The sequence below is a fragment of the Phoxinus phoxinus genome, assembly GCF_949152265.1.
Source record: "Phoxinus phoxinus genome assembly, chromosome: 9".
NCBI lineage: Eukaryota > Metazoa > Chordata > Actinopteri > Cypriniformes > Leuciscidae > Phoxinus > Phoxinus phoxinus.
The window spans coordinates 31,792,960-31,865,048 of record NC_136884.1 but is presented as its reverse complement, the minus strand read 5'-3'; the positions used below and the strand labels follow the sequence as shown (position 1 = coordinate 31,865,048).

At 40.8% G+C, this 72,089-nt stretch overlaps 2 protein-coding genes and 2 long non-coding RNA genes across 7 annotated transcripts; 2 read left to right on the top strand and 2 right to left on the bottom strand.

Moving 5' to 3' along the window:
- Positions 1–19,854: 19,854 nt before the first annotated feature.
- LOC307004691 lies at positions 19,855–20,984 on the bottom strand. The gene is made up of 3 exons (XR_013799108.1): positions 20,400–20,984; positions 20,137–20,284; positions 19,855–19,983 (listed from the first exon to the last, which is right to left on the bottom strand). It is a non-coding gene; the product is annotated as an uncharacterized lncRNA (long non-coding RNA).
- An 8,184-nt stretch (positions 20,985–29,168) lies between these two features.
- LOC307004690 lies at positions 29,169–30,864 on the top strand. Its single transcript, XR_013799107.1, has 3 exons — positions 29,169–29,659; positions 30,071–30,246; positions 30,416–30,864. It is a non-coding gene; the product is annotated as an uncharacterized lncRNA (long non-coding RNA).
- Positions 30,865–42,182: 11,318 nt separating this feature from the next.
- On the bottom strand, positions 42,183–54,161 carry LOC307004681 (zinc finger protein 862-like). 4 transcript variants are annotated; one of them, XR_013799101.1, is made up of 9 exons: positions 53,488–54,161; positions 53,203–53,303; positions 52,981–53,108; positions 52,657–52,887; positions 52,201–52,489; positions 51,872–52,104; positions 51,632–51,759; positions 50,747–51,503; positions 42,183–42,427 (listed from the first exon to the last, which is right to left on the bottom strand). XR_013799101.1 is itself a non-coding variant. In XM_079624076.1 (8 exons), exons 1-8 carry the CDS (start codon positions 53,708–53,710, stop codon positions 51,106–51,108), a joined length of 1,731 nt encoding a protein of 576 aa, XP_079480202.1. In that variant the 5' UTR covers positions 53,711–54,161; the 3' UTR covers positions 50,656–51,105. The 4 variants fall into 4 exon arrangements, 3 of the variants coding, with proteins under 3 accessions (XP_079480202.1, XP_079480203.1, XP_079480204.1); XM_079624076.1 differs by lacking the exon at positions 42,183–42,427 and having other exon boundaries at positions 50,656–51,503; XM_079624077.1 differs by lacking the exon at positions 42,183–42,427 and having other exon boundaries at positions 50,656–51,503; positions 52,981–53,088; positions 53,488–53,524.
- Positions 42,416–47,647, top strand: LOC307004682 (piggyBac transposable element-derived protein 4-like). Its single transcript, XM_079624079.1, has 2 exons — positions 42,416–44,827; positions 45,011–47,647. The coding sequence occupies exons 1-2, from the start codon at positions 44,811–44,813 to the stop codon at positions 46,605–46,607; spliced, it is 1,614 nt and encodes a 537-aa protein (XP_079480205.1). The 5' UTR covers positions 42,416–44,810; the 3' UTR covers positions 46,608–47,647.
- Positions 54,162–72,089: the final 17,928 nt, after the last annotated feature.

Sequence of the window (72,089 nt, the reverse complement as noted above, 5' to 3'; positions counted from 1 at the left end):
GTGGTGACGTCAAAAAGGTGCCAGTGCCAAAATACACAAGAACAAAGGGAGTTTAAATTGAAATAAATAATATATTTATTCATAACAGGTACTCAAAAGAGAGAGAGACCAAATTAAACATAAATTCCGTACACAGGGAGTAGGAACCTGAGCGGGGCTAAATCAAAGAAAGAAACAAAACAAAACCCGCATTCTAACTACATCCCCATTCCCCACTAAGCTACTAATTAGAAAATAAACAAAATGAAATCTTCGGCATGCAACCCGCCCTACCTAATCTATACTACCTACCAAACTCAAAACATACAACGACAGCACCCGCTCCTTACCTAGTGTATTAACATGCGCTTCCCTAGATGTTGCACAATGGAAGTCACGTGACATACTTCCCTGGCACTACTCCCTGGTCGGCTGAAAACAATATGTATGAAGAAAAAGAAACATATCAACTCAAGGTTGTAACTTGCTACAAAAATAACAAACTATCGGGAGAAAACAAAGCGTTAACTCTGAACATTAAACAAAGTAACAAATCAAAAGAAATCAACCAAACAAAAGACACGCCAACGACCCGGCGTGGCAAAACAAAACAGAAGACTCCCTCCTTCTCTCTTCTCCCGCTTTCCGGTCTGCGTCACACTTTTATAGCGGGGAAAGCCCGCTCAGATGACGCGCGATGATGATGATGATTGACAGCCAAACCAACAGCACCGCCCTGAGAGGTGATAGCGTAGAGGAGAAAGTGAAAGTAACACTAACAAAACAACATATCCTCTGAGCACGTAACAGGAAGCGTTCAGCGCTCCTCGTGTGAAGACCGACTCGGGTAAAGACCATCGACTCTACCTGCGCGACTCCACCGAGCAAGGACACCTGCAAGGCACTTAAGTATCCTATTCTCCCTCTTCCTTTCACACTGGTATAGTATTTCCCTACGAAATATGTGCTTTCTATACATTCCTGTTGTCTTTCGACGACGCTCTCTCATCACGCACAGAAGGCAGCGCAATACTGCTAATCTGCGTCCCATTCTCTCATCCTCACACACACATTTCTGTGGGTCTATGAAATTGTCAGTCAGCAGTCAACAAAGCTGATTTCATTCCAGCCTTTGCATCTCATTCTACTCTTAATATTTTAGGCTTGACTGAGACCTGGATTCGTCCAGAAGACTCAGCAACCCCTGCTGCTCTCTCTAAAAACTTCTCTTTCTCTCACACTCCTCGCCAGTCTGGTAGGGGTGGGGGCACAGGTCTTCTCATTTCTAACAATTGGAAATACTCAACCCTCTCCTCTCTCTGCAATAACTACTCGTTTGAATATCATGCTATTACACTTACAACTCCCATTAAGATCCATATTGTAGTCATATATCGCCCCCCAGGTCAACTGGGAAGCTTTGTAGAGGAGCTGGATGTGCTGCTGTCTTCCTTCCCTGAGGATGGCACTCCACTTGTAGTCTTTGGTAATTTCAACATTCATCTAGAGAAGCCGAATGCAACAGACTTCATCTCTCTCCTAGCCTCATTCGATCTCAAACGGCTCATCACCTCAGGTACTCACAAATCAGGCAACCAACTGGACCTGGTTTACACACGCAACTGCATCACGGACAACATTTTGGTGAAACCTCTCCACGTTTCTGATCATTTCCTCATTACTTTCAATCTACAACTCTCAACACATGCTCCAGCAACCCCCCTACCAGTTACTTTCAGACGAAACCTGCGCTCACTCTCTCCCTCCCATCTTTCCTCTGCTGTGTCATCTTCTCTTCCCTCACACTCACACTTCTCATCTCTGGATGTTAATACCGCAACAGATACTTTATGCTCCACTTTAACTTCTTCTTTAGACAATATCTGTCCTATCTCCTCCAGGCCAGCACGTACTACTCCCTCTAACCCCTGGTTATCTGAGGTTCTTCGTGAACACCGGACTAAACTCAGGGCAACAGAGAGGAAATGGTGCAAATCAAAAGACACAACTGACCTTAGTATGTATCAATCTCTGCTCTCTTCCTTTTCTGCTGATGTTCATGCTGCAAAATCCTCTTATTTCCACAACAAGATCAACAGCACCGCAAACACACGAACTCTTTTCAAGACATTCAACTCTCTCCTCTGTCCACCACCCACCACCTCTTTAACTGCTGATGATTTTGCTAACTTCTTCACCAACAAAACAACAACTATCAGCAGTCAGTTCTCAGCTCCACACACACAGGAACCCACTCCACTAACCGAGGAAGAAATATCTAAACTTCTCCTCTCCAGTCACCCTACCACCTGCCCTCTAGATCCCATCCCCTCACACCTTCTACAAGCCATCTCTCCCACACTTCTACCAGCACTCACACACATCGTCAACTCATCGCTCCACACTGGCACTTTTCCTACAGCATTCAAGCAGGCTCGGGTAACTCCACTGCTTAAGAAACCGACATTAAACACATCACTCTTAGAGAATTACAGACCTGTCTCTCTCCTACCATTTATTGCGAAAACACTTGAACGAGTTGCCTTCAACCAAGTATCATCTTTCCTCTCTCTGACCAACCAACTAGACGTAAACCAATCTGGCTTCAAGAAAGGGCATTCAACCGAGACTGCATTGCTGTCGGTCACAGAAGCCCTACGGATAGCTAAAGCCGCTTCCAAATCATCAGTTCTCATTCTCCTGGATCTGTCTGCTGCCTTCGACACTGTGAATCATCAGATCCTCCTGTCCACCCTCTCATCACTGGGCATCACAGGAACTCCTCTCCACTGATTTAAGTCCTATCTCACAGGTAGGTCCTTCAGGGTCGCATGGAGTGGCGAGGTATCCAAAGCACATCAACTGACTACAGGGGTCTTCAGGGTTCAGTTCTTGGACCGCTCCTCTTCTCCATTTACACCACATCACTGGGACCCATCATACAGGCACATGGCTTCACTTACCACTGCTATGCTGATGACACCCAGCTCTACCTCTCATTTCAACCTGATGATCCCACAGTAGCTGCACGTATCTCAAGCTGCCTGGCGGACATCTCGGCATGGATGAAGGAACATCACCTGCAGCTCAACCTGGCAAAGATTGAGCTTCTCGTCCTCCCTGCCAATCCGTCTCTACAGCACGACTTCACTATCCAGCTAGATTCAACTTTAGTCACCCCATCAAGGTCGGTCAGAAACCTTGGAGTAACATTTGATGAGGATCTGACCTTCACAGACCACATCACAAAGACAGGTCGATCATGCAGGTTTGCACTGCACAACATCAGGAAGATCAGGCCTTTCCTAACTGAGCATGCAACACAACTTCTCGCCCAGGCCTTGGTTATCTCTAGGCTTGATTACTGCAATGCTCTTCTGGCTGGTCTTCCATCATGTGCAACTAAACCTCTACAAATGATCCAGAATGCTGCAGCCCGTCTTGTCTTCAACGAGCCCAAAAGGGCCCACGTCACTCCTCTGTTCACCTCTTTGCACTGGCTACCACTCGCTGCTCGCATCAAGTTCAAGGCATTGACGCTTGCTTACAGATCGACCACATGCTCAGCTCCCTCCTACTTTCACACTCTCCTACGAGTCTACATCCCTACCAGAAGCCTGCGATCGGTCAATGAGCGACGGCTCGTGGTACCATCACGGAGAGCCACAAAATCACTCTCCAGAACATTCTCATTCACGGTTCCTTGCTGGTGGAATGATCTCGCTACCCTCATCCGGAATGCAGAATCCCTGACCACATTCAAAAGACAACTGAACACTCATCTTTTCCGTGAGCACTTGACATAAAAAAAAAAAAAAATACAAAAAAAACCCACTTCTCTTTAATCCTCCCTTGTTTGGCTTATGCTACTCCGAGCAATGCCAGAACTTTGTATTTTGAGCACTTCTTGCGTTATTTTTGCCTCTTCACGATGACTCGCTTGCTGTAGTCCTCAGTTGTAAGTCGCTCTGGATAAAAGCGTCTGCTAAATGACTAAATGTAAATGTAAATGTAGTAAATAAAAAAAAGGTTGTCCAAACCATTTTTGTGATGGTTTTATTTTTTGTGCACTTTATGGAACATCAATGCCTGATGAAGTAAGTGATGAACTCCATTACTTGTGTTTGTTTTCAGGGATGATAACCGAAGTTTTATACTTGTGCTACAACTGTTTGACCTGTGCTAAAAAACGTTCAACCTCTGTAGCACCAGTGCTATGTGCAAAAAAAGTTAACATACAGCCCTGGTTTATTCATATATGAATGAATTAATGAATGAAGCATTTATATAGCGCTTTCATATGTACTACTGTACACCCAAAGTGCTTTACAGTCATGTCGGGATCTCTCCTTAACCACCACCAGTGTGCAGCATCCACTTGGATGATGTGACGGCAGCCACAGTACAATGGCGCCAGTGCACTCACCACACACCAGCTTTGGGTGGAGAAAGGAGAGAGAGAGTGATAGAGCCAATTCAGTGGATGCACGGTTGCAACAACATTTAGGCCTAGGTCAAAATGTTATGTGCCATTGTTTAAATGCTTTTTTGGCATAAATTGCAGTTCAGTTATTATGCTTTTAAAATTTTTTTATGATTATTTATTTATTAATTTTTTGCAAGGTTAAACATGGTCCACATGAGCCACCATTAACTATATACAGGACCAGGGTTTGCTTTGAAAAAAAAAAATAATAATAAGAAGAAGAAAAATCAAATAAATAAATAAATAAATGAATAACATTAAACATAGATGAATAAGTTAGGGGAATGATTAACGTTAGCACAGCTCTAGGATTTCCACTGCTCCTTAATAACACTCCGAAACATTCAGTACCTACGAGCTAACGAGTTATTATATGAGATATTTTTGTAACCAATTCAGTCCAGGCCTTAAGTGTCTTTGGTTTAGCTTTGTTGATTCTCGCTGTAGAGAGCTCTAGTAGTGCAATATATTTAGTTTCTAAAAGCCATAGTTTGGCTGCTGGGACCGTAGGCTCATGCCAGATCTTAAAAATTATCTTTTTGGCTGCAGTTAGAGCAGTGTGTAGAATCCTGCGCTGACTAACCGTCAGATCAAGATCCTCATCAATATTCAGCAAACATAGACTGGGGTGCTTGAGGATAACCTTATCACATAGTTCTGATACACTTAAAAACACTTGATCCCAGAAGTTACTGATAAGCTGGCACTCATAAAACATATGCATATAGGTACCCACAGAATTGGAATTACAAAGTGTACAGAAGGGGGTAGGTAATCGCTTCATTTTGTGCAAAACATATGGAGTAGCATATGCCTTATGAAGCAATTTAAAGTGTATCAGTTGGTGAGCAAGATTTTTAGACATTGTTGGAATAGTGTCCCATATCAAGTCCCAATTTAGTTTGCGGGGAGCGAATTCCTTTTCCCATATCGTAATGATAGAGAGCCTACCACAGCCATGATTGAGCAGTCTGTTGTAAATGAATGACACGACTCCTTGTGCCTGTGAATAATTCACACAGTCCATCAGAGGATGAGATTCCAATTTACAGTTCCACGGCACTCCATAAGCACGCATAGCACTTCTCAACCTTAAATATAAAAAATAGGAATGTCCAGGAAGATTGTAACACTCTTTCAGATCTTAAAAGGACCTCAAGCCCTGATTATTGAATATATCACACAGGGTATGTACACCTTGATCCGACCATGGCTTAAAAACAAAAGGTCTGTTATCTGATTGTAAATTATTATTATGCCAGATCGGCGATTCAGATGTGAACTTAAATGAACAACCCATGAATTTGCATACCTCATACCAGATTTTCAGAGAATTACACACAATTGTGTTCCCAACCTTCACCTCTTTCTTTAATATACCCGTGAATAAAATATCCTGGAGCCGATGCGGGAGCACAGCGGATGCTTCCACATCCCTCCAGGCGATCTGGGAATCGTCCTTTAACCAAACCTTAAGAGATCGCAGCTGACATGCCCAAAAGTACAAATGGAAGTTTGGAAGTGACAAACCTCCTTTATTGGATCTTCTCTGCAGTGTTGAAAGTTAAATTCTTGGTCGCTTCTTATTCCATATAAATTTGGTAATCAAGGAATCTAATTCTTTGAAGAAAGTTCTATGGGGAGATAAAGGGATCATGGAGAACAGAAATAAAAGTCGAGGGAGGATATTCATTTTGATGATAGAAATTCTGCCTTGCAGTGAGGTTAAAATAACATCCCACCTCTGTAAATCTTGCCTGATAGAAGAAAATAACGAACTGTAATTTTCTTTAGAGATAGTCTGCAGAGAAGGAAAAATCTGAATTCCGAGATATTTAAATGTCTTGCTGATTGGGATCGAGCTAATTGGGATCAAGGAAGATGCTAATGCAGTACTAGTCGACGCTGACAAGGGCATTAATACAGATTTCCCCCAGTTAATTTTGTAACCACTTATAATGCTAAAATTATTAAATATTTTAAGACATTGAGGAAGAGAAGAGGAAACATTAGACATATAGAGCAGGATATCGTCTGCAAAAAGAGAGATAAAATGCTTAGAGTCACCTACAGTAATCGGGGAAATAATATGGTCTTGTCGAATCGCCTGTGCTAAGGGTTCTAAAGAAATTGTGAATAATAACGGGGATAACGGACATCCCTGTCTAGTTCCCCGGTTCAATGGGATTGCCTCCGAACAGCACAAACCCGTTGAGACTCGTGCAGACGAGTTAACATAAAGGGTCTGAATCATATGTATAAAACGCGGGCCAAAGCCAAAACGGGTTAAGACAGACCATAAATATGTCCACTCGACCCGGTCAAAGGCTTTCTCAGCATCTAGCGAGAGGATAGCACGTTGTTCGTTAACCGGGTCGGGTGAGTCAATAATGTTCAAAAGACGTCGCAAGTTGTCCGCAGCAAAACGTTCCTTAAGGAAACCTGTCTGATCGTGGGCAATTAGAAAACTGGCAATCGTTCCCAAACGGTGGGCTAGAACTTTGGCATATAACTTGACATCCGTACCAATTAGTGAAATCGGCCTATAACTAGAGCAGCATAGGGGTTCTTTTCCCTTTTTCAGCAGCAGGGAGATAAGAGCAGTATTCTGGTCTCTATGAAAACAACCAGTCTCTAAAGCAAAATTTATGGAGTCGAGGAGGAGTGGTCCAATCGTATCCCATATTGCCAGATACAGCTCCGGAGGTAACCCGTCCAAACCCGGGGTCTTACCTTTATTCAAAACCTCTAAAGCCTCCTTCAACTCTTTTAAATCTATTGGAGAATCGAGAAAAGCACATTGCTCCTCACTTAATTGAGGGAGATCTAAGTTTGTCAAAAATTCACTAACAGCTTGTTCATTCGCTCCCACCTCAGATCTGTATAACAACTCATAGAAGTCCTTAAATATTCTGTTTACATCCCCTGGAGCCGTATGAAGAACATCCATATTATCCTTAAATGGCTGTTATTGAGGCCAGGGCCTCATTACGTTTCAACCTTAAAGCCATAAGTTTTCCTGGCCGCTCACCATTAAGATAGTAATTTTGTTTGGTACGGTGTATGAAAAATTCTGCCCTTTTTAATAGAATAGCCTTGTGGTCAGTTTTTAAATTGCCCAAGAGTCTGCTTTTATTTTCCGTAAAGGTTTTTTTAAGATCCTTCTCTACATGTTTAATCTGGGCCTCCAGATGGGTTAATTTTTTCCCTCTGGATTTATTTACATGGGAGGCAAAAGAAATGCAGTATCCTCTCAAAAAACATTTAGTCGTCTCCCATAAAATTTGAGGATTAATAGATGAATTTAAGTTTTCTTGAAGGAAGAGAGATAATTTAGAACGTAATTGGGACAAAAAATCTTCATTTTGCAAGAAAGTTGTATTCATACGCCACCTTTTGGCGCTTAAGGGAATTATCGGAGGAGATAGATTACAAATCACAGCGGAATGATCTGAAATCAGAATAGGTAGAATATCAATGTGGTTTACTCCTTGGATAAGAGATTTAGAAATTAAGATGTAATCTAATCTCGAAAATGATTTGTGGCGTGCCGAGTAAAAAGTATAATCTCTAGAGTTCCCATTTTTCACTCTCCAAATATCACATAAGTTGTTATCAACAATGAGATCGTTTAATGACTGTGAAGCCGGATCACCATGGACAGTGACAAGGGATCTATCAATTAAGGGGTTACAAACTGCATAAGCATCCATACCTACGACCAGTTTGTAGTCGACAAAATTAAGAAATAGTTTAGTAAGAGATGGGAAAAAATCTACATCGTAGTTATTTGGAGAATAAACTGAGAAGAGAACTATTTTTAAATTATTCCATGAGCCAGAAGCATATGTAACCCGCCCGTTTTCGTCCCCTCCTATTTTCTCTATTAGAAACGGGAATTTCCTGTTCTGGAGTATAATAACTCCTCTTGAGGCACTATTATGCGAAGAGAAAGCTATCATTTTAAAATGTCTATTCTGAAAGCGAGTAACATCAGAAGCCTTGAGATGAGATTCCTGTATTAATGCAATGTCAGCTCGTTTACGATGCAAATAATCTAGGCATTTAGATCTTTTTATGGGAGAATTTAGCCCATTTACATTCCACGATATCACATTACAATCCCTCATTCTATCATAAAATGATTAACCATAAGACAACGGAACATTAGACATATAACAGAACGCATCATTAATAATTTTACCCCCATGAAACAAAGTAAAATAACAAAAACAGCAAACCCTGGTAGTTCTAACATAATATTACTTAACAACAATAACCCAAAAAACAATTTACTATTGGCAGCTTGCAGAGGGGAAAACCGCACCCTCTTATCTGCCTGGAAAATAAAACTCCTCGAGGCCATGCACTCGGACTATGAGGGTAACAGTTACTCAAACATCAGCATCTCTCACCTGAGTGACCATCACAGCGAAATCAAAACTATATCCCTACTTAAGATGATATAAACAAAAGCAAAAAGGCCGAATTTAATCCTCAGGCAGCGGCATATCTAATAGCGCGGAGGTATCCATCCCCGTGGTGGCGACGCTCAGAGACGAGATGTACCGCTCCAGGTCCGCAGGGGTCTTGAAAAACAATTGCTCCTGGCCGTGACGAACTTTAACCGACGCGGGGTAGAGCAGGAATGACTCGATCCCTAGTAGTTGAAGACGTTTCCGACCTTCAGCCATAGCTTTCCTTTTTTGGGACGTTCCTTTGCTGAAGTCAGGAAAGAACCGTAAGATACCCCCCTCGAAACTCAGAGGTGAAGCGCTCCTGGCTCCCTGTAGAATCGCCTGTCGATCATTGTAACAAAGAAGCTTGAAAATTAAAGTGCGCGCTCTATTCCTAGAGGAATCCTCATTCGCGTACAGGCGGTGCGCGCGTTCGATCTCTATTGTCTTCCCTTTAAGAGCCGGAATCCACTTGGGAATATGGGTCTGCAGAAACTGAATTGCATTTCCCGCCTTCAGCTCCTTCTCTTAGGCCCACCAACCTTAGGTTATTTTGTCTGGATTTATCCTCATAAAGAAGTAATTTCTCCTGGAGCTCCTCCAGACCGGACTTGTTAGCAATCGAGTCCCTCTTAACATCCCGGACCGTTGCCTGCATCTTGTCACATCTACTGCCGAACGATTTGACATCTTTTTCCAGCGAATCCAGTCGTGCTGAAATCGTCGATATTTCCTCGCGAACAATCATCGTCATAGATTGCTTTATGGCGCTCAGTTGATTATCGAGCATTTCGGCAATGGCGTCATGAAGGCGATCGTCATCTTTCTGCTTTTTCTTCGCCGGGGACTGGATTAAATCTCTTTTAGATGCCATCTAGAATAGCACTAGATCCAGATATTATCATAAAATGCGGCCAAAAACTTAGTAGGGATTGAAAAAGGGCGAAAAATAGGCACTGAGGTGGAGCGTCGATATTAAGCAGCCATCACCGTCCGCTGCGCATGCGCATCCTTATGCTTTTAAATTTGATGCCATCTATGTATCTTTCTGACAAAAAAACGTTTAAGTTTGTCATTTTGAATAGAGGTTGAAGATATTTACAGTAATATCCCTTGGTGTAGCTATTTATTGAAAATGGGTAAAATTTAGCAGTTTGAACATGGAGTCACATTTGTATCTATGGGATTGAACCATATAGGGCCTTTTAAAATATTACAAAAGAAAAGTTTATTAAGAATTAAAATATAGAAAGATATTGAGATATCTTTGCAACAGCATTGTCTCAAATAAAGAGAGATGAGGATCTAAATGCGAACAGTTTATTCCACACTTGCACAATTACAATAATCCACAAACAGGCAAGACAAGAATCCAGGCAAGGCAAAAACATGAACTCCAAGGAAACCTGACAAGGGGAGCACATGGCAGAATCACACAAGGGCCAGGGAATCACATGAAAAGACAGGAAACATGACTGTGACAGACTGCAAATTAAGACATGAAACAAAACCAAAACAAGACATGACAATCTTTAATACTTTTACAGGCACACAAACTTTGGGAAAATACTATTTATGGTACTAAGGAAAGTAAAAATAAAAAAAAGAAGAAGAAAAAAACCTGAGATATTTTTAACATTATAAAAATAGCTTAAGTCAACAGATTTAACTAATAGACAATTACTTCCCTACTATCACACTAGTTTTCCCTTATTCACTCTTCACCCCCAAATTGAGCTGCATTCCGTTTCTTTCCATCGCTCAAGACATAAGTGCTCGGTCCCAGTTTCTTATCCACTGACAAGGGAACAGTGAATTTCCTCCCTGCCTTTGGTACATGCATTGGTATTCGTGTACACGATCTCCACACTTGAAGGGTGGTGGTTTAGCTCCAGGTTTCTGATCTGTGTACCGTTTAATCTTTTGTTGAACCACTGCACGCTGTACTTATTATGCGTGTTGTGTTGTGATGTTGTGTATGTGTTTGTGTCTTTGAGTTTCAGATTTTCATTGGATCCACAGCCTGTCAGTCTTCATTAAGGAAGATGATGTCCCGGTTCACACTGCCAATCACACTATGCCACCCTCTTCAAATACCCGTATCTCCTCCACGTCCCCAGCTACTTGCTCACTTTGCTGGTGCTCGTTCGCTCTTGCTGGTTTGTTGTTGTACATTGCTGTTGCTAAAGTCCTTATATACTATGTGTTTATTCTTTGATTGAAACGTTCTTTGTCGCATTGTGGTTGTAAAGTGTATTGTCTCATACTGTTCTATCTTCTTCAATCATCACGTTCTGTATGAGGTTGGGAAGGAGTGAGCAGGTAAATAAGTTGCGCGACTTACATTGTGCACCACATAGGACATTCTGTTTGTATTAAATGCACTTGGTTTAGGAGAGAGTAACACCCTGTAGTTTTTGTTATCTGGTTAGTCAGTGTAGTGTAGTTTGGGCGTAATTTTTCTTTTGGTAGTTAGTTTAGCTGATTAACCCCTTCATTTCTTAATTTAAATTAGTTTTTTCATTGTATAATCGTATTTGTCAGAAACTAATCAGAGACAACATTAATGCGACAGTTCGTGTCAGATTGTGTTGCTGATTTGAAATATGTTATTTAATTGTGAGTTCGCTAATCAGTTTTTGAGATTTCAGGATTCCCCCATTCAAATAGATAGGACGGTGTTGGATGCCTGAAATAACTGTCCGGAGGTGTTGCAAATATGGCCGCCAAGTGAACAGACTTTCCTTGAAAGGGACTTTGAAGTAATTGTTAGCCTTATTTTATATTTTTTAAGATCTCCACTGTCTAACTCTGTGTATATACATGATGTTCCATTATGTTTGTCCATCTGGTCTGAGTTTGAGCCGATTGATCTGGACACATGTAATGAAATTGTTGGTCATTTAAAACCCACTATTTGTCCACAGGATATCATTCCACCTTTTTTCCTTAGACAAATTATGGACACAGTTGGTCCTGGCCTGCTACTTTTAATAAACAAATGCCTGTCTACTGGTTCCTTCCCTAACAGTCTGAAAGTTGCTGTGGTGACGCCATATCTTAAAAAAAACTAATCTCGATCCCTCCACTCTCTCTAACTTTCAGTCCTATTTCTAATCTACCTTTTATTTCAAAAGTCCTTGAGAGAGTTGTACTGATTAAACTACAATTATACTTGTCTGTAAATTCTCTCCACAAAACATTTCAATCTGGTTTTAAAGCTTTACACAGTACCGAATCTACTCTTTTAAGAGTTTCAAGTGATATTTTCACTGAAACTGACTCTGGGAAATCACTGGCCCTAGTTCTATAGGCCCTATGCACAGCTTCACTACTTCCTGAACTTAAGCAGGGTCCTTTGTTTCCTGTCTGCCAGGATTGGCCAAACTGATTAATCCAGGTGTGTCTGACCAACAACAATAATCAGACACACCTGGATTAATCAGTTTGGCCAATCCTGGCAGACAGGAAACAAAGGACCCTGCTTAAGTTCAGGAAGTAGTGAAGCTGTGCATAGGGCCTATTAGACTTGAGTGCTGCATTTGACTTAGTTGACCATGAGGTCTTGTTGCGACGCCTGGAGATATCCGTGGGCTTTCAAGGTCTTGCAGTGGTTCCGCTCTTATTTGACCAACAGATGTTTTAGTGTCCGTATTGGCCATCAATCCTCCTCTAGTGTACCCCCGAACTGTGGAGTCCCACAGGGATCAATCCTCGGCCCCACATTGTTTATTCTGTATTTGTTACCTCTGGCTTCCATCTTTAACCCTCTGGGGACCAAAAACGCGCCGGCGCGTTTTCCTAGTTTTTTTTCACATAGCAGCAAAATAGACTTAAAATACTCCCGTCATTTTTTGTTATACAGGCTTAAGAAATATGAAAAAATAAACTGTTAAATGTCTTCTTATTTATGGGTTCACTTAAAATCGAAATAATACATTGTGCTTTTGTAAAATAAAGAAAATATACAGGGTGTGCTTTCTGCCTCTCCGTCTCCGTGAACTTTTTTTCTTGTGCACGTCTCTAAACTTAAACAAAACTCAGCGAATACTATTCATTTAGACATGAGCTATATATCTCTATAATCATATAAGTGTGTAGTTTTAAATTATCTAATTCAAAACTAAAACAAATATTCTCTGTTTATGCAATCTATATAAAAAGAGCGAGAGATCAGCTGTTCTCATTATCGTTCTGGCTCCTCATTACTCTGCTAATGTGACACGCCCATCGAGACCGCGCGCTATTCAAACGCAGATGATCTATACGCAACACATGCAAACCAGTCAACGCCCACAACAGCTGGATAACACACTCGCTGTGAGGAATAATAATATCGTGATAATCCTGGAAATTTTACCTCAAACGTGCTGGAGTAGCCTAACAACGGATCCAGCTGCAGATCATCAGTAAGTGCTTTGTTCTAATCGCGATATGAAATGGTGTCTGTAAACCGCAAAAGACTGTTTAAATTTGAATCGCGTTTCTGTGTTTGAATGAATGAACGGTGCATATGTTGTTGTTTACTACAGCTCCCGCGTGTCTGTGTGTGAATGAAACTATCTATATTGCCTACTGAGATGAGTAAAAATCGACTGAATACGTTGAAATAAAATGTCTTTGTATAAGCAACATATTAAACTGCAAATTAACATTTATGCCCTAATATAAAAATACGATATGTTACAGACGAAATATGAATGACAACATTTTGTTTTGGATAGATTATAAAGTTTTTACTGCCACATCAAAACCTAATTTACAAGGTGCAAACTAATTCTTAAAAGGTCAATATAAGCGTTCTCTTTAAATTATTTTTGTGTTTTATTAGTGACAAATTTGGGGAGAGGATAGCCTACATCCAAAACTTTCTGAAAATACGAATGAGAATTAACTGCACAATTACTAGAAATGTTTACCTTGGATATTACACAATTTGCAAGCATACACATTTTGTGGAAAAATACACTTTTTTTCAAGATGTTTCTGTCACGATCACACACAGGAACAGGAAGATCCAAAGACACAAGACATGAACAACAAACGGGCAGCAACAGGAACGGAAGTGTGGGGACATTAAACAAGGACTCTGTGACAAACACTGAAACAGACAGGGTATATATACACAAGTGCAAACAAGGTGACGAGAGACAGCTGAAGGAATTGAACAATCAGTGACAGACAGGATTATGGGAAGTATAGTGAAAATGCCTAGACACCGTGAAAACTGAGACCTCTAATGTTAACCCAGGGAACCACCAGACACTGTGACATAACCTCCCCTCTACGGAGCGGCTACCAGACGCTCCAAGACCACAAGAAACAAACAAAACAAGAGTCCAGGCGGGAGGAGGAAAGGTGGAGGATCAGGGGGTGGGATGACAACTTAATCGGCGGCCGTGGCGAAGCAGACAGTCCATCGGGCGGCCAGGGCGGAGACGACAGTCCATCTGGCGGCCAGGACGGAGAGGACCCCTCGGGCGGCCACGGCGGTGAAGACCCCTCGGGCAGCCACGGCGGTGAAGACCCCTCGGGCGGCCACGGCGGTGAAGACCCCTCGGGCGGCCACGGCGGTGAAGACCCCTCGGGTGGCCACGGCGGAGACGACCCCTCGGGTGGCCACGGCGGAGACGACCAGGGTGAAGACCCCTCGGGTGGCCACGGCGGAGACGACCAGGGTGAAGACGACCACTCGGGCGGCCATGGCGGAGACGACCAGGGTGAAGCCGACCACTCGGGCGGCCATGGCGGTGAAGACCAAGGCGGAACAGAGACAGACCCTGGCTCAGGAACTGCAACAGACACCACCGGCTCAGGAACTGCAACAGACACCACCGGCTCAGGAACTGCAACAGACACCACCGGCTCAGGAACTGCAACAGACACCACCGGCTCAGGAACTGCAACAGACACCACCGGCTCAGGAACTGCAACAGACACCACCGGCTCAGGAACTGCAACAGACACCACCGGCTCAGGAACTGCAACAGACACCACCGGCTCAGGAACTGCAACAGACACCACCGGCTCAGGAACTGCAACAGACGCCACCGGCTCAGGAACTGCAACAGACGCCACCGGCTCAGGAACTGCAACAGACACCACCGGCTCAGGAACTGCAACAGACGCCACCGGCTCAGGAACTGCAACAGACACCACCGGCTCCGGAACTGCAACCGACGCCACCGGCTCAGGAACTGCAACAGACACCACCGGCTCAGGAACTGCAACCGACGCCACCGGCTCAGGAACTGCAACAGACGCCACCGGCTCAGGAACAGCAACAGACACCACTGGCTCAGGAACTGCAACAGACGCCACCGGCTCAGGAACTGCAACAGACGTTCCCGGCTCGGGAACTGGCTTGACGTAAAGCTCAGGCTCGGCAGACGTGACGTGAAATCCAGGCTCGGCAGACGTGTGTCCCCTCCATGCATGCAGTACTGCCAATGTATAGAAAAGGAAAACAGCCCTCTTGGCCATGGCAGGACTTACGGGAACAGCGTCTGGCACAGGAACCGTCTCTGCATCGGCAGACGTGACGTGGACAGTCTCTGGAACGGCCGACGTGACGTGGACAGTCTCTGGAACGGCCGACGTGACGTGGACAGTCTCTGGAACGGCCGACGTGACGTGGACAGTCTCTGGAACGGCCGACGTGACGTGGACAGTCTCTGGAACGGCAGACGTGCTGTGCCTCCTCCACGCATGCAGTACCGCCACCGCATAGAAGAGGAAGACCGCTCTCTTGGCCGTGGCAGGGCTGATGGTGGGCGGCTCCGAGACAATCTCAGGGACGACAGCGGGCTGCTCGGAGGGGACGGCCTCCGGGACGACAGCGGGCTGCTCGGAGGGGACGGCCTCCGGGACGACAGCGGGCTGCTCGGAGGGGACGGCCTCCGGGACGACAGCGGGCTGCTCGGAGGGGACGGCCTCCGGGACGACAGCGGGCTGCTCGGAGGGGACGGCCTCCGGGACGACAGCGGGCTGCTCGGAGGGGACGGCCTCCGGGACGACAGCGGGCTGCTCGGAGGGGACGGCCTCCGGGTCCTTGGGGAGGCTGAAGGTCTTCCTCCTCCGCCGTTTCTGACGAAAATGTGCCGGTTCCGGACTGGACGGGCACCACGGCGAACAGAGCTCTGGGCTGGGCGAAATCAGCGGAGGGTGGAACTCTGGGCTGGATCTCACCAACCCAGGGCCGAAGGGGGGCCAAGGTGGAGGGTGGTGTTGGCCTTGTTCTCGACCACCTCCTCCTCCTCTGTGACCTCCCCGGGTCCCACGAAAAATAACCAGACGGGTCCCCTTAAAACAATCCCTCCTCTCCCGCTCGATGGCTGGGGAAGAGAAGCTGGAACTCATACTGCTGGATCTAGGCTTGACGGAGTCCTTCTGTCACGATCACACACAGGAACAGGAAGATCCAAAGACACAAGACATGAACAACAAACGGGCAGCAACAGGAACGGAAGTGTGGGGACATTAAACAAGGACTCCGTGACAAACACTGAAACAGACAGGGTATATATACACAAGTGCAAACAAGGTGATGAGAGACAGCTGAAGGAATTGAACAATCAGTGACAGACAGGATTATGGGAAGTGTAGTGAAAATGCCTAGACACCGTGAAAACTGAGACCTCTAATGTTAACCCAGGGAACCACCAGACACTGTGACAGTTTCCAACTCTGAACCAATTCTGTAGTAATATATATACATGTAGGCCTATGTATGTATATGTGTGTGTGTGTGTGTGTGTGTGTGTTGTCTTTGCATTCTTTCTTGTGGCTCAGTGACACCTGAATGAAATGCTCATTAGTATGCAGCATTAGCAGGTCTTTGTCTTCTTCTCAGGTGTGAATTAGGACATTACTCATGACCTTGTTGGATCATTCACGCCCACCTGCATATTGCCTTTCCAAACAAAAAGTGTCTTACAAAATTAAAATCAATCTATTGTTTAATGTGAACGATTAGCCCGGTTGATTTTCAGATCATTTCGAAGTAAATACTCTAGCCGACAACCTCCATTAGTCAAAAGTACTGTGGGAATATGTGAAGTTGGTCGTTTGTGGTGTTATATCAGAAAATTTAAGTTTGAGTTTTTTGAATAACCACGCATAAATAATATTCTCTCAAAAATGCAAACATGTACATACATGTTGCTCACATATTATGATAGCCATGTTCGTGCTAAATATAGTGTAATTACACCTTTGCCATTAATATGTTTATAAGCAACTGAAAAAAATACAAATATCAGGTCATGTCAAAACATCTCAAGGACCCCAAAAACACCTTGGTCCCCAGAGGGTTAATAAACACGGTGTATCCTTGCATCTGTATGCCGACGATACTCAGATTTATCTTCCCTTAAAACCTAAACGAAAATAAAACTGAAATAATTATCTTCGGGCCCAAGGAAAACTGTTCGCTTGATGTTGACCGTGGTCCTCTTGCACCGTATGAAACCCACTGTGCAAGAAATCTGGCCTTTTTGTTTGACCACAACTTAAAATTTGAGAAACAGATTAGTGCTGTTGTAAAGTCATGCTTTTTTCACCTCCGCCAACTCTCTAAAGTGAAACCTTTTTTAACTCAGAGTAATCTCCAAATAGTGATTCATGCATTCGTAACATCTCGATTATACTACTGTAATTCACTTTACTTTGGTCTATCTCAGTCTTCTTTCTCTCGCCTACAGCTAGTACAAAACGCAGCAGCTAGACTCCTCACTGGGACACGCAAGTATGAGTCGATCACCCCTATCTTATTCAAGCTCCATTGGCTACCTGTCAAATTTAGAATTGATTAAAAAAATGTACTCTTTGTGTATAAAGCTCTTAACAATTTGGCTCCTCAGTAGCTGACCGATTTCCTCTGTCTGTACACTCCTTCTCGTACTTTGAGATCCAGTGATCACTGTCTTCTCAAAGTGCCTAGATCCAGACTTAAGAACCGAGGTGACCGTGCTTTTGCGACTGCAGGCCCAAAACTTTGGAACAGTCTGCCTCTTTATATCAGACTGGCTCCTTCAGTTTCCATCTTCAAATCTTCCTTAAAGACCTTTTTGTTTTCTCTTGCTTTTGATGCTTCTTGATTCTGATTTGATCATTGCTCTTTATTATCAGTTTGTTCATTTTTTATTGCCCTGTACTGCTCTGCATTTTATTTTCTGCTATGTACAGCACTTTGGTCAGCCTTGGCTGTTTTTAAACATGCTTTATAAATAAATATTGTATTGTATTATTGTTTAATTGACCCAAAATTCCATCACATCATCAACAGACATTTAAAACATTATAAGTGTCAGGTGTGTACATAAAACCATTAGCATTAAGCATTTACACTTTTATCATCTACCCTTATGGGTAACATTTTACTTGAAGGGGTGTGCATGACATGACATGTCATGAATATGAAGAAGGTTTTATGCATGTTTATGACAACTGTCATTAAGTGTCATGAGCTCAATTATGCAAATATGACACTGTTTGAGATGTCTTGACATAACTTGACATAAACCAATACATCATAACCTGTCAGTGTCTTGGTAATGAAAAATTGACATTACCAAGACAACATAAATAGTCATAAATATGTCATAAACATGACATGGCAGATTAATGATCACACTTAAGAAACCACTTAGCTTCATGGGTTAACATTACATTAAACTGTCAGGTGGTTGGTTTTGACATTGGCTGTCATGAGTAGAGATGGGAATTGATAAGAATTTAACGATTCCGATTCCATTATCGATATTGCTTATCGATCCGATTCCTTATCGATTCTCTTATCGATTCTCATTGGGTGAGGGAATAAGTACAAATTAGTTTGTTTAACTCGCTTTAATATCTGATCAGAAGACACAGCACAGAGCACATATACAAATTATGTGTAGCAACCTCAGAACAAATCTAAAAGTATAGGTGAGCTACTTCTCAAATTGAGTGTGTGTGTGAGTGAGCATGTGTGCGTTTGTGTGTGAGTGAGCGCGAGAGAGTGCGTGTGTGCGCTAGTGAGTGAGCGAGAGTGTGTGCGTGAGCGCTAGGGCTGGGTATTGTTAGGAATCTCACAATTCGATTCGATTTCGATTCTTGAGGCTTCGATTCGATTCGATTTCGATTCGATATTGATTTATTAGCTTCGATATCGATTCAATAATAAGTAAATACACAAGTAATTAAGTACCTGAATATATTTTTAAATAATGTGTGCAGTGTTACCAATGTTTAAGAACAAATTGACCCCAGCATGTTTCCTGTAATGGTTTATTTAGCAGAACAAACTACAATATTGTACATGTTGAATACAAAACACAACTGTAACAAACAGGTGCTTTAACACTTTTAAAGTGCATGTAACTAAGTAGCAGAAAGTATATTTCTTTCTTCACATTCAAGTTAAGAAATGTAAACAGAAGCACAAAATGTGCATACTCATAAAAAAAAGTGCAACCATAGATATTATAAGTATAACATTACAAAGTGCTATTTTGTCAACACAATAAATAACACTGAACAGCTGATCAGAGAACCTTTGGCTTATTTACTGTGCCTATATGTAGAATACATTACAGACATTTCATTTTCCATCATATAACTCATAACATTTTAGTACAATAACATGTTAACTCTGAAGCATTTGTTATCAAACTAGTGCACATGCAAGTTTTTGTTCAAAAAAAGCAGCTGGTCTACATGCTCAGGCGTCAGTGCACTTCTCTGGGCTGTGACAATGTCACCAGCTGTTGAGAAGACTCTCTCAGCTGGTACACTACTACCAGGAATACAGAGGTATCGCTTAGCTTGGCATGACAAAAGAGGGAATTCCACCTCATGTTCCTTCCACCAGCTGAGTGGATTAGTGCTGAGTGGTACTGGTTTTACCTCTTTATACTTCATCACCTCATCATCTCTTGTTTTTATGGAGTCAGCTTCTGGAGTATATGTCTGCCCAAGGAGATCTGCCAATGCACAAGAGTCTCTTTTCTTCTTGGATGGGGGTCCAGAGTCCTCAGCTGGTTCTGCTTCATTGGCCTCTGCATTTATTGGTCCACTCTGTTGAGAAAGCAAAGGAATTGTATTGTAAATAGTTATCATCCTTTTCAAAATAGTGCATATAACAATATAGTTGGGTTTAAATTCATAATTGCAGTGTATCATTAATAATAAAAATACATAATGTTTTTATTCACACTATACAGTACTTACTGAGATTTTTTCAGTTGCCAGTGTCTTAGTGTTATCAGTGAGTTGGATGAAGACTTCCTCACGCTCATCATCAGTCAAAAAAGGCAAGGCCTTAAAGCGTGGGTCCAGGACAGAAGCTAAGTAGAGTTGTTCCTTTAAGCCTGTGTACCTTAAAATAAATATAAGACTTGTTTTATTACAAAAAATATAAAAATTATCATTATGAAATTAGTATAATACAAAACAACTGTCTTAGAATAAAGTGTCATAATGATAATAAATACCTTTTCTGGAGATTTCATTCTTCAGATTTCATCTCCTTCACCATCACAGGATCACTCGGGACCGGATGCATCTCTTCCAGAAGTCTTGCTCTCAGAGGGGCGATGACAGAGAGAGTTGGGGTTCCTTCTTGAGATATGACTAAGGTGGCTTTCTTCAGTGGCTTCAGAGCCAGTGCAACAGCCTCTGCTGCTGTTATGTCTGCCTCTGTAAGGGAGCTCAGATCTTTCTCTTGTTTTCTTATCTCAGGGGCAAGTAGTGCAGCAGAGATGGCAGCTTGCTGTTCTAAAAATCTTTCCACCATTTCAAGTGCACTATTCCAACGCGTTGGTACATCAGTCACTGCACTAGCTGCAGGTCCAGCAGTTTCTGTTTTTTTTTTAGTTCGTGGCTGGCTATGGTGCTCCGGTGGAAAAATGCGGAGATCCGTCTCAGTCTGCCTAGAAGCCTTGATACTGCAGGCATCTTGAGAGCAGCCTGTGATGCCAAGTTTAGGACATGTGCAAAACAGCCAATGTGCAATGTCTCTGTCAGTCTAACTGCTCGTAGCATGTTAGCTGCGTTATCTGTTACAATTGCTGCCACTTTGTCATTCAAGCCCCATTCATTCATTGCCTCGGTGAGCAATTTAGCAATATTGTTCCCTGTGTGGCTTTCAAAAAGCGCTCTGGTCTGCAGGATGTTTGACACAAGGACCCAATCAGTTGAAATAAAATGAGACGTGATGGTTACGTACGGGTCGGTCGCTCTGGAAGTCCAGCCATCACAGGTTAGCGCCACTTTTTCCGCCGACATTAAGGACTCCAAAAGCTCCACCTTAACCTCCATGTAAAGCTTTGGCATGGCCACTTCTGTGATGTGTTTACGCGTAGGTATGGCGTACCGTGGCTCAAGTGTGTTGACCATGTATTTAAAGCCCACGTTTTCAACAACACTATATGGGCGTAAGTCTTTACAGATGTAGACGGCCACGGATCCTGTTATCTTCTGTGCACGAACGGAGCCTGAAGGAAATTTGCAGTGAAACGCTTTATCGAGTTGTGTCTGTTTAGAATCATCCGGCTTAGCCACGCTGGATTGTTTTTGTTGCATTAGATCTGCATGGTGTCGAGCTAGGTGGTTGCGCAAGTTAGTTGTGTTGTTACAATATTTAAGAACGGTGTGGCAATGCTTACAGACCACTTTGGTTTTATCCACCTCTTCATTTGTTCCCGGCTTACAGTGGAATCCAAAATGAGCCCAAACGTCGGCTTTTAACGTTGGTGGTGCAGGCTTGAACTGAGTGCAGCTGCTATTCGCCATGTTGCTGTTTTGGTAAAGCGCGTCTTGTTCTACGCTGAACGCTCTCACTAGAGTGTTGCCCACAGCGCCGCCACTGGCCGGTGGACTGAATCGATTCATAGGATTTGATGAATCGATATTGAATTAAGCAACAAATAATTGCAATGCATTGATGAATCGATATTTTTACCCAGCCCTAGTGAGCGCTAGATAGTGTGTGTATGTGCGTGCGCGTGTGTGAGTGAGCATGTGTGCGTTTGTGTGAGTGAGTGAGCGCAAGAGTGTGTGTGTGCGCGCGCACATGAGAGTGAGTGAGTGGTATGTATGTGTACGAGTGAATGTGTGTGAGACAGCACGCGATGGCTGGTCGGAAAGCAACGTGGCGTCGCGTTAAAGGCCTCATTATACTTCTGCCTCTGCCATGTTTTCTGCGTTCTGAATCAAAACAACGCAGCGCTTGTGTGACGTCATGACACATTTGCAACGAGCGGAACCGATATGCAGAATTGTTAAGCAGGCATGCTAACGGTTCCAAGGAATTGATTCACTAGGCACTGGTTCTGAAGAAGAACCGGTTCTCGGTTCCCATCCCTAGTCATGAGGCCATTATAACTGTGTCACGAATATTTTTCTTGACCTCAACTACAGTGGTACAAATTGAATTTGTCATTAAAAATGTTATAATGGCCTCATGACAGCCAATGTCAAAACCAACCACCTGACAGTTTAATGTAATTTTAACCATAAAGCTAAATGGTTTCTTAAGTTTGATCATTAATCTGCTATGTCATGTTTAAGACAGGTTGTGTTGTCTTAGTAATGTCAAGTTGTTGTGACAAAGACACCAACAGGTTATGATGTATTAGTTTATGTCAAGGTGTCATAACAAAGACATCTCAAACAATGTCATATTTGCACTAAAAATGTCATAATTGAGCGAATGACTCTTAATGACAGTTGTCATAAACATACATAAAACCTTCTTCATATTCATGGCATGTGTCATATCATCTGGGTTCGAATTACGTGGGAGTCAGTGGGAGCTGAGCGCCCATAGAGAGAGGATGAGCTCCCATGAAAGCAGTAAAATCATACACCTGTGGGGGTCTCTAAGGGTGCTTTCACATCTGTAGTTCGGTTCATTTGGTCCGGACCAAGGGAGAAAAATTATACTTTGTAGCATTTTTCAGGCGTTTTGGTTCCTTTTCACACCACACTGATTGCTCTGGTCCGAATCAGTTTATGAAACGAACCAAAATGCAGTCACGTGACAACATCCACATCACTCGTTGGCCAGATGGGTCTTGAACGTATTTCCATAACTGCACTTTGATTGTCAGAATTAACGTGCGGGAAAATTCCAACAGAACTGACTGAAGTAAACAAAGAGGAGGAAAATCCGGCAGACAACACGCCGCTTTTTACTATGGAGAAATGACTTTTGTGGGGTGATTGTATCCCTGGTCATAGTTTATTATATTAGTTTGTCTACACCACTTTAGGCAAACAATAACATTTGAGAATGAAGTGAGAATGCGGCTTGAAAATAATGTTTTATGCAATGCACGCAGCGAGTCACTTCAGGAGGAGGCGACGCGTGCATTAATGTTGTTAAACATTGACATAATGCACAGCGCGGCTGATTACGGCAGCTGGTTTAGTCTAAAAATGCGCAGTTATTTGGCAGTTGGGTCTGTTCGAGGTCGGATCACGTTCTCACCACAAACGAACCGCTCCAGAGTTTGTTTGAAAGCGTACCGAGACCACCTCTCCTAGGAGGTCTCGGTACGCTTGTTTGGTCCGCTTTTGGTGCGCACCCGAGTGCGATTGCTGCATTCTCACCTGCCCAAACGAACCGCACCAATTCGGAAAACGAACTCTAGTGCGATTCAACCGAACTAAACAAGGCAGGTGTGAAAGCACCCTAAAAATCATCAGGACACACATCCCCTGGTTTTTCATTAAAACTAAAATAATAGAAACATAATTTATTAGGTAATAATAGGTGGTAAATAATTAGGTAGGTGTGTGGAGTACGTGCGTATTATACGCCATAAAGTGCGTAGCCTGTCATATGCACGCAAAAAAACTATTTTTGGCGAATAAATGGTACGAGAAATAATTTCGTGCTATAGATAAGCACTTTCACGAGAGTCTGGCAGAGTGAATCCTCATCTTCACCTCACGATGACGGGAAGATAATATTTCTTTCTTTTATGATTGTTTGGTAATTTACTGATCTGAATAGAATTTCGACATTACGCTTGTCCGGGACACGTGCGTGTGTTTTTTAAGGGACAATTGAAAGAGAATTGTACTTGCCCAACCGGACAAAAATGTATCATATTATCATGCTTAACACTGAGAATTTGAATAATTGTAATGTGATGATGCAGATGCATCTAAATCAGAGAATATCATATAGGTTCGGGAGGTTGGCGGGTTGATTATTTATTTTTAACAGTAGATTCGGGGGACTCAAAGTTCACCAGATTAGTGAATTTATCTTTAAAATGTACACAATTTTCTTCCAGGGGGGGCATGCCCCCGGACCCCCCTAGAGGTACCGAGCTCAACACACAAAAATACTACAAATAGCAGACACTATAATCATGACATGGAGGCGCCGGTGCGCCACGGTCGCTTGCCTTGCTCGTGAACTGGAGCGCATCTCATCATAAATTATCCGAAACTCAGTGTATTATTATAAATATACGTACTGTAGGCTAATAATAATTGTGCCCTACCATGCATTTCATATGCCCCCCTTCTGGCGACGGCACTGCACCCACCGCCTGCTCATAGGCTAATTTTATTTTTTATTTTAAAGAGACCCCCACAAAGATGAAATCATAATTCGAACCCTGCATATCATGATTATGAAGGTGTCATGTCAGTCTTATGCACACCCCTTCAAGTAAAGTGTTGCCAAATTGGGTTGAAAACAATTGACGGTTTATCCTGTGTCCTGACTGTCACGGTAGACGTTTTCTCTGTTCCTTCTAGTCTCGTGTTTATGTTGTTGTGTGAGCGCGTGGTTATGTGGGCGTGAATGTTGATGTTACCTGATCCGCTCCAGCTGTCCATCATCATCACTTCACCAGCTGCGGGCAATCTCACCACTCCATATATACTCACTGCTTGTATCCTCTCATTGTCAGATCGTTGTTAGATGTTGTCGTCCGGTCTCCTGTTTCTGCCTTGTTCCTGTCTTCACGTTTCGTGTCGGAGTTCCTGTCGTCACCGTCATCTCACCTTCGCACATCACGGATCCTGACCATCTAGTCCCTGCGTCACTGTACCATTCTGTTTGTACTGCCGTCCTGTCATTCATTAAACCACCTGCTACTGTTTCCAGTTTCAGTCTCCAGTGATTATGACACTGACATTACACCAGATTCATTGGCAAATAATACAACATGACCGTTGTCACTAAAATTGACAGAAAGCGTGACTGCATCATTCTCTCCTGCTCCTGTACTGAGGTATTGTTAAGTATGCAATGTGCAATTATGTTACTGTATTATTTTAAAGCTGCATATATATATATTTCACATTCATGGACTAGAAAATGACACACAACAAGGCCAGAAAGAAGATCATCCAAACTTAACATTAATTTAAGGTGTTCTGCAACACATTTCAAAGTAGAATGGATCAGTGATTTGTGCTAAAACGTAAAATTAGTACATATATTTACAAGTTATTTTTGATTACAGGTTGAATCCAATCTATGCAGAAATAAAGTGTGTCGTGGTTAATATTATACTTTGATGGGGTGCAGAACCTCAAGGTGGATTTCCGACTGAGCAGGGACTGGATGCCTTGATAGGGATGCTGCCACATGATGAAACACATGGCTGGGGACACCACATAACTGTGTACTGGCTAACACTTCTGTCATACAGTGTGGTGTCCCGGGCCTTTCAGGTGCCAATATCCTCTGTGTGCAGGTTGGTTCACACAAGAACCATAAAGATTGCAGCCCTGTGCCAGCAGACCATAAAGTTACCGATTGACCATGGTTTTGAACATTTTAAATTTGACAACAGCCCCATCTTTTCAGAGTGTGGGCGCCATAGATGGATGTTATATCCACATCAAGACCCCCACTGGGCCCGCTGGGCAGGACTACGTAAATAGGAAGCTTTCCCCATCCATTCAAATGCTGGCAGTAAGGTGCTTACTCTGAGGTGGACCACACCTTTGCCCCAAAAGTACCGTGGCTTGTGTGGTTCTCCATAATATCTGCCGGACAACAGGAGACATAATTGAAGCCACTGAAGTTGTTGGGGACATTGGTTTGCCTCCATCCTGTCCAGTGAGAGGGGACCAAAGTGCATGGCATGATAAACTGGCAGTAAAACTCTCAGCTCCACAGGTTTATCCGGGGAGTTACAGGACTAGATTATTTGTAGTTACAACCAGATATATTTTCTGTAACGACAAACTGAGAGGAAACAAGTGCACAATATGTTTATTGATTAACCAATACTCTAGGTTGATGACAGGCTTCCTCTTGATGAGATCGCCAGGAACACAGCAAGAGGAGAGCGTGACACAGGGGCTGAGACAGGCAATCCGTGGTGAGCGTGCAGGTGAAGAATCCGTGGTGAGATCGGCGGTGAAATCCAGTCCAGTGCAGTACAGGCGAACACGAGGGGGTAACAGGAAGGAGGACAGCGGAGCTCCTAAAAGAAAATAATAGAAGTGACCAATAAGCCTGCATTGAACAGGCAGGATGAAAATGGATACAACATTAAAAATGAACATGTCACCGATGTTAGGGCCGAGGGTCATTTACCACACTCCGGAGGAGCAGACACCAGAGGACACCAAGAGGCAGACAACAGAGTGAATTTAAAAAGGTAAGTTTTTTTTATTAAGTTTAAAAAAAGGATAAAAGCAGGGGTGGGGATGTTCGTGGCTGTAGCTTTGGTGAGGTGAGGGGAGTGGAGTGCTGGTGGGTACTTTCTTCAGGTAAGTATACTCCTTTCTAGGTGGGCTCGGGGGACATACAGGGACTTCCCTCGTCGTCAGAACCGTTGCATAGGCTCGTGGGACAGACAGTGACTTTTCTCGTCGTCAGAACCGTTGCATAGGTTCGTGGGACAGACAGTGACTTTTCTCGTCGTCAGACTCGTTGCATAGGCTCGTGGGACAGACAGTGACTTTTCTGGTTCAGATGTGTTGACGTGCTCGCAGAGCCACCTCTCAGCAGTAACTGCTTTGATTCATGCAAGGAACAGACAATTTGACAGTGAGACGGACAGTAGTAAGTGAGACAGAAAACGGGGTACTTTGCTCTCGTTCTGTGTGTGATAGAACTGCATCGTTGAGGAGAATAGTGAGACTGGACTTTCTTTGGTGTGGAATACAGCGCTCGTGAACTGTGGCAATAGAGGTGAGTTGAGCTTTTCTCCTCCGCACCATGCACACAATCTTAGGAACCTGGAAACAGCTGAGGGGACAGATCAGTTTGAAAGGATCTTCAAAATTATGGGTCATTTTGCATCCATCAGAGACTCAGAGAAAACACAGTTGTTTGATCTCACCACACTTGCATAAATCACTCTTGTAAATCTTCACACGTGTTTGTTTCACTCTTTCAGACACTGCAAACTCACTCTATCTTCACAGCGATTAATCAACTCGTTTCTCTTCTCTTCATAGGGTGGATGATCCAAGGAATAGTGGTTTCAGAAGATGAACATGGATTTAGCGATCTTCCCAGCCGTTACAGTTACTGTTCTTCGCTCTGTCAACAGGATAACAAACACAGGTTAGTCGTACACTGGTGATGGCAAATCTTCACATGTGGCTTTCTCAGAAAGGTGAATCATAAAAGGGTGCACTTAACTCTTCCTCGGTGAATCACATGAATCCTACAGCAGGTTTCCACTCTCTTTTCTGCAAGTCACTCTCCTTCTTTCTCTGTGCAATTTTTCTCACTTCGTTGCGTTGCTGTTCGTGGTTTCTTCAAAGACTCACTTAATGAGCATGCCTCGGGGGACCCAACGTGGAACACTGATCAGGCATTAAAACCTCAACTTCCCAACACTTGCCGCCGCTCACTGTCACTGCTGCAATCCACTCGAGTACTCGTGCAAAGCTTCACTGCTGCCAGAACCTTCACTCACTTCGTTGCATTGCTGTTCATGGTTTCTTCAGAGACTCACTTAATGAGCATGCCTTGGGGGACCCAACGTGGAACACCGATCAGGCATTAAAACCTCAGCTTCCCGGCATTGCCGCCGCTCACTGTCACTGCTGCGACCCACTCGGGCACTGCTGCCAGAGCCCTCACGCCTTACTGTGCTTCAAGCCCCTCTCTTTATACTCCTTTCTCCCGGGCATGTGCTTCAATGAAGCGCTAATCATTGGCTTCATCTGGCGCTCATTATGGTCGGCGGCCATGATGTGTAAACCCAGAGCCGGCCCGGTGTTACACCGCCATTTCTTCCCCCTGGCAACGAGTCGAATTTTTTTTTTGTTCCTGGTTTGTTCACCCGGTGACAAACACATAATAAATACATTTTTACCAAACTTATATTTCATTTTCAGGTTATCTCATTTTTTTTGGCAATTTGACTTTGATTTTGACGTTTTTCTCAGACCCATCTTCTCAAGAACATGTTACGTATATATACATACACAAAGACAAACCAAGATAGAGTATTGATATAATAATAGTTATTAGTTAATACCTCATTGCATGTGTAGCAGTAATGTTTCTGTAGGGTTATTTAATATGAAGGGGGAGTCCCCTTTAATTGCGTTCCGTCCGTATATAGGGGTCGCTATGGGTGTGCGTTCTCTCTGCGTCATTGGAGCGAGACACCGTGTTTCTGGCGGGACGCGTGAATGTTTGTACGGTAAGAGTTGTTGGCAGTGACTGTAGCATGGTTTGCTCGTGGGTTTGTCTCACAGGGATTACATGGGTTTTCTTGTTAACCCTCTCGGGTCGGCAATCACGCCGGCGTGATCTGCTCGCTTTTTTTCTTATCAGTGCAAAAGAGATTCAAAATACTCAGTTGGTTTTGATCTTACATTTAAGTGTTTTACATCATTCGATCCAGTTAAGTTTCTATTTTTTTTGTGTATACTCACAATAAAAACAAAGTGTTGTGTCTTTCGCCAAATAAAGAAAAATAAACATGATGCGAGTTCTGCCTTCTCTCTGTCAGGGAAGTCCATTCTGAAACGCGTCCGAAAATGATCTGTAACTGAGCGAATACTTGTCACTCAGGAACGAGAGATTTGTCTTTATGAAGCTAGAATTCTCTTCTTTTAAATGAAGTAATTTATATAAAAAAACACATATTCTTAGTTTATGTAATCCGTTTGAAACCAAGGAGAGGCGCAGTTTTTCGTTCTCCCTTCATTATTTTTAATGAGCTGAGGCCGACACGCCCCCCGGCGCTATTCACATGGTAATAGTTTATGCCTCGCACACGCCCTGCGATCAATGAAAAGCTTTGTTCTTCGTCAGATTCACGGATAGTTCATCGCGTTAAGGCGGGCGTACACGGTGCGATTTTTTGCTGTTTTACGAGCTCGCAGATGATTTTTTTCACTCTGGAGAAATCGGGTAGAAATCGGTTATGCTCGCATGTCGCGGCTCGTATCGTGTGCGAGGAAATATGAGCCGACCCGAGCACCTCTCGACCTCCCGATAATTTTTAGACATGTCGAAAAAGTTCGGGAGCTGTCGGCTTGAATTCGTGAGGTGTGTGCGGTTGAATAAGCCGATTTGTCGATCTATCTGAATTTGACCAATCAGGAGCTGAGGAAAACCACAGAAGAAGAAAGACGAAAATGGCAACGCCACAGCGAATTTGGACTATTGAAAAGGAAGATAAACTCGCTGAACTCTGGCAGGAACAGCAAGCACTGTATGATGTGTCATGCAGTGTGTACCATGACAGGGTCGTCCGAGATGATAGTTTACAGGGGATCGCACAAGAGCTACAGTTAACAGGTGAGATGTAATACGTAAAGGTAGCTAGCTATTGTTAGCTATAGCTAGCTATAGTGTGTAACTAAGTTTTTTTTTAACTCATTCACTCACACACACACACACACACACAAGGGTGTCACCTGTTTACCGGTGCTGAAAACGAGTCTGCATGTGTAGCAAAGTAGTCACGGCTTGTTCAATCTTTTATATGCATTCAAAAAACTATACATTTTTATATTATTATTTTTTTTTTAATCCTTAGAAGGGCACTGTTTAATAAACTGTGTATAGTATACTATACACAGTTTATTGAACATTAAACACTGCCCTTCTAAGGATTAAAAAAAATATTCTGGTCACCCTAAACAAATAGAGAGCCTAAAGACAGAATAATTTAACGTTGCTGTTTGTTTTCTGGTATTGTTTATATAGTACACGACGTCCAAACAAGAATGGCCACTCTCAGGACACAGTTTGGAAAGCTAATCAAGGAAAAAGCAAGTGGTAGTGGCTTTAAACAGCCAACAGCAAGGCAGAAATGGATATTACAACACTTGCAGTTCCTGAAGCCCTTTCTTTTGCAAAGACCAAGTCAAAGTAGTTTGGAAGTAAGTAGATTTACTAGGAAGACAGAAAAACATGGGAGGTAAAAAGAAGTAGCAAGGGATATATATGTAGATGAGGGTAACAGGAGGTCAAAGTGGGAGAAATTAAGATAGTGGGAAGGCAGTTGTCATTTTCCCAGTTTACATTATAATTTTTTGGTATCTTTTACAGCTTGAAGACAACACTGCTGCTCTAGGTGGAGAAGACAGTGATATAGAAAATGAAACTGATCTGTCACCTGGTTTAGAGCGGAGTTCTTGTGACACACCTTGTGAAAATGACCCACCTGCCTCTGGACCACCTGCTTCTGGACCACCTGCGTGTCGGGCCAAGTACAGGAGTAAAAAAAAATGAAAACCTTGAGCTCCAAAAAATTGCAATACTCAACAAGGTTGCAGACCGAATTTCTAATAGAGAGGATAAAGGGGAGTATTCCTTTGGGAAACAGGTTGGGGAGGAACTTGGGCGAATTAAAAATCCTGCCCTAGTATTGAGATTAAAAAGAGCTATAATGTCGCAGATTTATGATGCACAAGAAAGTGAAATTTCAGTGCATCCAATGCAAACTCATCCAGGCTTCCCTATGTCTACAAGTTACTATTCTTCCCATCCAACATACATTCCACCACCAACACGGCCCTTACTGTCCCAGCCGAATTACACTTTAATGCATCAGCTAGATGACACAGGGTGCAATCAGCTTCAAGAGCTTTAATTTTTTATTTTTTTTAAACTATTTTTCCTGGTTGTTCAAAAGAGCTGTGAGCACTTTTTATACAGAAAAAGTATTAATACCAAAACAACAAAGTTTTTCTTTAAAGAAACACAGAATGCTTAATTTATGTACTTTATTTAATTTGACACAAAGTTTTGGGTTTGAGTTATTTGAATGTGAAGTTTCATACAGTATTTTTTTGTTTCACAAATCAAAACGTTTGACGTTGTAATGTTTTGTAGAACATGGTGCTAACAAAAAATAAAATAAAATAAAAACAAATATTGACAGTGAAGTGTTTTCAGTTTATCCATTAGACATACTGGTCTTGCCATGGTACACAGCCAGCCGGGGATACAAAGTAACCTTTAAGACAGTCACGTTGCTCTTTGGCAGCTAATGTTGGGTTTTTTCCTCCTCCTAATCTCACAGACTGCAGGGTTCTCTCTTGTCTCCATGCCCCATCGTGCAGCTGATGGTTCTCGTCCACCCAGTCAGTCAGGCCAGGTGGAAGGTAGGCATCTGATTGCTTGTTGCGCAAGAAATTGTGAAGGCACAGTGCTGCCTAAGTGATTGTTACTGCTTTGTCAGGATCAAGGCAGATGGTTGTGCGGAACACCCGGAGTCGGTTTGCAAGAATTCCGAAAGCATTTTCCACAACACGTCTTGCACGTGATAGTCTATAATTGAAAATGCATTGTTCGGGCTGTAGTCGTCTGTGTGGGTACGGCTTCAGCAGGTCATTCCTCAGAGGGTAAGCTTCATCTCCCACAAAAGCATATGGCATGATGATGTTGGTGTTGGGTAGAGCCTCAGCAGGAGGAAGGTTTAATTTTCTTTCATCTAAGGCAGCTCTCAAATCAGACTGCACAAACAAACCTGCATCTGAAACTCTGCCTTGAACTCCCACATTTGTGTAAATAAATGTGTAGTTTGCATCCACTACAGCCATCAACAGGATGGAAAACCTGGACTTGTAGTTGTAGAATGTGCTGCCGCTGTTGGCTGGGGGCTGAATAAAGATGTGTTTTCCATCTATTGCGCCAAGGCAATGAGGGAATTGCCACTTCAGGTCAAACCCTTCAGCAATTTTCCTCCACTCGTCTTCAGAAGTTGGTGTCTGTAAACATGACATTATCAGATTATCAACACACAGCTAGTTTGAGATGCTAGTTTAAAAATGCATAATCAGTATGATCCCTAGAAGCACATCCCGCTATATGTAACATCAATGTAAATGACGATGCTTAATCTAATGTTTTGTTAACATTGGATAATGCATTAGCTAACATGAACTAACAGTGAACAATACATTTTTTACAATGTTTATTAATGTTAGTAAAAATGTAATTGTTTTTATGTATTCGATCTGTGCATTAATGTTAACAAATACAACATTGGATTGTAATGTCTTAGTAAATGAATGATAAAACTAAAATCAATAGTTTTAGAAGTATTTTTAGCTACTGTTAACAAATTAAACTTTAATGTAAAGTGTTACCCTTGAAATAAGTGTAATAGTGGCATTTCATTTTATATTGAAAATAATCGGGCAATACTTTGTCAAGTTTTCTATTACGAATATTAATAAAAAAAAATTTTTGCATACGATTGCGAACCTTCAAATAATCCTTCTTCATAGTGCGGTGTAGAGCGTCGCATGTTTCTTCTACAATCCTACCAATGGTCGTGCTTCCCATCCGAAACTGAAAGCCAAGTGACTTAAAGGACTCTCCTACAATAAATAAACAGGAGTAAAGGACATTTATTTGAATATGGGGCAAAGGTAATTCATTTGTACAACACATTTCATACACATACTGATAAAGTCAATTATAAAAAAAATAAGTTTGTATTGATCTATCTACTAAATAAATAAATTATGTATATATATATATATATATATATATATATATATATATACACACATACATACATATATATATATATATATATATATATATATATATATATATATATATATATATATATATATATATATATATACATACTTTTTATACATGTTACAAACTTACCTGTGGCCAGAAACCCCAATGTCACTGACAATCTGTCTCTGGCACTAATGCTCCTCCTCATGACTGTGTTTTTCTTGGTAATGAAAGGCTCAACCAGGGACAGTAACTCGTAGAAATCATTTACAGTCACCCGTAACATTTCCCTGAAGCCCCGCAATTCATTCATCTGTAGAATAAGTTCGTCAATTAGGCTACACACATTGCATTTTATGCAAGTCCATTCACATTGTAGTGATAGGCATACCATATATAGGCTACTATATACGTATTCCGCATACAGATTGATATGTAGGCTATTCCGTATTTAATACAAACATTTGGCCAGCAATTACAGCACGTAATGTTATAGCCTAACTAACCTAACTATCCAGCAATTAAATTGGGGTTTAAATATACAAAGGACGTTACAAACTTGCGTGACACGCTATGATTGTAGTATACTTTCCCGTAACTTCCACGACCACATCAGTGATGCATTCACAGAAATACACTCACCTCAAGTTGTTTTTGAAGAACAGAAAGTCCATGCTGTTCTCTGATCTTCAATCAAAATCTTTGCCATTCCCTCCTTTTTCTTTTCTTTTTCATTCATTCGCAAGCTATTGCTGCCACAAAGAAAGCAATCTCCAAAGCAATCTGGACTGCGTCCATACGATTTTCGGATAAACTCACTCGTAAAGTGAGCGTGGTCTTACGATCTTCCGACCGTCAGAATTCGCACCGTGTACGCCCGCCTTTAGAGGATGGCACGCTTCTCCGGTAAAGTCGTCCTCCAGATGATTCTGGACAGCGAGGAAGAATTCACCTTTTCCTCAGAGAAAGATCACATCTCAGACGGAGAACGGCTGCATTTTAAAGAGCGAATTGATCCCACAGAGGATACAAGTTCGAGTAAGTTGTTTAGTGTTATATAATTCTTTTTCTGATTATATAGAACTCATATGAATTTTCAGACTATATTTTGCTTAGTTTTGGTTAGCTTTTGACATCTTACAGGAAAGATTGCCTTACAATATCCCTAACATTTGTATATGGTCATGTAAACTGTTTCAATGTGATATTACTCTCTAAACATATTTGTATTATATTTCACTTAGCTTATGACACTGATTTTCATGCTAAAAATACTGACTTTTGCGTAATGTAGCTTATTTGCGAATATCTGCTTAGGTGTAAATATGATTTCGTGCAAATATATTTCAGCCTCCGGTAAAATGTGATAGGCCTAAAAAATACTAGACATATTTTTATATATAAATGTTCGTTTTTGGTTAGCCTATGACACTTATCTTGCTAAAATATTGCCACAGATGATTGTGAATACATGTGTAAATGTTTGAAATGCTCTAAATGCGTGCGGTCTATATGGCCATCAACAGCTCGCGGTGATGCGATCTATGGCCCATAAATAGATATTTCTCCGTCCTATGGGCCATTAACAGATATATAGACTACATGCATTGTGCGTCCATACCCATTTATCGCCCATCTTTGGATAATGTATGCTAACACAGTTGTTTTTATTATTTTAGGAATGTGTTTGCATCACGATCTCCTTCTCCAGCAGAGGGACACGCAGGTGTCGTTCAGTTCTCAATCGAGAATGATAGTAAGTGCACAGAAGTAATATTTTACTGATGAAATGTAATTGTGTTTACATCGTCATAATATACAAGTAGGGCCTACCTATTCTTGTGTGAAATTACAAAAACGGTTGTCTTTTTTTTAATCCATGGCCATTAGTGATTGATGATGATAATAATACAGTTTCTTTGATTGTGTTATCAACAGATGTGACAATGAACATGTCCAAGCACCGGTCCCGAAGAGAGCCACGGCAAACAAGCAACAGGTCCAAGTCCACCCTGTCATGGAAAACCGAGACTGATGTTGACATGGTTGCACAGACTGTGCGATTCCTGCCCGCACGGGAAACTGGACCGCAACTGAGCTCTGTTGACTCGCATTCGCCCATGAGTCTGTTTGTAACAGTATACACTACCTTTCTTTCTTTTTTTGAAAGGATGTGTTAAGTTATATTGTTAGGAAATATTTCTATTTTGAATAAATGCTTTTCTTTTTAATCAGTGAATCCTGAAAAAAGTATCACAGGTTATAAAAAAATATTAAGCAGCACAACGGTTTCCAACATTGATAATACCTGATTATCAAATCATGATATTAGAATGATTTCTGATTTCTGAAGGATCATGTGACACTGAAGACTGGAGTAAGGATGCTGAAAATTCAGCTTTGATCAAAGAAATAAATTATATTTTAAAGTATAATAAAATAGAAAATCATTATTTTAAATTGTAATAATATTTCACAATATTACTGTTGTTTCTGTATTTTTTATAAAATAAATGCAGCCTTCTTTCAAAAATATAAAAATGGTAATGTGTCCAAACGTTTGACTGGTACTATATGTTTATATATGTACGGTAGCACTGTGGTCTTGTGATGCACAACATTTAGTTCCTCCACATAGAGGAATTACAATAAAAACAGATTGAAAAACAAAACCTTTGAATCTCTTCTCATTCTCAGATTCTCCTCTCTGCCTCACAGCACCGTGATGGGGCATTAGCCATTGGGGGAGTGTCTATTGTCTCCCCTCATTCATATTCATGGCCATCAACACCCCTACGCATAAAGCAGTGCTGGCACAAAAACTGACTTACAAAGTTTAAATCGTTATATTGTTGTTTTGTGAAAGAGTGATCAGAATGATTTTCACATAATTTTGTAGTAAACAATCTAGCCTACAAGAATGGTAACTCAAAAGTCTTGTGCCAAACTATTCAGTATGAGTTATATGGGCTCATTGCAGTGACACATTTTTTCCCAAAACTTACTAACCACGCATAATATTTTTTTTCTATAAAATGCAAACATGTAACTTCCATTTTGCTCACATATTATTGTAGCAGAGTTTGTGCTGAATACAGCATAATTATGTGTTGGCCAAAGGTATGTTGTAAGTAGCTGAGATAAGCACAAATGTCAGGGCATGTCAAAACATCTCAAGGGCCCCAAAAACCCCTCAGACCCCAGAGGGTTAAAGGTTGGACAGGGGAACTTTGTGGGATTGCCGTCTATTTGATGCGTGTTTAATACACAGCAGTTTCTGTGACGTGTGTGTCATGAAACACGAGCGGAAGCAAAGATGCAAGTAACTCTTTATTAAATGTAATTGAGAGACAGATCAAAGTCCAGGTTCACGGGTGGGCTAGTGGCGCAGGGACCAGATGATCAGCGTGACGGTGAAGGTGGTGATGGTGAATCCAGTGCAGGTGAACATCCAGACGAGACAATCCACAGAGACGCCAAACAGGAACACAAACCGAACTGAGACCAGGACTGCAGACAGGAACACGATGAACACACACAGAGAACACCACACAACGATCTGACAAAGAGAGAAGAGTCCGATGAGTTGATATAGCAGAGTGAATTGACAGCAGCTGGTGCGGGTAATGAGATCAGCTGGCGCGCTGACGATCCAAATGAGCGGTAACGCCCACACACACACACCCATACACACAGAACAACAAATACACGAGACACGAAGGAATCAGTGAATTCATGAACCGTGACAGTGTGAGTCGTACTACAGGTATGTTTAACAGTTGACGAACATATGATTGCTAGTAGCCGGGCTGGCCAAATTTATACTTTGTGTTATGTTTTATATTAAGGTGCGGGCCAACATGCAAGGGGACGTTACAGTGGGCTCTGGGTTCATCTAAACTTCTGTGCGGATGTTCCTTTTGCTGTCTGCATTGTTTTGCTGCCGGTTTTGACATCACCGCTTGTCACAGTGACTGTATCCTGTTTCCAGGGTTTAAATGAGACTGGACCGTACGAGTTTGTCTGCTCTATTTAAACTGGCAGACGAGCATCATTAACTCCGCTTCAGTTCACGTGTCGACGCGCTGTGCTTGACCCCTCATCTATTTTGTTTATGTTCATGGTGTTGAACGCACTCCATCAGCTGGACCGATGATTGTGGGCTGTTGGGGTAATGTTTTTATCATTAATTAACTGCTGTGAGCAACAAATTTGAATCAAACGCCTCCAGTGGCGTCCAAATGCTGGATCAGCCACCTAACTGTCACCATTCTTCTCTGCAGTTTGTTTCCTTGTAACATTATTTGATTTCTCTGTGAGTTGATTGTTGTTGTGTGGTTTATATTCTTCTTATTGATTTGAGTGTCCTGGGTATATTATCCATATATATTTTGTGTGTGATTCAAGTTTATTTTTGTTCGTTTATTTCTTATGTGTGGGCGACCTAAGGGCAGCCTATAGAATGTGTTCTTTTTTGTAATATTGTTGGCTGTTTTTGCCCATTTTCCGAGCATTGTCGGGTGACCGGACGCGGCACCTCGATTCGATGAGCCAACTGATGAGGTGAACTCTTTTAAAATTGTGTCGTCAGCGCCGATAGTGTTGTGGTTTCAATCTTTCTGTGAAATCACTTCTCAGAGATTTTTGATGCCAGAAATATTGTAGACTTTATTTAACAAAACAAAGCCGAGCAACCTCCCATGGAGACCCTGCAGGAGATGACTCCCGAACATCGGTTAGCTTTTCACATATATACTACATCGCCTCCAAAAATGGTCATACATCCTATAGATATTTTGGCCAGGGGTCTTACACCATGTGACACACTCAAATAGAATTATCTGCTTGCATCAGCATTCTGACCTTTCTTTAAGCCCCCAAAAGTCAAACCAAAGACACACACAGAGGAAATAATGGTGTACACATATATAGCTGAATTACTTATTTTCTAAATAATAAAATCTTCAACATTCCCTCCTCTGGGGCTTATCTAAGCCCCACTTTTAGTATTCTTTTCCAGAGTGTAGTTTCAAAATCCAGCCCCCTCACTTATGCTAACTAGTGACTAAATCAAGTCACCCAGTCTCTTTTCCAATGACTAGATTATGTCACCACACTCGGGAGGAGCATTCGAGCCAAACATCTCTCTCCATATATTTATCTTTCTTTCAGTTGTGTTTTCTTTTTTTTCATTCAATGGAGAATGTAAAAGACTTTGAATTCTCCCTAATAAAACAAAACATAAATAAAACATTGTTATAAAATTGGTTCAGCATTGCCTGTTATTGTCACAGTAGAGTATGTCAAACATAAAAATCCCTTATACATTTAAAAGTGTTCTTGCGGTGTAGATATCCTCTTCGACCTAGACTCCCAGGGTCTGGCTCATCAATCATCTTCCTCATCCTCATTTGAGGTACTTGAATCAACATCCACTTTTTGTAAATTTTAATTTGGTTTATAAGCCCAATCTTAATAATATATCATGTGGTTGCCCTCTTAAATTAGTTTCCATTATCTTGATATTTCAGCATTTCCATTTGTTTAACAGTGATTTTTGACAACTAGTGATCTTACTATGGGAAGTACACAACAGAATAATAACCACCTTTCAATATTGTAACTTCAGAAAACATTCCTAATTTAGCAAACCATGCTCATAATTCCCCAAACTTCAAATCAAGTTTTCCTTAACTTTTTGCTCTTAAACTTTTTTTTACTTAATCCTGTATTCTCTAAATGTTCCTCCCTGCGCAGTATTATTTGGTAAAAGTGCAACACTGATCTTCAAACATAAGTCATTCTCATGCAATTGTTTTTCCTCCTAACGCAGACAATGCATTACAGTAAATCTCTGCTGATTTATAATAAATCATTTTTGTTTTGAGTGATCCTTATGAATTTTGATAGGGCTGGGTTAAATACCTATTTCTCATTTTTAATTGCTTCTTATTTTTATGAAGGAATATCAATTCTTAAATTTGAAGAATCCATCTTTTAGTCAATCATTTTTAGGTGATGAACGAACAGAACATTTTAGTGCACCTTCTATCCTTTAAATCGCTTTGTTATAAAGTTTCATATTTTAAATTCTGTCTATTTTATTACCAAATTTAAACAAAAAATACCATTTTGACATTTTTAATCTCGCTCATTGTAGCCCCTCAGTTCAAGCGGTTCTTAACTGAATACCTTTTCTTCCTTTCTACTAATTTCTAAATAAACTATCATGAATAAACTAATTATATCCCATGTAATCACTCAAACTAAGAAAGCTTTAGAGCAATGTTACATTTACCTCATAAAAGTCATTCAATAAACTCATTAGACAATTATAAAAAATAACTCTAAAAAATAACTTTTCCACTACCTTACATATTCATTATATGTACATTTCTTTTTTCTGTATATTTAAATAAATCTAACCATCTAAAGGTTTTTATAACAGCATTATAACTTTATTATTATTAAAACTTCCTTGTGTGTAATTTAAGTGTTCGTATACAATTAATTTTAATCTTCAATATTCTTGGAATAACTGCTAACCCATTATCTGAACTTATTTCTGATAGCATTTCAAATCTAAGGAAATCTCATTTCTGCATCTGCCCCTCCTCTGCTAATATCATTGCCTTTACCCGTCTCTATCATGTCCACATAATCCATTATCAATTGTTTTAATAGTCCTTCTCGCCTATTTGTGTTGCTGTTCCTTTCTTAACTTGTGTCGCTGTTCCTTTCTTAACTTTGTTTTTTGGCACAAATTTCACATTCTTAAAAAATTCACATTCTTAATCTCTCCTTTTCCTTAATCTCTCCTTATTCCCCCCTTGCGCATTGGTCAAAACCATGCGCATCTGGATTGAAAATATTCAAAAGTGTTGTTGGTGTAACAATCTGTCCTTCATGTGAATGTCAAATATCTTTTTGACCCTCCTCTGGTACCATAGATTGTTTGTACGAGCCTGCTTGAATTCGAATAACTTCCAATTGAGTTTGTCGTTCTATCACCACTACTTAATATTTTATTTTGTCAATAGCATATTGAATCATAACATAATCTTATGAATTAAAGTTGAAATCGAATATTTGTTAATAGCCAGTCTTAATACTTGGTTTAATTTCAACTGTAGCCTTAAACTAATTAGGTATACCCCTGTATTGACAAGTTGCATCTGAGTATGTCACGGTTGTTGAATGCATTGCCTCTTCTTTGTCCTCTTCTCGTGTCTTTGTTTGTTTATGTGTGAGTGGGCGTTGTCCCACTCACGTGTTTGTTCAGCGCTCCAGCTGATCGTCATCATCATCATCATCATTCACAGCTGTGGCTTATTTCCTCTCCCATAAATACTCACCTCGTTCTCTGTTCCAGTGTCGGATTGTTTGTCATTGTTGCTGGGGTCTGGCCGTGTCCCGCGATCGTCCGTGTGTGTGTGTGTGTGTGTGTGTGTGTGTGTGTGTGTGTGTGTGTGTGTGTGTGTGTGTGTGTGTGTGTGTGTGTGTGTGTGTGTGTGTGTGTGTGTGTGTGTGTGTGTGTGTGTGTGTGTGTGTGTGTGTGTGTGTGTGTGTGTGTGTGTGTGTTCCTGTTCCCGAGTTTCCTGTCTGTGTTTCCTCACCTCTTCACCGGGCTTTTGGATCATCACCTCTCACCGCGCCAGCTCTTCACAGACCATCGAGTCCCTGCACGAGCCTGAGTCGCCGCCTCCCTGTCTTCGCTGTGTACTGTTCAGAGTTTGTCCTACCATTAAACATTGAGTACCTGCAACTGCTTCCTGTTATTTCTGTCATGACAGAGTACCCGTTTGGATCTATTTTAAAATGTCTTTTAGTTCTATTTTTTATTTTCCTTCATGAATTGTCTTAATTCCCATTATGCTATGTACATTTCGTGAATTAGTCGTTACCATTCATTTTATCATCATACCATATATTTTTTCTCTTCAATCCTTTTTTCCTGGTGGGGTTATTATTAGGTTGCTACTAAATATTCAAGGGCTTTAACATTACATTTTTAGAAAAGTTTGGTTGATGTTGAGTATTGTCTGAACTTGTACTCATCTCTTTCACTCTGTTGATTCTCTTCTTTGCACAACTCCTTGTGAATTTCCCACATTCTGCAACTTTTCATTCCTGTGATTCTGGTCAAGTTTGTCTCCTTTTTCCATTCATGTTGATCTTTGTGAGTTGCTGCAATGGGTTTTTTTCCTCTCATTTGCAAGGGAAGATCATTGCCAGCATGTCCTTGATCCCTCACTTTCTGTTGTCGAGGGGGTTGAGGCTTGTTGGTGTATTTTAAGTTGAGAGGCATGGACTTAAATGTCACTTTGCTGATCAATGCACAAGCCTCTTTTGAGATTACACAGTCACTGGGTCTTTGTTAGAATCATCCCAGAAACCTTCCTGGAAGTGAGCTACTGTCATCTGTGAATGAAATCTTAATTATTTCTGTTAGTGACAACAACATATATTAAATCATCTGCTCATCTGGCCCATTGTCCTCCTTGGTGTTACCTGTAGAATGTTCATGTGGGCTGAGTGGTTTCCTTTCATTAGCAGCAGGGCTTGAACCCATATATTTATTTTATTTTTCATAAATTTGGCTTTTAATCTTCATATTTGCACCTTCTTTACATTTTTTCTCACATTCAATTTCAAATGTACTTTTTACAATTAGTCAATTCAAAACGTATCACATTGTTTTGAGTCCCACTATCAGCACACTATTCATCTTGGACAACACTCAACCCACTTTGCTACAAGACAAAAGTTACAAGACATTATTTATTATTATATTAATCAGCTCCATCATGATATGCTGAAAAGAAAGTCAGATTTGTTATGCTCCATCATGATATTCTGAAAGGAAAGTCAGATGTGTTATACGCTGCGCAAGATGTGGCACTGTTTTTACTTAATTTTTTCCTATTGCCACTACAGTTTTAAACCAGGAAATTTAATCAAATTCATCCATGGTCATTATTTTATTGGGCAGAGTTTGCCCTGTGGGCCCACATATTAAATTTTAAATACAGCTGTATTGGCAAAATAATTGATTTGCCTCAGTGTCTCTTCAAACACAATCTCTCACTCTATTCATACTCAGTCACACCCATTGGCCATCACACACTCCTGTGGCTGCTGCAGCAGGTTTTGCTCTAAATGCGGAGCTTATAATTTTAGTTGTGGAATGCCACAAGGTCTGATCAGGTCAACACAACTATGGCCAATCATTATTGAGAAGTTTCCGTGATCATAAGGTTTCGTTTAACACCGGTTTTACAAAACCTTTTTTTTCTTTTTTTAAACTCTAATACCCTCTATATTTTAGAATAATTCAATTCAATTCAAGTTTATTTGTATAGCGCTTTTCACAATACATATTGTTTCAAAGCAGCTTTACAGAAAATGCATTTCAAAAATATACATACAAAAATACAGTTAGTTAATCATAAAATTTAGGGCATAACATATCGCCGGCGTTGGGTCGTCTCTTCACAGGCGTCGAGTCGTCTCATCACAGGCGTTGGGGCATCTGAAGTCTCCATGAGAGGCTGGATACATAACTGGAGCTGACGAACTCTATTTGAGTTACAGGCGTCCCGAGATAACAACAAAAAAGGCAGATGGGAAATAATTAGCGTAGCTGCTGTTCATAATATGAATGCATTTGATCTGATTTAACTGTAGTATAAAAGGTATGAGATGCATCATGTGAATGCTTGGCTAAAGAGATGCGTCTTTAATCTAGTTTTAAACTGGGAGAGCGAGTCTGAACCTCGGACAATATCAGGAAGGCTATTCCAGAGTTTAGGAGCTAGATGTGAAAACGCCCTCCCTCCTTTAGTGGACTTAGATATCCTAGGTACGACCAGAAGCCTCGAATTTAGCGATCTTAAAGAGCGCGATGGATTATATGGCGATAGAAGATCTCTTAAATACACAGGAGCTAAACCATTTAGGGCTTTATAGGTCAGTAACAATACTTTGTAATTGATACGGAACTTAATAGGTAACCAGTGTAGAGATGATAAAATTGGTGTTATATGATCATATTTTCTTGACCTAGTAAGAACTCTAGCAGCTGCATTTTGGACTAACTGTAGCTTGTTTACGGAGGATGCAGGACAACCAGCTAATAAAGCATTACAGTAATCTAGTCTCGAGGTCATGAATGCATGAACTAACTTTTCTGCATCAGAAACTGATAGCATATTACGTAGCTTAGCAATGTTTCTAAGGTGGAAAAAGGCTGTTCTTGTGACATTTGAAATATGATTTTCAAAAGACAAGTTGCGGTCTAGTATAACACCCAGGTCTTTTACTGTAGAGGATAAAGTAACAGGACGTCCATCTAGATTAAGGTTGTATTGTAAGAGGTTTTGTGGGCAGTTTTTTGGACCAATCAGTAATACCTCCGTTTTATCTGAATTTAATAGAAGAAAATTACACGTCATCCAATATTTTATATCTTTAACCCCCTGGGGTCGGCAATCACGCCGGCGTGATCTGCTAGCTTTTTTTCTTATCAGTGCAAAAGAGATTCAAAATACTCTGTTGGTTTTGATCTTACATTTAAGTGTTTTACATCATTCGATCCAGTTAAGTTTCAATTTTTTTTCTGTATACTCGCAATAAAAACAAAGTGTTGTGTCTTTCGCCAAATAAAGAAAAATAGATGTGCGTTCTGCCTTCTCTCTGTCAGGGACGTCCATTCTGAAACGCGTCCGAAAATGAACTGTAACTCCGCGAATACTTGTCACTCAGGAACGAGACATATGTCTTTATGAAGCTAGAATTCTCTTCTTTTAAATGAAGTAATTTATTTAAAAAAACACATATTCTTGGTTTATGTAATCCGTTTGAAACCAACGAGAGGCGCAGTTTTTAGTTCTCCCTTCATTATTTTTAATGAGCTGAGGCAACCACGCCCCCCGGCGCTATTCACATGGTAATAAATGCCTCGCACACGCCCCCCGATCAATGCCATAAAACACGCAGTGTCTTCGTCGGAATCACGGATAGTTCATCGCGTTTTGAGGATGGCACGCTTCTCCGGTAAAGTCGCCCTTCAGATGATTCTGGACAGCGAGGAAGAATTCACCTTTTCCTCAGAGGAAGACGATTACAACTCAGACGAAGAACGGCTCCATTTTCAAGAGCGAATTGATCCCGCAGAGGATAACGTTACAAGTTTGGAGTAAGTTGTTTAGTGTTATATCATTCTTTTTCTGATTATATAGAACTCATATGAATTTTCAGACTATATGTTTAGTTTTGGTTAGCTTTTGACATCTTACAGGAAAGATTGCCTTACAATATCCTGTGTATATGATCGTGTAACTGTAAACTGTTTCAATGTGATAGCCTTTCCTCTCTAAACATATTTGTATATATATATTTCACTCCGTTTTGATTTGCTTATGACACAGATTATTATGCTAAAAATACTGCATTTTGCGTAGGCCTAATGTAGCTTATTTGATAATATCTGCTTAGGTGTAAATATGATTTAGTGCAAATATATTTAAGCCTCCGGTAAAATGTGATACTGTCTAAATACTAGACAGTACACATTATATTTTTATATATAAATGTTCGGTTTTGGTTAGCCTATGACAGTTATCTTGCTAAAATATTGCCACAGATTATTGTGAATACATGTGTAAATGTTTGAAATGCTGTAAATGCGTGCGGTCGATATGGCCCATCAACACTCGCGGTGTTGATGGGCCATATAGGCCCATATTTATGGATCTATGGCCCATAAATAGATATTTCTCCGTCCTATGGCCCATTAACAGATAAATACATGCATTAAGCGTCCATACCCATTAATTGCCCATCTTTGGATAAAGTATGCTAACAGTTTTCGTTTTGTTTTTTTAGGAATGTGTCTGCATCACGCTCTCCTTCTCCAGCACCTCGCAGAGGGACACGCAGGTGTCGTTCAGTTCTCAGTGCGATGGAGAATCATACAGAGTAAGTGCACAGATGTAATATTTTACTGATGAAATGTAATTGTGTTTACATCGTCACAATATACAAGTATGGCCTACTTATTCTTGTGTGAAATTACAAAAACTGTAGTCTTTTTTTTTTATCCATGGCCATTAGTGATTGATAATGATAATAGTACAGTTTCTTTGATTGTGTTATCAACAGATGTGACAATGAACATGTCCAAGCACCGGTCCCGAAGAGAGCCAAGGCAAGCAACAAGTCCAAGTCCACCCTGTCATGGAAAACAGAGACTGATGTTGACATGGTTCCACAGACTGCGCGATTCCTGCCCGCACGGGAAACTGGACCGCAACTGACCTCTGTTGACTCCCATTCGCCCATGAGTCTTTTCAAACAATTTTTTTCAGAAAGTGCTGTGTCAACTCTGTGCCACAACACCAATGCTCAGGCTGCCAAGGCAACTGCAAAGGGCTGCAAATATAAATGGACCGATGTCAGCATCAGTGAGATGTACCGCTATATTGGGCTGCTGTTTTACATGGCCATGGTGAAGGTCAGCTCCATCAGGGACTACTGGCGGCAAAGCAGTGTTTTCTCCGTACCCTTTCCCGCTACAGTTATGTCCAGGGACAGATACCGCACCATTTCATGGATTGTGCACATGAGTCACCCAGATGCAGATGCAGATAATGACAGAAAGAGGGGCACACCTGAACATGACCGTCTTTTCAGGGTCAAACCTCTCATGGACACTATCCGTCATGCTTGTAAAGCCATCTATCATCCTAAAAGAATCTTAGCTGTGGATGAAAGAATGGTGGCATGCAAAGCACACACGGGTATGACACAGTACATGAAAGCCAAGCCAACCAGGTGGGGATTCAAGTTGTTTGTTCTTGCAGACTCATCGAACGGATACACTGTGGACTTTTCTGTGTACACAGGAAAGAACAACTTTCCCACAGGCCATGGACTGTCATATGATGCTGTAACATCTCTTTTGGACCACACATTTTTGGGTTCTGGGTACCATGTGTACATGGACAATTTTTATACAAGTCCAAAGCTCCTAAAAGACTTGTTTGCAATGAAATTTGGTGCATGTGGAACTTACAGGGAGAACAGGAAGGATTGCCCACGTGATGCAACTAATTCACTCTCTAAAAAATCTGCCTGGGGATCCATCAGGTGGATTCGGGGTGGACCTCTCTTATTTGTGAAGTGGATGGACACACGAGAGGTATCTGTCTGCTCCACCATCCATCCTGCTTATACAGGAGACACTGCGCAGAGGAGGGTGAAAACACAAGATATATGGAGGACAAAGACATTTCCATGTCCTGCACCTGTGACTGCATACAACAAACACATGGGGGGTGTTGACCTGTCTGATCAGCTGTTGCAGTACTACACTGCACAACACAAAACAATGAAGTGGTACAGAAAGATCTTTCTACACTTCTTGGACATTGCTTCCACCAACTCTTTCATTGTGCACAAAGAACTACATGGTAACTTGTCCCATAAAGAGTTTATGGAGCAACTTATCACAGAGCTCTGTGGTGTGTCACAGAAAACAGCACCAAAACAGACCTATAGTGACCATGTACCGGTTCCAGGAGCTGAGCTGACATCAGATGACAGGGATGTTGCCACAGTTGGTCGCCGTGAATGTGTGCATTGCAAAGCAGTGCGTGGTAAAAGGAATTTAACACCATGGAAATGCCAGACATGCAATGTTCACTTATGTCTTCAGTTGAACAGGAACTGTTTTCAAGAGTGGCATAACAATGTGTGACACTGTTCAGATGTGTGTGCTCTGCTGACCACCTTCCACTAACCATCAGGCTGCAAAAATCATCTGTGTCCCTCTCCCCTCCATCTTGGACATTTTCCTTTTATGAGCAGCCGCAACACTGTGAGCGAGTAGGTTACGCAGAGGTGGGTGGGTGGTCTTTTTACAAACTGCCCGCCATACTGAACCGTTGCCACTGAACCTGCTTTAGCGACGACAGTGGGGCTTCGACAGCCTTAGTCAACGGGTGACGTATGGTCATGGGTGCGTTGAGATTGTGGCGTTAGAAATTGTGGTTCAGAGATTGTGGTTGCAAATCAGTATGAAGTGTTAACATCTACTCTTGTGTAATGGAAATCTCATCTATCCATATGTACACGGTCTTCTTTACCACCACATGTTGTTTCATGTGTAAATTTTTAAGTTTTATGTAAAGTATTTATAGCTTATACAGTTATATATAGGTTATGTCTATATAGGTTATATAGGTATATGTAGAATTTTATATAGGTATCCGTCAAAAGTTTGCAAACATTTTTTAGGTTTTTAGAAGAAGTCTCTTATGCTCATCAACTCAAGAAAAAAAACAGTTATATTGTAAAATAGTATTATAATTTAAAATAGCCTAACTGTATATTTTAAAATGTTATTAATTTCTGTGATTCATCATTACTTCAGTCTTTACTGTCACATGATCCTTCAGAAATCATTCTGATATGATGATTTTTTTTTTCAGTGTTTTTATAACCTGTGATAGTAAATATTAAAGACCAGCATTTATTTAAAATCTATTGTAACAGTATAGGCTACACTACCTTTCTTTCTTTTTTTGAAAGGATGTGTTAAGTGATAGTAATGACTTATATTGTTAGGAAAGATTTCTATTTTGAATAAATGCTGTTCTTTTTAATCAGTGAATCCTGAAAAAAATATCACAGGGTATAAAAAAAATATTAAGCAGCACAACGGTTTCCAACATTGATAATACCTGATTATCAAATCAGGATATTATACTGATTTCTGAAGGATCATGTGACACTGAAGACTGGAGTAATGATGCTGAAAATTCAGCTTTGATCAAAGAAATTAATTATATTTTAAAGTATATTAAAATAGAAAATCATTATTTTAAATTGTAATAATATTTCACAATATTACTGTTGTTTCTGTATTTTTTTATCAAATAAATGCAGCCTTCTTCCAAAAATATTAAAAATGGTAATGTGTCCAAACGTTTGACTGGTACTATATGTTTATATATGTACGGTAGCACTGTGGTCTTGTAAGGCACAACATTTAGTTCCTCCACATAGAGGAATTACAATAAAAACAGATTTAAAAACAAAACCTTTGAATGTCCTCTCATTCTCAGATTCTCCTCTCTGCCTCACAGCACTGTGATGGGGCATTAGCCATTGATGGGGGAGTGTCTATTGTCTCCCCTCATTCATATTCATGGCCATCAACACCCCTACGCATAAAGCAGTGCTGGGACAAAAACTGACTTGCAAAGTGTAAATCATTATATTGTTGTTTTGTGAAAGAGTGATCAGAATGATTTTCACATCATTTTGTAGTAAACATTCTAGCCTACAAGAATGGTAACTCAAAAGTCTTGTGCCAAACTATTCAGTATGAGTTATATGGGCTCATTGCAGTGACAATTTTTTTTCCAGAACTTACTAACCACGCATAATATTTTTTTTCTATGAAATGCAAACATGCTACTTTCATTTTGCTCACATATTATTGTAGCAGAGTTTGTGCTGCAATACAGCATAATTATGTGTTGGCCAAAGGTATGTTGTAAGTAGCTGAAATAAGCACAAATGTCAGGGCATGTCAAAACATCTCAAGGGCCCCAAAAACCCCTCAGACCCCTGAGGGTTAACACACTCTGTCATTTTAGATAATTTAGTGTTATCATCTGGTCTTGATGAAATATATAATTGAGTGTCATCAGCATAACAGTGGAAACTTATTCCATGTTTTCTTATAATATTACCAAGTGGCAGCATATAAATTGAGAATAGCAGGGGGCCTAATACAGATCCCTGCGGCACTCCATAATTTACTGATGTTATCTATATATTTTTCCCCATTTAAATGGACAAAATGGTAATGTTCTGATAGGTACGATCTAAACCAGCTTAATGCCTGTCCCTGAACACCAGTGTAATTTTGAAGTCGATCTAAGAGTATTTTATGATCTATAGTGTCAAACGCAGCACTAAGATCGAGTAAAACTAGTATTGAGATACAGCCTTGGTCAGAAGCTAAAAGTAAATCATTTGTAATTTTCACCAGCGCAGTTTCTGTGCTATGATGTGGCCTGAATCCAGACTGAAACTTTTCATAGATATCGTTTTCTTGCAAGAAAGAGCACAGTTGAGCGGACACAACTTTTTCTAGTATTTTAGACATAAATGGAAGATTTGAAATGGGTCTGTAATTTGCTAGGTTATTTGGATCTAATTGTGGTTTCTTAATAAGAGGTTTTATAACTGCCAGCTTGAACGTTTTTGGAACGTGACCTAAAGATAGAGACGAGTTAATAATATTGAGAAGAGGCTCTTCCACTACAGGTAACACTTCTTTCAGTAGTTTAGTGGGTATAGGATCTAATAAACATGTTGTTGGTTTAGATGCAGTGATAAGTTTATTTAGCTCTTCCTGTCCTATAGTTGTAAAGCACTGTAGTTGTTCTTGAGGGGCGATAATTGAGGCTGAATCATAAGACGCTGTCAAAGATTGTACATTTACAATTGTGTTTCTGATGCTTTATATTTTCTCAGTGAAGAAATTCATGAAATCATTACTATTAAAATGTAACGGAATATTTTGTTCAGGTGATGTCTGTTTATTTGTTAATCTAGCCACAGTGTTAAATAAAAACCTTGGATTGTTTTGGTTATTTTCTATTAGTTTGCGGAGATGCTCAGCCCTGGCTGCTTTTAGAGCCTTTTTATAACGTGACATACTGTCTTTCCACGCGATTCTAAAGACCTCTAAATTTGTTTGTTTCCATTTGCGCTCTAAGTTACGAGTTTCTCTCTTGATAACATGCATAGCACTGTTGTACCATGGTGCTTTAGTTTTCTCTCTAACCTTTTTTAATCTAATTGGTGCAACAATTTCTAATGTACTAGAGAAAATGGTGCTCATACTGCTAGTCATTTCCTCTAGCTCATCTGTTTGTTTGGGTTCACTGAGAAGCTGAGATAGATCAGGTAAGCTATTCAAGAATCTATCTATAGTAGTTGGAAGGATTGTTCTGCCTGGTCGATAACGCGGCGCAACATGACACATTTCAGCCGTACGTAGTATGCAAGTTTCCATGTAATGATCAGTGACATCATCACTTTGCGGTATAATATCTATATCGGTTGGATCGGTTCCATATGATATAATTAAATCTAGAGTATGATTAAGACGATGAGTGGGACCACTAACGTTTTGCTTGACCCCAAAGGAGTTTAATAAATCTGTAAACGCAGCCCCTAACGCATCATTTGTGTTATCAACGTGTATGTTGAAATCTCCAACAATTATTGCCTTATCGACATTGACCAATAGATCTGAGAGAAAATCTGCAAACTCTTTTAGGAAATCAGCGTAAGGCCCTGGCGGTCTATATACAGTAGCCAAGGCTAGAGATAATAGGGATTTCTTTCTTACATCTAGGAGCGTAACATTTAGCACAAGTACTTCAAACGAATTAAACCTGTGGCCCGTTTTCTGAGTAACATTAAGAATATCTCTATAGATTGTTGCAACACCGCCGCCACGACCAATCAGACGGGGCTCATGCTTATAACCGTATCCTGGTGGAGTGGACTCATTAAGACCGAAATAATCATTCGATTTAAGCCAGGTTTCAGTAAGGCAGAGTACATCGAAGCTATTATCAGTGACCATTTCATTTACAATAATAGAAGACCTAGCTTTAGAAATTGTTTTTGTTCACTAATATTGAGATTTTCTGGTTTAATCCCAATTAGATTTTTCTTAGATCCTACAGTAGATTTATTGTTTGGGGTCACTAAACGAGGAATAGACACAGTTTCTATAAAGTGTTCTACACTGGTACTTATATCAATTAATTTGGGACAGCAAAGAATGTGATTTGGACTTTGACTTACTAGTCATATGGTGTGTAACGTCTTGGAGATGTTGTCCGACAGAACAGCCGCTCCGATTCTGCTGGGGTGCAGGCCATCAGCACGGTAGAGCCTAGGTCGCTCCCAAAACAGATTCCAATTATTTACAAAGAGCAGTCTCTGTTCATTACACCATGACATTAACCATTCATTTAGTGCATAGGGTTCATATACACACACAAACGCAAAGAAATATGTAATTCATTTTTCATTTATTTTACAAATTAAATAGACCATTTTTTAGTACACTACAGTACACTATACACTATAGTACACTATATATAAATATGTATTGTATGTATATATTTTGTATGTATTTGTACGAGAACAACAACACTACTCTACTTATGGTTGTATTTGAAGGTGCAATGCTTCGCAGCCAGTTGCACAGCCCTTGAAGGAGCATAGCTATGAGCAGCACCTGTGAAATTCAATTTGCAGGAAAGGAGTGAGTTAAGGGTTGAATTGTCAATCTTTGTTTTATTCTCTGTCACTATCTTTCTAACCATGCTGAACACCCTCTCTGATGATGCATTGCTGTGTGGCACACACAAAAGTGCCTTCATTAAATGCACCAGATTCTGGAATCTTCCATCTCTCCCTAGCATGGCCCAAAACCTGTCGATTCTTGCTTCCTGAGGAATATCTTCCCTGCCAAGCACCTGGTACTCCACTACTTCTTCCCTAAGGCTATCCAGGTCCAACCGCAGCTGCGGTAGACTTCTCCCTAACTCAATAACTGCAAATGAAAATGCGCAAATTAAGCACAAATGAGCTGGGGATATAATTGTTTTCTTTGTTATTATCATCTGTAACGTCTGATTGAATATTAAACAACTACCACGTCATTTAAAAAAGGGGATGCACCTGAATTTGGAGAAAATTGATGTCGTGACTCTGGGTCCAACACGGTCAGGTTTTGGAGGATGATGTTGTCGAGGGGGAATGCAGTCATCATCTTTGTGGTCACAGCTACAAAGAAGTCTCTCACTGCTCTGACACATGATCAGTGATCACATAAAAAAGTACAGGCATTGTATGGGATGTCAGTTTGTTAGCTCTTAAGATGTTAGCTGATTTGGATAACACAATAATCATAATGTTTACTTTATCATCATTGGCACAGAAGAGGAAAGTTCATCCATGTTGTCCTCCAAGAAGGTTTGTGCAGCTGCTCCAAGAAAGAGTTCTTTGTCTGGAAACTGTAGGTTGGCCTCCTTGAACTTGATGTCCTTCAGTGGGACGTCAGCAATAAGGCTGGCAGGGAGAAATCTTCCCATGAATCGTCTCACCAAGCTGGTCATCTCCTGGTGCAGCCTATGAATCATCACTCCTTCAGCCTAGAAACACATGATGGATGATCAGTTATGAAAAATGATGATATCAGCATTATTTATTATAATTATTTAAGTTTATCTTTTGATAGGCTGGCTGACCTGAAACATAACATTGAACTCTGCCAGTGGTTTCAGAACCTGGGAGAGGAAGAGGAAGAAGAACTTTGTCTTCTTGCTGGTTAAATGCTCTGCCAGCATCTTCACTTTGCCAGGCTTCTCCACATCCTCATGACTAGAAAAATATGCCTGCAGTGCATCCCACTGGTTGAGCACCCGTTTTATGCAAGTCAGCAAGCTGAGCCACCTGGTTGCACAATATCGGAGTATCTTCAGAGTCTCTGAGTCTGTGAACTCCACAAACTCTTTGAAGATTTCACAACGTTTGGCACTAAAGTTGAGAAAGGTAAAAAAATAAAAACAACAGGAAAGAAATAGTTAAATAATGAAAAGCCAGGGAACCAAAATGACATCCAATAAATATCAAATTGTGGCACAGAGGCTCTCTTTTAACTTATGTGCAAGTGTAACGGCCGGGCGGAATATCAATATGCGTACCTTATGTCAAAGTGAGCATATATGCTGCTGAGGATTTCTTCAATAGGCTGGTGTAGAGCCCTAATGCCACATCCTGTGGCCAGCTGGACCAGATGACAGATGCATCCCATGTCAATTAGGGATGGCTGCATGTCTTTAATTCGGCTGACAACAGAATTGTGCTTCCCCTTCATGACACTGGCATTATCACTATTAAATGCCACAACGTTTTTCCAGTCAATTTTTCTGTCACTAGGAACAAACAAAGTACAACATTACTTATTAGTTGTCTGTCTCCAAACATATTATAATGTATTCACATGGACTTAGTGACTTTAATTTTACCTTAGCACTGTGTTCAGTGACTGAAAGAGGTTCTCTGCTGTGCCAATGTTGCACACTGGCATGTACAGGAACCTCGTCACCACCTCCTGAGTTTTCGGATCGCAAACCCTGGCCAATATTACAAACTCCTTTAAACAATAATAGGAATATATTTAGAGAGCAATTTTCACTGACAGCAGCCACAAATTACTTACAAGAGTAGTGTAAATACAAAATGCATACTTTATCTGTGTTTCTGCTTGTGCTTTCATCACACATCAGACCAAAGGGTTGGTCTTGGCACAGTTTGATCACTTCCCTGTCCAATTCCGGGGCAATGGCACCTATAAAAGTACACAGTAATGAAAACACACTTTTTCAACTAACTGTGCTGTACTTGCTGCTTACTTCTGAAAGAATTAATAATCTTTAACAATTCAATCTTAAAATACGGGACAAATCTGTATTATGAAGGGACAAGTCTCAACCCTAACTCTTAGAAAACAGTATTATTTTATATACACTCACCTTTCACTATTTGAGTAGCCTTTGTTCTTCCATTTGCGTACTGGTGAGCAATATCTGAATCAGGGAACATATTCTTCACGTATTTGTTGAAAACATCCGCAAATGTGAACGGGATGTTGCTTGTAGCTAACAGCATAGCCATCTTTGTCTCGGCATAAATAACACCATCAGGTCTACCTTTAGAAAGGTGGCCCAAAATACTGGGCTGTGACCGGTGCTGCATTGCCGCAGCCTTGTGCTTTTCTGACCCTATGTGAGTAATTAAATCCGTTCGGCCACCGTGTTCAATGGAGAAGTCTGATCTACAAAATTTGCAGGCAGCATATCCCTACCCCTTCGAGCTGTCATGGATGAAGGTGAATTCTTTTTTCCATTCAGTTTGGAATTTGCAGGCATATTTTTTCTTTTTATTCGCCATTGTCTCTCTCTTCTTTCTTCCTTTCCACCTTCTTCTTCTGCTTCTTTTTCTGTTCTGATTGCCGCGCTTGACTTCAAGGTGTAACTTTTATTATTGTTCGGTCTGAAACGGCGCCCAGTGACGGATGGTGTAGCAATATTGTTGTCCGGGTGGAAATCGGGAGAAATTCGGGAGAAAGGTCGGTCCGGGAGATTTTCGGGAGGGGCTTTGAAATTCGGGAGTCTCCCGGAAAAATCGGGAGGGTTGGCATGTATGGTCCTGGCTCGCGTCTTCCGTTGTGGAATCATCCAGTGTCCATGGTGCTGTGTCGGTGCCGGGGTGAATGAGGGCAGGGATGCTCGGGTCCTGTGCAGAGAAATACACGGAATAGAGGAGGCCGGAGTCGAAAAGTTACTAACCACTGACTTGTGAGCATCGGCGCGTGATGCTTCAAGCGCTGATCATCGGTCTCGCAGCTCGGCCTGCCTCCCCAGCAGATCACGGATCTGCTTCTCCACGGACTCCAGCTCCAACCGCACCGAATGCAGCTCAAACGTGTCCTCACCTGCACTCAGAGGTAGACACACATCCGATGTATTCGCCATTATGACAGATGAACAATAAATTAGCAGTGATGCTACCAATATCACTACTAATTTAGGACTGAAATCATGGATAGAACCCGTATCCTTCCAGTGATTCGAGTGTAAATAAGACGGTCGATAGGCGAGACCACGCGTGCAAATGCTAGCTGGCTAACGTTAGAGATAGTAACGGAAGTTCGGAAAGTTGGATATAACCAGCGATATCAAAGCAATCCGATTGTTTTTTATAGAGAGTAGTATCGGAGATATGTTCACACGCTGGAAAAATAGAAAATGCTCGTTTATAAATGAGTGTAACGAAGAAAAAAAAAATCAAGGATTTATGAATCAATTCGACGGAGCTCCAAACACAACAAAGCGATTCGAAACACAAAAATGAGTGTAAAGAAGAAAATCAAGGATTTATGAATCAATTCGACGGAGCTCCAAACACAAACAAAGCGATTCGAAACACAACACAAACTCCAAACACAAACAAAGCGATTCGAACACAAACACAAACTCCAAACACAAACAAAGCGATTCGAAACACAACACAAACTCCAAACACAACAAAGCGATTCGAAACACAACACAAACTCCAACACAAACAAAGCGATTCGAAACACAAACACAAACTCCAACACAAACAAAGCGGTTCGAAACACAGACACAAACTCCAAACACAAACAAAGCGATTTGAAGCACAAACACAAACTCCAACACAAACAAAGCGATTTCAGTGATTCGAGTGTAAATAAGACGGTCGATAGGCGAGACCACGCGTGCAATGCTAGCGGGCTAACGTTAGAGATAGTAACGGAAGTTCGGAAAGTTGGATATAACTAGCGATATCAAAGCAATCCGATTGTTTTTTATAGAGAGTAGTATCGGAGATATGTTCACACGCTGGAAAAATAGAAAATGCTCGTTTATAAATGAGTGTAAAGTAGAAAATCAATGATTTATGAATCAATTCGACGGAGCTCCAAACACAAACAAAGCGCTCACTCGCGACGCATGCGCAGACACTGAGGCAGTTTGCCTCAGTGTATATTTATATACAACTAGGCCTATTATATACACAGAATAATAGGCCTAGTTGGTCTAATTTTTCATATTATTTTTGTCTTTGCTCATGAGCTGCTTTAAGAAGAAATTTGGAGATCTCTGCATAATCTTGGATCCTTGGCCAATAACATTTCCATCTCATTATCCCAGTTTTGATGTTTGTGATTTCATAATTTTGGACTTTTGGAGTAACTTTGTCCTCCAATCTATCTATAGAATTTACCAAAACAAGATGGAGTGACCAGTATCTTTGCTTTGTCAACAATAATAATCATGCTTTGGAATTTTGTGTCTATATTTTTCTTTGCCATAGAATAATTCTATCATGCTTTTAGCCCTATAGTTGTTTAAAGGGGGGGTACAATGGTGTTTCATGTATTCAGAGTTGTTTACAGTGTTAAAGAGATGGATTCTCATGCTAATAATGGCCAAAGTTTGAAAAGTTATTTTGAACGAATAACAGAGAATTTCTGTGCTGAAAATCATACTTCCGGATTGCAACACGTTTCGGCTGGTTTTTTTCTATCGTAGATCTAATGACGTAGACCAGAGTGGAAGTCCTTATATGAGCATTGCTCTCGGAAAAGCGCGTTCACGCACACGTCGACCAGAGGAGAGAAAGACCGCGCTCATCGGCGCATAGACATCATATATCTCTATATAATATCTATGCATCGACGCGCTACTACCGGAAATCATCAAAAAGTGTGTTTTGGGATGTGAGGGAAAGTTTACCTTGTTCAGCTTCCCAAAGAACCCAGTGTTACTGGAACAGTGGATGCAGTTTGTATTTCCGGGACAGCAAAGGAGTGTGGCAAGTGCGGTTTTGTGTTCTGGTCATTTTAGTGACGAATGTTTTATTAACAAGGCCGATGTCGTCGCTGGATTTGCAAACCAAATACTATATATATATAGTAATATGGCCTACCGCACCACGATCGATAATAAGCAAACCTTCCCGGGCGCTCCCGCTTGACTCTATAGCTCCGCCCACGCCCAGAATCAAGGACCTCGGCTTTTTCCGGTTAGAATCGGAAAGCTGTATTTTTATTTGATAAATATGATGAAACTAAAGACTTTTTGGAGATATGAAGGACGCACTATTACTCTATAGGTACTCAAGATTAACATGAGATTGACTGAAACTAAGTATTTTACCCCCCCTTTAATCTAATAGCCCTCACTATACCAAATCCAGCCTCCGGTCTAATTATTTGGTGAGTTTGAGCACCCACTTCTGTCTGTCAACATATTTTCTTTTTCTTATAGGGCTGGACTTGTACCTACTGAAAAAGCAGAGAGGGTTAGTTTAGCAGAGAATATAAAGAATTGCTCTTAGACCAGTGAATAATCAAAGCTTCTTGGCTGTCACTCAGCATATGTCGTCAGCCGATGATGTCACTCAAAGGCCTGGTGTTAGGCTCTGTTGTTTCTCTGCCTCTTCTCAGTTTGGGCATTGAAGTTTATCCTGCCTGAGTTTTGCATCTCAGGATGTTCTCTTTGTCCTTAGGAAAAGTCTCAAGTGAAAGTTTCACCTTTTCCAGCATTAAATCAGTCTTTCTCCTTGCTGAGCTCTCCAGAGATTCAATTTCAGAAGGGGAGCTGAAAGCCCCTCACCCACTTCTCTTTCTTTCTGCAGTCGTGTCTTTGACCTCTGGCCTCTTGTTGCTTCAATTTGAAACTGTCAGTGAAGCCATCTGAAATTTGAACACTCAGAGATCCGCATAAATCAAATTGAACTTTTAACTAGTTCCAATTGTGTCTGAGCTATTAGCTCTTCTATCTAATTTCCACTTTTTAAACATCTTTTAAACTAGTTCTTTTATATAAAAATCTCACTGGTTGACAACAGCAGTTCTTGTCACGGTTCATAATCCACTGTTTCCTTCCCGTCTCGTGTAACTGTTGTGTTGTGGGTGTGTGTGAGTGGGCGTTTCCACTCATTCTGGCTGATCAGCGATCCAGCTGATCTCACTCATTATCACCAGCTGCACCAGCATCACTCTCCTATAAAACCTCACTGCATTCTTCTCTCCTTGTCAGATCGTTGTTTATGTCTCTCGTGTGTGATCCCGTTCCCGTTGGCGTTTCTGTTCGTGTCCCGTTCCTGTTTCTCATTCACTTTGGATACGTCTTCACCTGGATCATCACGTCTGCACCTCACTTCACGGACATCATCGCTGACCATCCAGTCCCTGTGTCACCAGCGCTACTTACCACGGGACTATACACCATTCTAATAAATCTGAGTTTTTACTTGCATATCTGCTTCCGTCTCTGTGTAAGCATGACAGAACGATCTGACCATGCTCCGGAAGCAGCAAGTAACCAGTCATCACTAGACACATATGTCAGCACCAGCATTCAACGTATGGACCAACAAGAAAGAAATCTCAATGATACAGCAAGAGCAGTTCAAGCGCTGGTGACGCAGGTGTCCGAGCTCACCCAGCAATTTCAACTGCTGCGAGGTCCCGCTGCGCCACCCACACCGCCCGTTCCCCCCCCCCACCATCGGACAACGCCTCCCAGTCAGAACCCCGCCTTCCAGTACCGGAGTCCTATGCAGGTAGGCCCAGTTTTTGCAGAGCATTTTTAACTCGCTGCTCGATGCATTTTTCCCTGCAACCCAGGACTTTCTTCAGCGAATCCGCCAAGGTCGTGTTCGTCCTCACACTACTGTCTGGGAGGGCAGCGCTATGGGGAACGGCGGTGTGGGAGAAACAAGATCCCTGCTGTGCCTCGTTCCAGACACTCTCCGCCGAGATGAGAAGAGTCTTCGACCGTGCCAGCACCGGGAGAGAGGCGGCCCGCATTCTAGCGGAGCTCAAGCAGGGAGAGAGATCAGTCTCTGACTATTCGATTGAATTCCGGACTCTGGCGGTAGAGTGTCAATGGAACGAGGAGGCGCAGTGGGACATGTTCCTGCATGGGCTGGCTGACCGCATCCAGAGGGAGATCTACGCCCTGGATCTGCCCACGTCCCTCAATTAACTGATTGAACTGGCTCTTCGAGTAGACGCACGACTGTCCCGGGTCGAGCGACGGATGCTGCCCAGCCGAGGAGCGGGAGGAGTCGAGGGTCAGCGGTCCAGCGGCGGTGGTGCGGTCAGTCCCATCTACGATCCCGAGCCCATGCAGGTTGGGCGAGCTCGGCTTACTCGGGAGGAGAAGGAGAGGCGGAGGTCCCAAGGACTCTGCCTGTACTGTGGAGCATCTGGACACTTTGCTTTCAACTGTCCAGTAAAAGGGCAAGCCCGGCAGTAAGTATGAGGCTACTGTCGGGTGGGATCTCCGCCGAGAAGACCTCATCAACATCTACGCTCCTCCCGGTAAGACTCAGATGGTCAGTCCACGAGCACGAATGTCAAGCACTGGTGGATTCCGGGGCCGAAGGTAACTTCATGGATTATTCATTTTGCACACAAGTTTCAAGTTCCCCTCCGTACACTCACCCGCAAGATTGAAATTCTCGCACTCAACGGCCAAGATCTACCCAACATCTCACTCACCACCGGACCCATCACGCTCGTCACGTCAGGCAACCACACCGAGACCCTTTCATTTTACATTTTGGACTCCCCCCTCGCACCCATTGTTCTAGGACACCCCTGGCTCATCAAGCATAACCCCCAAATAGACTGGCAACAACGAGCAGTAGTGGAGTGGAGCACTAAATGTCATGAGTCCTGTCTTGTCTCTGCTTGTTCGTCTGTTTCGGTCTCTGTGTTTCATGAGGAGGCAGTGGATTTATCTAATGTGCCCGGAGAGTACCAGGACCTGAAGGAGGTGTTCAGTAAGTCTCGGGCTGCGTCTCTTCCTCCGCACCGTCCCTACGACTGTGCAATAGATTTACTGCCAGGTACAACTCCGCTTAAAGGCAAGTTATATGCGCTCTCTGTTCCAGAGAGGGGGGCCATGGAGAAATATATTTCTGACTCTCTAGCAACAGGGTTCATCCGTCCTTCCTCTTCTCCAGCGGGGGCGGGGTTCTTTTTTGTGGGGAAGAAGGACGGATCTCTGCGACCTTGTATTGATTACCGAGGGCTGAACAGCATCACGGTAAAGAATACTTATCCTTTGCCGTTGATGTCTTCAGCCTTCGAGAGGTTGCAGGGAGCGTCTATCTTCACTAAATTGGACTTACGTAATGCTTATCATTTGGTCCGCATCAGAAAGGGGGATGAGTGGAAGACTGCTTTTAACACCCCCAGGGGGCACTTTGAATACTTGGTCATGCCTTTCGGGTTGTCCAACTCCCCAGCAGTCTTCCAGGCACTCGTCAACGACGTGCTGCGAGATATGGTTGACCAGTTCATATATGTCTACCTGGATGACATATTGATTTTTTCATCATCTCTCCAGGAACACGTGCAGCACGTCCGGCGAGTGCTTCAGAGGTTGCTAGAGAATGGGCTTTTTGTCAAGGCGGAGAAATGCGATTTTCATGCACAGTCTGTTCCTTTCCTAGGTTACATTGTGTCGTCTGAGGGAATACGTATGGATCCTGAGAAGGTTAAGGCTATAGTAGAATGGCCAAGTCCAGATTCCCGTAAGGCCCTACAGCGGTTTCTGGGGTTCGCCAATTTCTACAGAGGGTTTGTTCGCAATTTCAGCCAACTAGCCTCACCTCTGACCGCCTTGACCTCCCCCAAGACTACGTTCAGGTGGTCAGACGCAGCTGAGGCTGCGTTTGCCAAACTCAAGAGTCGCTTTGTTTCGGCTCCCATCCTGATTACCCCTGATCCATCACGTCAGTTCGTGGTGGAGGTCGATGCGTCAGAGGTGGGGGTAGGTGCAGTGATATCCCAGCGTTCTCCCACAGACGACAGAATGCACCCATGCGCGTTTTTGTCCCACCGCTTGTCCCCTGCTGAACGCAACTATGACATTGGTAACAGAGAGCGTTGGAGGAATGGCGCCACTGGTTAGAAGGGTCGGGGGTACCTTTTATCGTCTGGACCGACCACAAGAATCTGGAATACATTAAAACCGCCAAAAGATTGAACTCCAGGCAGGCTCGGTGGGCACTTTTTTTCTGATGTTTTGATTTTACTCTCTCGTACCGCCTGGGTTCCAAGAACATCAAACCCGATTCTTTGTCGCGCATTTTTGACCGTTCCGAACGCCTGTCTACTCCCGAGTGCATTTTACCCGAGAATCTATTTGTCTCCACACTCGTATGGGAGGTCGAATCGAAGGTCAAGACGGCCTTAGAAGGGGTAACGCCCCCGGACTATTTATGTCTAAAGAAGGGAATTAGACATAAGTCAAATAAATTAGAACTATTTATTATTCATGTAAATATTATTTACTGTGCATGAAAATATTATTTTATTACAGATGGCTTAAAAACCACTGATGAACTAAAGTACATATAAAATGCACATAAGTCAGTTGTTATATTCAAAGAGTATGTGTAATGTACAAACGACTGCGACAGGCGAAACTCGTCGCCACCCGGCGTGTGCAAGTCTACTTGGACGAGCGCGGAATTTCACATGCACGAATGTCGCCTGTTGCTTGGCTGGAGGAGGCTGGCTGCCCTCTCTCTTTATGTAATGATGTAATTACTGACGGTATCAGTCTGTGCTCTCCAAACTTTAGTTTTGACGATTGATAGACGGTGAAAAGTGACTTATTTGTGACAGTATGTGTTCCAATTTGAGTATGAGCTCGTGGCCCCGCCCAGTGGAGTTACTACGTCATAACTCCAGTCTATTTTAAACGGCATTTTAGCGTCTGCTACTGATTCACAGACATTTGAATGTAGAAATACTCAGAAATACAACTTTGAGCTTATTTTTCTCAAGATATGTCCTCCAACATCAGAAAAATGCCACAAGAACATGTTAACACCTAGAAAAACATGATTTTCATCGGAGTGGGTCTTTAATAACCATATATGTCCGACCTTGATTTCCTTCCCACTTCAACTACTTCAGCCTATCAACTTTTCCAAAATCAAATTGAGAGAATTAAATGCCATATATTGTAAAACACCATTGCTTTTAGTTGATTTGTTGTGATTGTTATGTTTTATGTGTGTTGTGGACACAGGGAAGAGGGCATATGTGGGGACTCCCAGTGGACAGCAGCATGGAGACTTCAAGGAGGATTTCGAAATAGGATGAATGGAGGTTGCTTTGTGTCGCCACAGATTCTTCTGAAAGCCCTTAATATGTACAGGGGGAGATTTTTGCCTTTCCTCTGTATCTTCAGAAGGAGCTCATGCTCCAGTTATGTATCCAGCCTCTCATGGAGACTTCAGATGCCCCAACGCCTGTGAAGAGACGACTCGACGCCTGTGAAGAGACTAGGGATGCAACGATACCATTTTTTCAGAACCGATCCGATCCGATACCAAACATTCTGAGTATCGACCGATACCGATACCAATCCGATACCAGGGCAGTTTTTTTCTTTTTAATCAAGTAGAATTTCTATAACTCTGTGTGTTGAACTGATAATCACTCTTTTGTGTGTTAAACACAATCTACTTAATACATACAACTTCATTATAAAGAAAAACAACAAATCAAAAAAAAATATGATCATAATCTATGACAGAAATGCTATTATAAACTAGATTAGTGGATAATTCAGCAGTAAAATTTAGTCTAGAAAAATCACAAGTGCACAATAATTGTATTAAATCTGACCATGAAAAAACATTTAGTGGGGAACAAATATGAGACAATAAGTGTAACACTAAATCTGGTAAAACGTTACACATTGCTCTTTGTATTGTTGTAAAATACATTAATGAAAAACAAGATAACAAAAATCAAAAAGATTAATTATTTTATATATAGCCTAGGCCTACTATAAAATTGAGACATGTTTTAAATGTATAGCATAGCGGTTTAATGAGGCAGCAACATGATGGATAGTACAGAACTAGAAAGGCTATTAATAATCGTTCATTGCGTCGCTGTATTATGATATGAAAGGCTCCAATACAGTGCGGCACACAGCGCTTATGCACATCCCGAGCGCAGAATGATGCGCTTGAAGCAACACGAGTCACAGCGCGCAGCGCTTTGAGTCCGCATTGAATAGTTCAAATCACAAAGGAAAGACATATGATGCGTAGTGTATACAGTATCTATCTATCTATGTAATAGTTTATTGAGCATTTTATTTTAACAGTTTTAAATGTCAGTTACTGTGCGCGTGAAGAACAATTATAATGCTCTGACTTCAGTGTTGTGAGAGACAACCGGTAGAAAGTAGTTACGGTACAGCAATAAAGTACAGCAAGATAAAGTTGTTTAATGCAAAACCATGGACCTTTATCTACAGATCAAGTGTAATTATAGTAACTTTGAATCATCTTGGAGAGAGTTTTTCATCGTGTTGACTGTCGTAACCGAACGCGACGCGCTGTTTGATGCTGAATGGAGAATGACTGACAGCCGCAGCGGAGGGAAAAGTGTACGTGATCTTGAATTTAATGACTTAAATATTAATTTATATCTCACATTATACTATATAATGGCTTCCGAACACTTATAATATAGTGCACGACAACTTTATGATGCTTTATAATGTTTTTTTGCCTTTTGTGGGGCTTAACAATAGCACAGAATAGTATACGCACAATATCGGATTTGGATCGGCCTCGTCCGACCGATACCCGATCCGGCAAAAATGGCAGTATCGGAGCCGATACCGATACTGAATATCGGATCGATGCATCCCTAGAAGAGACGACCCAACGCCGGCGATATGTTATGCCCTAAATTAATACATGATTAACTAACTGTATTTTTCTATGTACATTTCTGAAATGCATTTTCTGTAAAGCTGCTTTGAAACAATATGTATTGTGAAAAGCGCTATACAAATAAAATTTAATAAAATTGAATGTAAGCCAAGGCGCAATTCTTTGCCGCCATCTAATAGCGTAATAATGTAACTTTCACTGAAGTCCATATCACGATGCTTTCTCAATACCAAATATGGCATATTATTTATATAAATTAATATTTATTGAACAACAATATTTAAATTAACAAGAAAAGCCATTATAGAAGACAAAAGGGAAATATGCACAAGCAAACAATTCAGTCAAATGTACAAAAGCAGCACTCAAGTACAGGATTTAAGTTAAATATAGCCTAAATATATGAAACATATTTTCCTCTTAACCAAAATCGATTTGCTCTAGAAAAAGATATAGATTAATAAGACCAAAGATTTAATATACCCCAAATTAATTATATCTCATGTTTAACCACTATCTACATAAGAGCCAGTGGTAAATTCCCGAAGGACAGACCGAGATGAAGCTGTTCTCTGCGGGAACATGAGCGCTGAACGCCCGCTGACGGCCTGGAGCTCATATCTGCGAAAATGTCAAAACAGATTGTAAAATAGGCACTATGATTATATATTATTCACATTTTTGAGGTCTAAATAACTACATTCTCACCTAAAAAACTCTTAAAACTTAATTTCGTGTCACAACAACAGTAGTATTTTTTTTTTTTTTTTTTATATGGTGGATTTGCTCGACCGCCATGACAGTCGCCGCAACCGGAGTTACACAAACGGTAGAACTGGTAGAATCTCGAACCAGAATGAACTGTTGTATAAATGTATTTATCCTATTGTCATTTTCTTTTTTCTAATTTTATTGATTATTTATTAATCAAGAACTTTTTACTTATAAGCAAGTATTTGTTTTGCTGTGGTTTGCTTAGCCTATAGATTGTGGTCATATTACCAATCCTAAGAAAAGTAGGCTCACCCTTCTGGAAATTACCACCACAAAATAATTAATTTTAATTGCAAAAAAAAACAAAAAAAACATACACAAACAAAAATCGCAAAATCCAGGTGTGACTGATAGACATGCTCTCAGCAAGCAGCTTTAAAGCAAGCATTGTTGGGGTAATATTCCTGAAAATAAGAAAATTTGAAAATCACCGCCCAGCGCATTACTGGGACTCCACTACCTGCCATCGAGCACATCCAGAGGAAGCGCTGTCTGCATCGAGCTCGCAGCATCCTTAAAGACTCCTCTCACCCAGCCCATAGACTGTTTTCTCTTCTGCCCTCCGGGAGTCGTTTCAGGTGCCCCCGTACTAGGACCAGCAGACTAAAGAACAGTTTCTTTCCTAGAGCTGTTTCTTTATTGAACGCTAAGCCTTGCTAACCTCACTCCCCTCATATACTGTTGACTCTCCTCACCCTCTTCACATTTGCCTTTGTTGTATTTGCAATACTGGACTGTTCATTTGCACTACTGACTACATAATGCATTTGCACTTTATTTTGATGGGATTATGCTCAATTACACTGCTGACTGTTTATTACAGTAACAACTGTTTATATATGCATTTTGCACTTTATTTTAACGGGATCATGTCAATTGCACTGACAAATGTTTATTTTTTGTACCAACTGTTTATATATGTATTTTGCAATATCGTATTTTAACTGTAATATGTAATCATTCTTCACTGCACTTTATTCGGATAGCTTGTGTCCATACTTTATCTGTACTATTTTAATTTATTGTTATACTGTTATACTGCTCATCTTAGCCTCAGTATCATTGTATATCTATCTGTAAAATTTTACTTATAGTAATAGTCATTTGTTTACTATATTAATTGTACATATCTATCTGTAAAAATCTATGCAACCATTATATCTTGCACTTGCCGCTATTGCACTTCTGGTCAGACCTAAACTGCATTTCGTTGCCTTGTACCTGTACTTGTGTAATGACAATAAAGTTGAATCTGAATCTGAATCTGAAATATGAGGAAAAGAAAATGCCACTCTTTATTCTCTAATTTATTTATGGAGGATGAAGAGATACAGGTCAAGTATCAGTGACAAACTACACTTAAAATATATATTATTTAACATTCTAGATTTACTATAACAAGTACTTTTGAGTCACATGTGATATTCATGGTTCTTGTCTGTCTCAGTGCTAAAACTCTTTATGCAAAGTTACATAGATAGACAGCTCAGAACTTACAAGTATAATGTCTCATACTGAGTTTTATACAACAATCTATTGCAAATTTCAAACGCACACATTAGTCCTCATTAATACAGGCTTATATGTTAATGATTCTTCATGATTTTCATCTTAAATCATACACTTGGTTAAGAATTATTGGGATCATATTCTGCAAAGCTCCTGTTATCTTAAGGGAAACAGTAGGAAACCACTGAAAGTGTTGTAGTTACTCTGGCCATATAACCTTCTGTTAGACCAAAGTCTCACATAGACAACATCTCCAACCTCCAGGATCAACACAACTCCATTCGAGGAGTTTAAAGCATCCTTTGCCTGATAATCATCTGCTGCAACCATGCACTCTCCATTCTTAACAATGCATGCAGCTGATCGAGTTGGGCCATGACCATGTACAGAGATTCTGAACATGTACGCACCTTTCAGTGGGGCTGTGAAAATACCTAAATCAAATAACAAGAGATACAGAATCAGCGGTTTACTGTATGATTGCTTAATTACCAAACACTGTGTAATAGTTTTAAAAGATGGTGTAGTGGCGATTTTATGATATTCATTGATCTTTTGTAAAATATAGATGATTCAAAGAATGTCACATGTGTGTCTCTCACTTGTAGTGAGAGAAGATGATGTTTATGTACCTGGGGAGGCAGAAGGGAGAGACACTCCAGAGAACAGACGAACAAGGACCTCTGACCTAGATGTCAGAAGGCCATTTGGTGAAGGAGGGCTTAGGAGTTGGCTCTAGTGACGAATCGAAACTAGTGTTATGGCTTCTTTGTCTATGGAAACCTACTGGATGGAAAACTACTGGGAGGATGGCTCTGGGGGGGAAGAAGACCTTGGAACTTAGATAAAAGGTGGTTCAGTCTGTCTGGGGGTGTGTCACTCTTCTGCACAGGGTAACAACTGTGTGTTAGACTGCTCCTATTCTTGCAAGAATAAATACTTCTAATTTTTATAATTTGACTCTGAGTCTCCCTTACGCAGTGATGTTTGTTTGATGAATTTTTGCCACAACAATTTGGTGTCAGAATAGTGGGATTCCTTGGACGATGCCTCCTGGACCTGAGATCGGACGGTGTTTGGCCACCTGGACTGAGTAAGTTCCAGCTCTACCTCGTAAACTTAAGAGAGAGAGGCCGGCCGATGTCAGAGCCGGGAGGATCGGACACTGGAATCAAAAGAACTCAAGGTGGCTCAGAACAAAACATCTCTGGGTAATGTATAATTCAATTAAGTTTAATTGGGGGAAGAGTGAAATTGAACCATATTGGCTGAGAACTGTTTTCTGTGGTACGTAATCTGAAATTAATTGAGATCTACGTACAGATCAAGATATTTCAAACAGATACGAGGAAAATAATCTGAAATTAATTGAGGTCTGTGACAGAACAAGATATTTCAAGCAGATAAATATTCTGGAATTAATTGAGGTCTGTGACAGAACAAGATATTTCAAGCAGATAGGTACCTGGAAATTAATTGTTCCACCACGGAGCGAATTATTTTTGGGTGCTGAGGCTAATTAGGGGGAGCCAAGAAAGTCGTAACAGATTTTTTTTTGGTAAACCGTAATTAGGAGGACACTAATAGTGTAACCCGTCCGATTTGGGTTAAAAGAAAGATCGGGTTTGTCGGGGACGCCTGACAAATAAAGAGAACGCGCGTAAAAGAGAAATCCACAGAGAACAGATAAGCGGCCAATATGGCGAAGTCTCAAAAGCAAGCTTGCGAAATTTGGTATACCGGTGTTTTGTCAAATGAGATAAAATTAAGGGCAAAAATGTATGATATTGAGCGCCACAAGATTAAAGATGGTGCGGTAATCAGTTGAACAGGGCAGTGAGAAACAGAAAGGTTGTTGTGCCTGCATTCAACGTGTGTAAAAGTGTGAAAAGACAATGAGTTGTTGGCTTGAAGCAGATAAAAGAGTCGATGTAGAATGTATTTCCATATAGTAAGATTGAATATAACGGATAAAAGGGTTTTTATTTTTCATCCATTAGATGGATGCATGAGATTAGATGTCAGAAGATTTTGTTTGTAACAAAAGTTGAAGTAGCAAGCAGCAATAAGGCTGTCTTTGTGAAGGATTGAGATTTGAGTAATATGATATTTTGGTTTCTGTAAAAACAGTAGAGATAAGTGGTACTGAGACAGTAATGATAATACTTGTTGAATCTGCAGACTAACCATTTTGAGAAGAAAACAACTGTAGAAAATGTATGTTATGAAAATAACATTTCTGATAAAATTTATGGAACTATTTATGAACGGCTGTTAAGTCAGATTAAGAAATGGTATGAAAAGTGAGGTTCAGATTAAAAATAATAATAATAAGGTATTGAGTATGATTAACATGATATAAAGATAATGAATGTTTCATTAAGCAAAATGGGGAACAATTCTATATTTTAGTGGTAAAATAAAGAGTGAAATTATGTTTATATTTGGTTTGACAACCATTGTCTTTTGAACCTAAAGACTCCAGCTATGCTGGGAGTACAGCAACAGCGCGTGCTTATTCAGCCCGGCTTCCGGATGTTAAATGTGTACTTGCTATTGTAATCAGTGTTGTTGATGATAATAACGAATTAGAGAAATGTAAAGACATATTTTGGAATTCAATAATGTAAAATGTCGGATATTTTGTTGATATTAAGTCATTGAGGAAAAAAAGACTGTCTGTTTTATAAAGGAAATTATGGGTCGGGGATAATTTTCCCTGGACAAGTGTTAAAGTTAAACAGAAACTTTGTGAAAACAACTTAGAAACAATTTATGCATTTCCGTGCAGTTTATGAAAATGAATGTTCTGTCAATAATAATGATGAAGATTATGATTTGGCTATTGATTGAATCCGCCACTGGTGGACTGTCAAAGAATAGAGAGAACTGCTTATCAGCTCTGTTTACATTCTTGATTGGAACACACTGCTTCAAGTGTGCAGTAAGTTGGAGCTGTTAGAAGGGGACAGAGAGATCGAACTATAGGCAAGGGGACAGAGAATGTTTTAATTGTGGTCAGCGGGGTCATTTAGCAGTAACTGTAAATGCCCACTCAGAAAGGTGTGAAAAGAAAGTTGATGGAATGTGAAAGTGACGTGGATTAATGTGGGTTTGAAAGTAGAACAGTATTTGAATGACGATATTAAAGTTTTCGTCTGAGAAAGAACTAAGAATGTGAATGAAGTGCTAAGGAAAGTGATGGAAGTCGTAAGTAAATGAAAGAGAAAAGAAAGTTGATAGATGGAAGTCGTAAGTAAATGAAAGAGAAAAGAAAGTTGATAGATGGAAGTCGTAAGTAGATTGAAAGAGAAAAGAAAGTTGAAAGATTTAAGTCGTAAGGAAATCCTTTTAAAAGGAAAATAACTAAAGTATCAGTAGATGTAAAATTACAGTAAATGAAAAATATTTGTAAAATCCTGGTTTAAAAAGATGATTGTCTTTTAATGAAACGCTTAAAAAAATATATTTTTGCAGATTGTAATTGAGAATCTGACAACTAAAATTGAGATGTTATAATGAAACGTTATTGAGAACTAGAATAACTATTTGTATTTAAGATCAAATAAGTAGAAGTAGCACTGGGTTGCTAAATGTAAAAATGTGTAGAAATGGATCTGATTAAACAAACGGTTGACCATGAAGGAACTAGAAGCTGATGTTTTGGTTTCAAAAGATAAGCTTTGGGACTTGACTGCCAGTATGACAGTCTCAATCTGAGAGGGAATTTGTAATGTTGAAATTTCCTGATATAAGAGTAAAAGACAACTATAAAATTATTTTAATATTGAAAACGTATGTAATTTCTAGCAAAGGTGCCTTTAAACTGGGCTAGAATTAAAAGATAAAGTAGATAAAGGTGAGAATGTTTAGTATGACAAAAAGTGTACCAAGTCCTGAAGGCCTCAGAGTCTCTCTCTCATTCAATGTCAGAAGGCTGTTATCTTAGCCTGTCATGACGATAAGCTATTTATAGTAAAGCACAGTGTTTCAGTTGAAAATTATAGATGTTAAAGGAAATCATGTTAAAGGAAATCATTGCCATTCAGAGGGCAATTAGTACTTAAATATTTTAGATTGTAAAACTGAATGACTTTAAAGTCTTTAAAATAATAATGTAGACCTGAATGACAGAAGTGACATTTTTGTACTTGTTATTCTAGGACCAGTAACGTATTTGTCTGATCTTAGCCTTCACCATGACACAGGACCTATGACCATGGCTATAGATGTACATTGAATAGACGGATGTGAATAAAATTTCACTGAGATTTTGTTGATTCGGACAGGTCTAACAGATTTGAGTGATTAAATACTGTTGTTATTAACCTGTTTCCCTTAACACTAGATGGAGGTGACTCTTGAATGTGCCTTTCCTAAGCTCCGGAAAAACAGCTGAGTTCTGTTGAAGAAACTGATTGGGAATGAGCGGGTCAGAGTGTGTACGAGTGGCCTACCCAACGACGGGGCAGATCCTTCTGGCCAGGGGACTATACCTAAGGCAGGGAGGTCACGCAATAACACTGGACACCTCCGGATGGAGGTGTTAATATGTGAGAAAGGTATGAGAGTTGAGCGCTGATTACTGGAGGCCAACTGGGGTCAGCATAGCATTGGGAGGTCAGATGCTTTGTGAGGAATCGCGACGGTCTGACCCAAGAGAAAATGTGAGTTCCTCTATACCACTCACCGGGAAAAAAACGCAAATCACTGTATGGCTTGTTTTCAATTGTGACAAGTCTGATGGAAATTATATATAAAGAGCTAATGTGAATGTGCTTTCAAGAGTCAGCTGAGACCATGAGGTGATTGTCCTTATTTGTTGGGGAGACAGTAACATAACTTATTAATTTATATCATGAACATGTTGCCCTATGGGCAAGGAAAATTTAAATAAGTGTTGATTTCGAACTAATATGTCTATAAGATGGTTTTAACTCCTGAAGGTCATTAGACATGGTGCGGGACTATAGATTAAGACAGTTTTTGTAGAGTATTCAAACTAAAGACAATCTTAGGAATGCTCATAGCATAATGTATTTTAGATTATTGTAATGGTTCTAATTTGAGTTAAACATTTGTATATTAACATTTGTGAACTATTAAGGGTTCTAGACTATGATTAATTAAGTTTCAGTCTTAGGAGGCTGTTTGAAAATATTATTTGTGTGAGAGAGACTGCTGAGTGGAGGAAGGGATTTAGTACACTGTCTGTCTTTCTGTTATCAGGCCTGGTAAGGCAAGCTTAAACAAAATAATGATAATGAACCAAAACAACCCAGACTTTTCTAAAGACAAAATAATGAACAGATAGAATTTGAAACGGTTTGAAAGGACATGTAAAATTATATGAAAGCTACAGGAGAATGTGAAGTTTAAATCTAATTTGAACTTTAAATATTATACTTTTAGAGTTAATATAAAAAAGCAAACATTGGAAATGAGCAGTTAACCTATGTGTATCTAGCATGAGTGTGTGTGATGGTGACAGCACTTTATGTCTTGTAGGTGTTAGTTTAGGGCAGCTATTCTGCCTGAATAGTGAGTATATTGTGTCTTTAACCTCTGGAGAGTGGTTTATCATTAAAGATGAGTTAAGGCAAGTGACAAATTTTAAAGAAGGCAAATGCTGAGTGAATCTGATGAGAAGATGATAGAGAACATGGGACTTTATTTGAGTTGATTGGTCATCACGCTCCGTCTGGTAGTAATTACTTTTGTCATTTATGATGTGGATTTGAATTACTTTAGGTATTTATGTAAATTGGAATTGTGGAAAAGAAGATAAAAGAAGATGTTATAGATTTGACAGCAACAACAAAGATGTGACACATTGGCCAAATCAATATCAAATTATCCAGAGAGCCATTTATGATTATCGTAAACAGGAGGAGAATGTTTTTTTGACTGACATTGACCAAGTCTGTACAGCACGACCTGACGACTTTTAAAAATGGTTGCGAGACAAAACAACAGACCTGGAAAAAGCAGGATACGCAGTGAGGCTGAGGGACGTTGCCCTTCAAATACTTCGATAAGAAAATGAAATTGTGGCTTTAAGTGAAGAATGTAATATTTTGTTTCAGAAACAGAAAGATGTCTGGAGGAAATTTGTCTGAAGACACTATGTTAAATGTTATGTTAAATTGATGATCGAGTTGTGTCGACCATCAAAAGGGGGATGGTATAACAATTGCCAAATATGGGTTATTAAGGGGTAATTGGGTAAAAGCCCTGAAAGAAGCCATTCTTCTGCCTAACAAAATTGCTGTCTGGATTGTTTCAACAGGAAACGCCAGGACATCGAAGGCCGTGGAAACTACGTACTTTAGTACTGACGATAACCTCGAAATTTGTTTTGCTTTACAGAGAGCATGCAGGATTGGGAGACGGCAACATGTAACTTAAAATGTTCCTTTTGCAGAATGTCAGGATGGATTGCATCGAGCTGAACTGATTCTGAAGAAGACCTTGGAACTTAGATAAAAGCAGGTTCAGTCTGTCTGGGGGTGTGTCACTCTTCTGCACAGGGTAACAA

Excerpts from the sequence above, each read along its gene's own strand:
- LOC307004681 (XM_079624076.1), bottom strand. The coding sequence starts at position 53,710 with ATGCAGCACCGGTCACAGCCCAGTATTTTGGGCCACCTTTCTAAAGGT. Across the intron at positions 52,490-52,656 it reads TATGCTCACTTTGACATAAG|TGCCAAACGTTGTGAAATCT; the intron begins GTACGCATATTG and ends TCTCAACTTTAG. Across the intron at positions 52,105-52,200 it reads AGTTCAATGTTATGTTTCAG|GCTGAAGGAGTGATGATTCA; the intron begins GTCAGCCAGCCT and ends ATGTGTTTCTAG.